The 72,089-nt window shown below is 35.1% G+C and overlaps 3 protein-coding genes across 4 annotated transcripts; all 3 read left to right on the plus strand.

Annotated features, from left to right (window-relative positions):
* The first annotated feature begins 3,827 nt into the window (after positions 1-3,827).
* Positions 3,828-11,389, plus strand: LOC109012668 (probable mitochondrial import inner membrane translocase subunit TIM21). 2 transcript variants are annotated; one of them, XM_018994422.2, is made up of 9 exons: positions 3,828-3,922; positions 4,275-4,441; positions 6,937-7,002; positions 7,081-7,099; positions 8,493-8,659; positions 9,870-10,048; positions 10,165-10,213; positions 10,464-10,583; positions 10,861-11,389. In XM_018994422.2, the coding sequence occupies exons 1-9, from the start codon at positions 3,919-3,921 to the stop codon at positions 11,035-11,037; spliced, it is 948 nt and encodes a 315-aa protein (XP_018849967.1). In that variant the 5' UTR covers positions 3,828-3,918; the 3' UTR covers positions 11,038-11,389. The 2 variants fall into 2 exon arrangements, with proteins under 2 accessions (XP_018849967.1, XP_035551541.1); XM_035695648.1 differs by having other exon boundaries at positions 6,955-7,002.
* A 4,707-nt stretch (positions 11,390-16,096) lies between these two features.
* LOC109012667 (myosin-6) lies at positions 16,097-53,822 on the plus strand. Its single transcript, XM_018994421.2, has 39 exons — positions 16,097-16,408; positions 19,706-19,834; positions 20,840-20,983; positions 21,244-21,389; positions 21,476-21,632; positions 21,884-21,942; positions 22,045-22,204; positions 23,058-23,207; positions 23,307-23,443; positions 23,563-23,709; positions 23,830-23,931; positions 24,401-24,458; positions 24,561-24,662; positions 27,771-27,808; positions 27,918-28,044; positions 28,168-28,338; positions 28,432-28,563; positions 28,667-28,776; positions 28,862-28,922; positions 32,345-32,522; positions 32,644-32,849; positions 33,078-33,197; positions 34,059-34,157; positions 36,752-36,964; positions 37,116-37,255; positions 37,418-37,529; positions 37,620-37,664; positions 37,835-37,918; positions 38,032-38,202; positions 44,392-44,547; positions 44,664-44,852; positions 45,039-45,164; positions 45,277-45,347; positions 45,468-45,567; positions 45,729-45,785; positions 51,510-51,566; positions 52,477-52,557; positions 52,653-52,735; positions 53,278-53,822. The coding sequence occupies exons 1-39, from the start codon at positions 16,406-16,408 to the stop codon at positions 53,390-53,392; spliced, it is 4,536 nt and encodes a 1,511-aa protein (XP_018849966.1). The 5' UTR covers positions 16,097-16,405; the 3' UTR covers positions 53,393-53,822.
* A 14,860-nt stretch (positions 53,823-68,682) lies between these two features.
* On the plus strand, positions 68,683-70,429 carry LOC109012751 (probable indole-3-pyruvate monooxygenase YUCCA5). Its single transcript, XM_018994539.2, has 3 exons — positions 68,683-69,357; positions 69,460-69,831; positions 70,182-70,429. The coding sequence occupies exons 1-3, from the start codon at positions 68,683-68,685 to the stop codon at positions 70,404-70,406; spliced, it is 1,272 nt and encodes a 423-aa protein (XP_018850084.1). The 3' UTR covers positions 70,407-70,429.
* The last annotated feature ends 1,660 nt before the right edge of the window (positions 70,430-72,089 follow it).

Consider the following 72,089-nt stretch of genomic DNA (forward strand, 5'->3'; position numbering starts at 1 on the left):
ATGCTCAGCAAAATTTCCACAGGCAAGTTGACTATTCTTCATAAATTAGTATGGTTTGTAGGCTATGACTGTTGAGGCTACTCATCAGCAAATTATTTGGTTTGCACAGATGTTGATTTGTACTAACATTGCATCGATGGATCATTAATTATTTTCTTGAGTTAGAGTATCCACTCACTTTTGAGGCATCCATTTAAGGAAAAAAGAGATCCAATACATATTTATGGCCATATACTTATATTCTATGTAGAAAACATCACTAGTAACGGATCTGTTTTTTTTTTTGTTAATTGTACTTTATTCATCTTTCCAGAACTTCTCATACTATCTGTATATTTTATATAATCTATCTGTCACTGTGCAAATGTTTTGTGCAAGGTTTCGTGTTGATGCGATTGTTATGCTGATTATATTTGATTGCATTCAAAAATGGAAAAACATTTTTGCTCCACGTTTCAGTTTTAGAGTTTGTAAGATCCTTGGGCCCATAAGGTTGTACTGGTTACTTTTAAACTCACAATATATCTAAAATTTCTGCTCTAGTATCCTTGGTGATTTTTTTTTTTTTTTTTATGAGTAGTATCCTTGGTGATTTTTAAGGGCAAACGTTGACTTCTTGGGTGTGACAGGCATGGACAGAGGCACCATCTGTTCCAAGTGCTCTTGTTTCCATTCTATTGAGATTGCCAAATATCAAATTTGTGATTGTGACCTTGGGTGAAGATGGATGCATAATGCTTGAGAGAAGTGTTGATGGCAAGTACACAATCATCTATTTTTCAGTGTAGATGATAAAAATGATATGCAAACTGTAGTTTCAGTTGCTGTCTTGGAATTGCAAAACTTACTTTTGTTTGATTCGCTTTAAATATATACATGTTTTCATTGTACCCTGTTTTCTGGCAGAGGGTCCCGAGACAGAAGAAATTAGTGTAGACATCTTATTAGAATCATTAAAGCAGCAAAAGGACAAAACCACAGCTATCCCAACATGCATATCAACGGTAATATTTTTCCCAATGAACTTCATAAACTTTAATTTCCAGGGCTGGTTGTTTTCTACTTTCTATGGTTTAGCTGTAATCTATTGTGGGAGAAAAGACAAGTTGAGTGGCATGAAGTTCACCTAATTTCTGTCAGTTTTGAGATAAGTTTGGCTCGACTAAAAAATGCCTATGGATGTTGTTGTTGAGCAAGCCAGGCAATAATAATATGGACCCAGGGAATTCACCAGCCCTTGCTTGTGGTCCACCCATCCCAAGGGAAATCTTAATTTTTTTCATTGAACCATTTTCTGGCAAAGGGTCCAGCAGGAAACAGTTATCCCACACTGGTGCTTGAAAACATGAGACTTTTACCATTGCACCAGTCAATAGCCCCTAAAATCATTATGGTCTAATTTGTAATTACATCTTTAGTTATTTAACTTAACCAAAGAATTGACTCTAAATTAAAACCTAAATAAACAAGCACATGTTTTAAGGAACTGAACATGGCATAGTTAAATACGTGAAGTTCTTATTTAGCTACCCTGGAAATTCTGACATTATCGAAATATAGTTGCTTATTAGTCGGATAGAATCCCAGCAGATTAAATTTAAGAGTTGATAAAGATTTACTCTTCTTTTTTCTTTTAATTGCCCAGTCAGTGACAAGATTGAGCGCGAATGGGATAGGTACAGTATGTGGGAGGTTATTTCTGGGAACGGCTGAGAAGATTCCGCCATCAGAACTTATAGATACAACTGGTGCTGGGGATGCTTTTATTGGAGCTGTTGTTTATGGTGTGTGAAACTTTCACCCAATATCTATTTTTGCTCAGTCTCTGTATGCATATGCTTGTGTTTGTGCCCGTCATTTCTTTTCAATAATGCTTAACGGATCATTTGTTTGTGTAGGTTATATCACTTTACATTCAATGCCAAGTGACCAACAATTCAAGTTTGCGATGTTAAAGTTGCTATTGTTTCTTTTTTATCTTAACCAATTTATGACCTCGTATTTGAGAATAAACTACACTACCACATGCTGCTCATAGAAGGTGACGTCAGTTGATTTAGTTCATGGTCATGTGAGGCTAAGAGCAGGACTCAGTTGATTATTATGTTTATAAATGTTGAATCAGTTGTACATACGAATGTGGGTCCATTCTTCTTCAATGTGGCAAGTTGTGTATCTCCCAGATTTTTTAACATTCACATCGATTTTGTTTTTCTGGCAATCCAGGCCTTGCGTCATCACCCTATTCAAATAGCTGGTCCTGATTTCTGAATGGATAAAATTAAAGTTGATGCCTCAGCAAAATCTATGTTTTCCATCGTCCTCTCTTAACAACTATATGCCCCTTGCTTTATAGCTACTTTGTCAGAGCATCTCATTAGCTAAGATTGTTTATCCCCCCCCACCACGGCATAAAACTCACAATCACATTTCAAAATTGCTTGCCATTGTATCCACTACTTGCAACGCTTCATGGCTGCCGTCTTTTTGTGTGTATATATATATTTTTATTGACGGAAGCATTGATGAGTTTCATAATTCTTCAATTTTCTTGTAGCCTTATGCGCCAACATGCCACCAGAGACAATGTTGCCATTTGCATCTCGGGTGGTAAGTAGACTTATTTCCAAGGGGTTAATTAGCCAAATCTAAATCTGTTGTTGGTTTGGAATGGCAATTGCAAGAAACAAATTGTGCTGATGGCAGGCAGCAGCAAACTGTAGAGCTTTGGGAGCTCGAACTGGTCTTCCACACCGCTCGGATCCACGCCTGGCATCTTTCTTACATCAGAGTTCCCAAGTGGTGGTCACATCTTGAGCAAAGTGATGGGATTCAGCATGGAAGATGGGCTTCTCCATCCCAGTTGTTAAGCTTGATCTACACATGAATTATGCCATGGTCCCTTGTACAGAAAGAATGATATATAAATAAGTGGCGATGTGCGAGTTTAAATTCGACAACAGCATATGTGGTTGCATGTAACTGTGTATCTGTACGCGTGGATTGATCCACAGTTTTTGATTCATTTTCCTGGTATTATGATAGGGCAGCACTACAGCCACCGAGATTTCCTTACCAAGGAATTCTCCCGACACGGCCAAAAGTTATTTTTCTTGTTTTATTTTCATACATTTTTAAAATCTTTTTAAACATTTAAAAGAAATCACTAAATTATTAAAAAAATACTTTCTTAATTATTAAGAAAAAAAATAGTCGAGATTCACTCTCGGTGGGATGTCTTAGTAAGAATAGTATTTTCCATTATGATATCGGTTCATGGTTTCAAGTAGCGCAAGTCCTGAAAATTTATGAGTGCTCTAGAATTCTTTTGGATGTATAAAAAATTGATCCATTATGTTCTAAAAGAACATTAAGATGCAAGATAGTTAAATGATCTCTAATGATTTTTATATGTAGTTGAGTAATGCTAGATATGAGTCTCGGGCAAGTTACTTAAAAAGTGGGTCTCACTTTCTTTATAGGGACTTGCACAAATTATTTTCTTTTACCATTTATTGTACCAAACTTAAGTTTTGTAAAATGTGATTTGTAAACGATTGAAGAGAATTTCTACAATCTGATTCCTGAATAAGAGTATTCATGCCAATGAACATAAAAGATAGCACTAATGCATTATTTGAACTTGAAAAAGTCGGCCTTTTGTAATAGTAGACTTAATGGAGCCCAAGTTCAAAACCCAAATATTACGGCCCAAATATAGAAAAACATAAGCCCAGATCAATCATCAAACCAACCTGAACCGTTTAAGCCTATACAAGGGTTTTAGGGGATTTAATGAACGGCCCAGATTCCCCCTAAGGCGCTAGTTAAGTTAGGGTATTGACCCGTACCATTGAGCCGGAGAGATCCCCCGAGTGTCTGCCACCGGAGACGCTTTCAGTTTCAGCCTATTTGATCATGGGTAAGCATCTTATTCTGTTTGGACGCGGAGAAAATATACATAACAAGATACTGAATCCTTGGTTTTATTTTGTTGCGGTTTCTAAATTGAACTTTACTAATAAGTCATTATCGTAGTCCCCTTTCGGTACTTTTTATTTACCAAATTATGAATAAAATTTTTCTATTTGAAGTTTTATATAAGTAGTCTCATTATTATCCCCGCATTTCTCAGTAACCGAACGCACTGTCCTTTTAAAAAAAAAAAAAAATGGGACTGCCTCCATTATTGTTAGCAGTAGATTTCGTCTTTTTCTTTTTTCTTTTTTTTTTTGTTTGAAATTCTGCGACTTTTCTGCGTGTTGTGATGTTAGGAGCATGTAAGTACATGTCGGGGTTATGGAGGAACAAGCAGTTAGATGGGGTGAGGCTTCTGTTAGAAATGAGGTTTTGGAATTACGCCCAGAGTCGTTCAGTTTCGCATGCTATGCGGCCTTTGCAGATTGATGAGGCTCACCGGCTGGGCGACGAGGCCAATCAGGTAAGAAATTTTGTTTTCTGAAGTTTTACCGTTATGCAAATTGATTGATTTTGGCATTTGTATTGAAATGTGCTTTTTATATCGCTTGGCGCTTATTGTTATGTATTCAGCGGATTTTCATATTGGTGCCGACTTTTTCTATCATACATTGTTACTTTGGCCTTCAGCCATTGTACTGAATGGGACTAGCCTTAATGACTTTTATGCTGATTTACACAGCACTTATTGTAATTAGGTTCATCTCTTGTATACTCCTTGTGTACCTGGGCTTTGCCTAATTATGTGATTAATAAAATTTTCTTATAAAAAAAAATATTGGTGCAGACTCTTTCCTTGTAGATATGGAATTGATGTCCTGCATCGTCTCATTGTGCAAGGCTGACTTTAAATTTCATATGCTGGTGAATATGTATGTGATGGATCAGCAAGATCATGGTTGGCTTCATTGAACTCAATGACCAGTATTGGACCTAGAATTTTGTTTCCATATATTTTTTGATGATTGCTTTCTTGTTCATTTATAGTGTTTCTTATAATGTAGATAATTTCTAAAAAAAAAAAAAAGAACAATTGTGCAGGATTTGGACCTACAATATTTGTCCAATTGCACCATGTTCTAACTATATAAGTTAATTGGCTAATAATTATATGTTGCGTTGAAAAAACTTGCATTTTACATCTATTAAGTGCACACTTATTTCTTTGTGGCTGTGTTCCATGACTCTTGTATACTCAAATGAACTTTTTTATTTTTATTTTTTTATCGATAAACAAAATTTTATTGATCATAAAATAAACGAAGGCCCGAGTATACAGGACATACAATAGCGTCGACTATGCATGCTAGTTTAGCGATACAAGGAAGTCATGAAAAGACATGTCATTAAAATCAATTACAATTGACCAATGGAGTAAAGTATTGAAAAATAAAATTCTAAGCTCATCTATTGACCGCTCTCGATCTTCAATTCTTCTTGCATTCCTCTCCCTTCAAATACACCACCATAGACAAATTGGGACAATTTTCCACACTTGCAATCTGAGGGTTGCCCTGGATGCCATGTCAAGAAGCTAGGAGGTCGATACCGTTGATTACCCTTTTTGGCATCACCCAAGCTAATCTCATCCGGGTAAAGTCATTCCACAAGGTTGTAGCAATCTCACAATGAAGTAACAGGTGATCTACGGACTCTCCACTCTTTCTGTACATACAACACCAATCCATAACTATAATGTGGCGTTTTCATAGGTTGTCTATTGTGAGGATCTTCCCTAATGATGTCGTTCATACAAAAAAAGTTGCTTTTTGGGGTGCTTTTGTCTTCCAAATACTTTTCCATGAGAATGAATTTGTATTATGCGTGATCATGGCTTGATAGTAGGAGTGGACTGTGAACTTCCCTTTCTTAGAAGGGCGCTAAAAGATTGTCTTCCGCTCCCCTCATTATACGGGTAGAGTACACTAGATCATAGAACTTCGAGAAAGTGTCAACTTCCCAATCTTGTGCGCCTTTGAAGAATGTAACATTCCATTGGAGAGTACCATGAGATAGGATTAAGAGGTCCGCAATTGAGGCTTCTTTCATTCTTGCTATGCCATATAATTCTGGATAAACTTCCATGAGTGTCCTATCGCCACACCATTCGTCATACCAAAATTTGATTTTGGACCCATCATTCACCTCAAAATGGATATTTCTTGAATATGTGTCTCATCCTCTTCTTATGTGTTTCCATAGTCCCACCCCATATGGCCCACTTGCCTCATTTGAACACCATCCTCCCCATGGTTCACCATGCTTCGATTCTATGATGGCTCTCCATAATGCTCCCTGTTCATTGTGGTATTTTGATGTTTTAACAACACCAGTTATATTGTAAGTGTTTATGAATGCTCTCTCTCTCTCTCTCTCTCTCCCCCCCCCCAACTTCCCCTTTTTCTCCCCCCTCCCTCACATTCTCATGTGAAAGGAAAAATATGAAATTATTATTGTCGTGACTAAATAGTCAAAATTCCCAGTTTGTTTCACTTTATGTTGAACCATTATGGACCTTATATTTATAGCATTGACATAATTTTATTACGATGAAATAACAAAAAAGGTCCGGTGAGATAGGGAGAGGAAAGAGAGGATTAGAAGAAGTAACCAAAAATCTGGTCCCTGAATAGTAAGATCTCTCCTTGGTCTCTCTTCCTTCTGAAACATTAATGAAACCATACTGCCTACTTGGGCATTTAGCTGCCTTGACAAAGCTATACGAATAAGTTAACAATTGAAACTGTTTACGTGGTAGTATGATGGCAGTAGCTGGAAGACAGTTCCTTTTAGGTTCTTTTTGCTTAAGTTCTTGCCTAATGCACATAATTGACGAAATTAATATATTTGATAAAAAAAAAGTTGACAAAATTAACATATTCTTCAAGTTGTCTGACACCCCTTTTGTTAATCATTATATATGTTTACTTGTTACTTGGTTCTTATGTGACGATGCAGTTGCTTGTTCTATTGAAGTCAGGTTGTGAAAGACAGCATACTCTTCACACAAACGACATGATTAAGGTGAGGTAATTAGTTCCTTACATTTTTTCTTAGCACATGATTGCAGGCTGAATGCTTTTATTCATTTTTATTCTGCAGGACGTACTGCGAGCTAATGGTTAGTGGCCATTACATGGTTCAATATTATTTGTCTTTATTTTTAAGCATGACATAAAATTACTAACATGATCTTGCTAGATAAAATTTGTTGGTTTTTGTTGGTCTTTAATTCATGCCTCCTCTTTTTTTTAAGAAGAGGGATGGTACCCCCAATTTTATTGATTACCTCACTTATGGTGTAAGAATACCGTGTTATGAACAAAGCTTGGGGGTTACAAAAAAAGAATTCCCAAAACCAAGCTTCAAAAAACCTAAATGCCAACCATATTTGCCCAACTATAACGGTATAACCATCTAATTACAATGCCTAAAACTAGGTAATCCAGACTTATCAGTCAAAAAAATGCCATAGAGGTGTTTACGTAGCTGAGTGTCTGACGAAAAGGAAGCATCCAAACCATTGGCACCTAATTTGGCCAACCCATCTGCAACTCTATTCCCCTTTCAGAAAGAAGGAATTATCTGAAAATTCATGAAACTACTCAATGATAGAATGTCATACCACAATTCAATGTGCTGCCGTGGAGGTTTCTTTTTTTGGTTAAGCCAATTCACCATCAGCAAAGAATCTGTTTCTACAACTAGATCATGAAGACCTAATTGATAACATAAAACCAAACCGACTTTCTAGAATATTTCTGCAAGAATATTATTGTCATATCCCAAAGAGCATGAAAACCGTGAATAAATTGGTCAGGATAGTCTCTGATAACTCTCCCACACCCTGCAGGCCCAGGGTTGCCTGTTGAGGCACCATCTAAGTTCAAAACTTCATCTTACCAAACAACCAGCGAACCATTATTTGCTTCTTAGCTTTAACCTTCATTGTAGGGATATGTAATGACTCCAAAACAGAGAGCAAATGTTTCTTTACATTGAGTTCTGTGGTATTCAGACTGCAATAGGTTCTCCATCTGCATTGGTCTATTAAGCAGTAGCATTTTTACACTGATGGAATGTTTCCCCTGTCAATTTGCTTTAGTTATCTTTTGGCATCAGGGAGTAGTAACTGTCATTCTCTATGAGATGATTCATTTACCATAGATCAGTTTTTTCTTCCTTACAAAATTGGACCACCTTTTTTCTGGCATTGTGCTATAACTGATTGCAAAAGAGGGGAAGTCAGCCACATCAAAATTACATTCTGGGAGGACCTTTTTTGATGTCCAAAATCTGCTCAGCGACTGTTAGACAATTGATGAATGTTGGTGTGGACCAGAAAACTTTGAGTTGACCCAGACCTAAATGTTGGACCAACCTTGACCTTTGAGGTTGCAAGAGATTAGGGACACTACGTTTTTTCATGGAGCCCCATGTAGTTCATATCTTCTTCATTACAAAAACAAATTATCTTGCCTCAGTACACTATGTTTGATGTTTATGTATTTCAGGAATCCCTGCTCTAAGTGATTGTATTTATCGCTATCCATTTCACTTCAAACAAACCTGTGGGACAAACACCATGATTCCTTTCTTCACTAGATCCTTTTCATCAAAAGCTTCAGAGCGACCAAGACAAACAGGATCAAATAAGCAACCAGGACAAACTGGATCTGAGGTTTGAGTTTGAACTTATAAATGTTTGAGCTTCAACTTATTCTATCAGCATTTTGATGATGGACTAGGTGAACTACTTGCAAATAGCTTTTCATTTGTACTTATAATCGTACATCACTACAATGTATTTGCTTTATCCAATTCATAAGTGTATTTTTGAACAACTGTAAAAGAAACGGAATCTTACTTACTTCAATCATTTACTAAGGGTAGGTTTGGGGGGTGAGATGAGAATTTTGTGTTTTGTTTTGAAGGTTAAAATATTAAGTTTTAATATTATTATTGTTTTGGGATTTGAAAAAGGTGTATTGGGATTTTAAAAAGTTAAATTGTTTATTATATTTTGTATGGGGATTTGAAAAATGTGTAATGATGAGATGAGATGAGAATTTTGTGTTTTGTGTTTTGTTTGAGATCCCAAACCTACCCTAATACTCCCTAATGGCACCCAAAATAAGAATTGGGTTTTGAAAGGTGTAGGGGTGATAAACGGTCGGTCCAGACCGACCGGACCGGACCGAATGAAAAATAAAATAGACCGGACCGAATGAAAAATAAAAATAAAAATAAAAAATATTTTATATATATTATTTATATAATAATTGTACAATTAACAATATAAAATTTTAAATATGTTATTAACACTTGTTAATATTCTATGAATTAACTAATATATAATATCAATTAGTTAATTATATAGTAATTATATAAATTAATAATGTAATTTTCATCTAATTTATTATCATTGACCATATAAAATATTTTTTTATTGAGTTTGTTACATAATCTACATTAATAAGTCACTTAGTTTAATTTAGTATTTTAAATAAATTTTTTTTATTAATTGATTTAAAAAAATAATAATCCAGACCGGAGGTCCCGATGGGTGTTCGATCCGGTCCGGTCCGAAAAAATGATGAACCAAAAATGTTTGGTCATTCGCCGGACTGGACCAGACCGACCGATTTGCACCCCTAAGAGGATATCATGAACCATCTTGTTATCATACGATGAACATAGAACCAATTCATCGTATTGCCTTTCAAGGAATTCAGAAAGTCTGGTTTGGTAAATATGAAGTGAAAAAGTTTGGGTATTCTGAATGGGCCTGACCTAGTGAAGCAGTCTATTGCTTTATCTGTCGGATGGCTGTAATTTAGCCATGTCCTTGCAATATGCCATCTTGATTGGGTCTCTTCTTCCCTTGACAGTCTAAAAAAGAGATATCAACTGTGGAGGATCCCTTTGATGCTCCCACATATAATATCCCACAGAAGCCAGTGACATTTGTAGAGGGGGCCTCCTACACTGCTATCATTCTTGCAGGGCTTGGAGTTGCAGCAGCAGCTGGATATGCTGTTTTCAAAGAGCTTATCTTTCAACCCAAAGAGTAAGGAGTTAAAATTTTAGTCAAAATTAGTTTATTTGGTTAGTTTGAGTTTTTATATTTGAAGTCTTCGTTCTTCCTCATCTTCACCCTGATTTGAAAACATTTATCTATTTTAGGTACAAGGTCTTTAACAAGGCTTTGAAAAGGATTCAGGATGACAGCCAGGTTAGTGACTCGGAAGTCTCAACCCAAAACAATATAATAGTACTGAAGCCATGAGTTTATGTGGTTCACATGAAATGTAAATTCCACTTTTTGTGTTGTGTGGACTTGAAGAGGAAGTGATTGTTGGAAATGTTCTATTAGGACTATGGTACCATTAGTTTCACAGTTCACTCATTTCTGTCCACGGATGAATGGTAGTTACTAGTGTTTTGTGTTGTGGTTGACACGAATCAAATTTTCTTTATATCAGGTTAGGGTGAGGATTGGATCCCCAATTACTGGCTATGGTCAAGAAAGTAGAAATCGTGCTGCTCGCCAACGCATTCCGAACAAGATATGGACTGATGAAGATGGTGTGGAGCATGTAGAGGTAATTCCACACTAGCATGATACTTGAGTTTGTTATCCATAAGCAACTTTCACTAAAGCATACGCATTCCAATTTTATTGAGATCAGTTATTTTACAATATTTCCATCAAGCATTATACATAAGGAAAAGATCCATGAACTTCCACATTTTGAATCATTTTGGTATTTTTTTCTTTATTCTGAACTTCTTATTATTCTAGATATGAATTGTGGATCAACAACTGTAGCTGTTGTGTACAATATATATCTAAACTTACGCCTGACCAATTTAATGCAGGTTAATTTTTATATACGCGGACCGCATGGTGCGGGGAAAGTATACTGTGAGATGTTCAAGGACCAAGCAGACAAGCAGTGGAAGTATACATATTTGATTGTTGAGATCAAATCACCAAGCCCTTCACAAATGATTCTAGAGTCTTATATGCCGGCGTATAACGTGGACAACAAGTAGTCAGATTGTGACAAGATTTATCTCTGTACCCAATAACATGGAGAAGATACCAACCTAGTCCTGTTGATAGCCATCCTTCTCATTCTTAATTTTCCTTTCAACTCTTTGGAAAGGGTTGAGTTTGATTTTGAAGTCCAAATTTTGATTATGACAAGAAGTCCACCATTTACTGAGAGAGCATTATATTTCGTCAGATTTACTTGGAGTGGTTCATATATTCTGTTGCATATGTATCGAGTTAGGGTAAGATTACTGTTTCAGGCTTATCCAAATATGACAATAACCTCGGGCAGACCGAGGTTGTTGGAAGGAAAAACATGAATCATAGTAAAACCATTTCTTTTGGTATGAATTCTGTTTTTTTTTTTTTTTTCTTGGTTCTATTTTGATATTGAGTTAAGCAGACTAGGCTCTTTTGGATAGTAAGATGAGATGAAATAGTTTTAAATAAGTTGAATAAAATATTGTTACGATATTATTTTTTAATATTATTATTATTTTGAGATTTGAAAAAGTTGTATTGTTTATTATATTTGTATGAGAATTTGAAAAAATTTGTAATGATAATATGAGATGAGATGAGATCGTTTCTCTATCCAAACAAGTCTTGAATCCAATCATGCCAAATCTTGGCCAAATTTTCTTTTGCTACCAAACTTGGGTTAGTAGATGGCATTGTTTTGCATGCATTTATATTTATATATATATATATATATGCATATATATAAATTATACTAGCAGTGGTTAAACGTGCTTTTGTCACGTTTGCCTAATTGAAAGAAAAAATCAAGTGTGATTCATTAGTTGTTAGTTCACGATTATTAAGATTGAAAGAGTACATAAGATTAATAAGTAAATAGTCTAATGTATAAGAGCATAAAATTTAATATAAGCAAGCATCTATGAATTTTTATCTTTTTCTACTTTAATAGTAATAATTTGTTCAAATCGCAGTATCTCTAAACATTTACTTTGGGTTGATCATCTATACGTGAAAAATCAATCACGACCACATGTTAAAGCTATGTATGGAAGTTTTAACTCTACAAATTAAACATATTTGACGGTAGAGATCAATGTATGTATGTCATGTTACCCAACCATGCAGAAGATGTAGTGAGATCGTATGAAGCAAATCCACCCTCTCTGTTCTTGCTCTCCCTCTTTTTTTAAGTTAATTAATAATATTATGAAATTTAAATTACGTTAAAAACTCTAATTATTTATATTATTTAATTTCTTAAAAATATTTAGCAAAATTTCATCATTTAATTATGCGTACAGAGGGATATAAGTGGGAGAATGAAGTGTCAAACAAAATTACTGTTCATTTATGTTAATAATTTATTATGTGATTTAAATTATGTTGAAAATTCTAATTAAGTAGATAGTTTTATTCTCTTAAAAATGTCTAGCAAAACTTCGTTATTTATTTAATGATGAAATATTAGTATTTTATAAATTAAATTTAATTTTAAGTGTATGATATAATATTTATATTTTAATTATCTATTTTAAGTTAATTTAAATCAGTGTTTAAACCTCTACCATTGGATCAAATCTGAAGATTTAAGATAAAAGATTAGGATTTAAAACCTCAAACCTACATTTTCCCCCTCACTTTCCCTTTCTTCCTCTCTCTCATTCCTGATGCACGTCTTCCCTCTCTCTCACTTGATCTGCTCCCTCAAGCAACCTAACGTTGTCGTGCGCCACCATATGGCGTAACCGACCGCCTCACCAACTTCCCCTCACGCCAGTGACCAAACCCCACCGTTGAAGCCCATTGGCAGCTCCTCCCTCAACCACACGCTAGCAACCCGAAATGGGTATCGACGCATGGGTTCTCCACCCTTGCACCACCGTGGCTCAACCCCAGCTCTACCAAACACCACCATCGAGCTCCCCTCACGCCGTGGACCACTTCCATGGAACCCACCAACCTGTAGCTCCTCCTTAGCCCCACGCACGTAGCCCCTCTACATGCATGAGTTTCTCCCTGTAGCGCCGCCGTTAGCCACCCCCACGCCACTGCACCACTATCAGTAGCCTCCTCCTTTGCCGACGACCCCTCCCCTTCCTCATTTCCTCCAGCCGAAGCCACAGCTCCTCTCATGCCCTTCTCTCTTCACGAGATCTCAAATCCACCACCGTAGGACCGCCATGACACCGTTGTATGCATCATCTAGCAACCACGACGCAGCTTTATTGTGTGGTGATTTTGTGATAATTAGTGATTTTGTGAGAGATATAATTGTTGTGAGGATGTATAAAGGGACATAAGCAGAAGTAGAAAAGTAACTGTTCATTACTATTCATTACGCGATATAAGCTTTTAAGTATAAAGAGATATATGTACAATGATTGTTGAAACTTGGTCCTAGGAGGTAAATAATAGTCCAAATTTAGCAACTTATTAAACTAAGCTAATCTGAAGAAATAAACCCATTGCACATCACTTTCCATACTAAATAAATTCTAAAACCCAATTTGAACTTGGCATCGAGTGCATGAAATTTTGGATGACTTCTACAGTAATAAAAAAACAGGTAAAAAGTGCATTCACGTTACAAAAGTACCACAAGTTAACACACTTGAATATCCTTTTCAGCAGGCTTGATTCCGTCTATTATGGCGGGTGACTGAACCCGTCCGTCTTGTCACGTAAATCCAACTTTTTCCTTAACTACAACCATCATCACAATCCAACGCCTACCATCGCACCGAACATGGTTCCCTCGATCCTGACCGTAAATATTCTTAAATTTCTTATCCGCCGAATAACAATAATAAATAGAATTATTAATTAAAAATAAATGGCCCTTTCATGGCATGTCCTCGGCGGGGGCATGCCAAATGACGCGTTTAGAAATAAGAACGTGCTCACGCACAAGTGTCATAACTTTGCTGTCCAAGCCCACTCTCGTAAAACACACGCACCCCTGTGATTGGCTGGTTGGAAATTGTTTTTTTTTAATATTTATTCGATAATCCTTGTCAGCGTTCTTTGACGTCGCTCCTCCCCATTTCTCGGTTCTCATTTATTTATCAAATGGATAAAATAAATTTTAAAATCTAAATAAGTCATTTTCTTTTCCACAGTGCCCACACTTTTACCAACAATTGCAAGGGAGCCACCGTCTATACTCCCATTTTTCTTAAAAAAAAAATCGAAATTATTGCCATAGAATTTTAAAAACAAGATCCTTTATTTTTTCAAAAGAGTTAAAATGAATTGGGATAAAAATTAAAAATTAAATAAAATGTTATTATAAAATATTTTTTAATATTATTTTTATTTTATAATTTAAAAAATTTATTTTATTTTATGTGAAAATTTTAAAAAATTATAATGATTAGATAATGTAAAATAAATTAAAAAATTTTATGAAAATAAACTGGGTATAATCATTTTAAAGAAATAAAAATGAAAGAAAATAATAATAATAATAATGATAATGATAATAATAATAAAAGCATGAACATGTCATGATTGTGGGCTTTTCTTTTTTCTTTTTCATTTCTTAATTCTTAATGAAGTTATTTTTGCCAACTTCTTTAAATAGGAGTACATTGCAATTTATTAATAATTCAGGACTGGTTGTAAATTGAATGGTACTTTGAGGATATTATTTGTATTTTCTCAACAAGATTTGTCTTCATAGGAAGCATTTTTATTTTATTTAAAATTGATAGTATTTTTTTTATATGTAATAGTATGTATTTACTCTACAAAAAGAAATTGAGATATTTTGATGATCTTGTTTCTATTCTAAATCGATACAGCGAATTGGGACACAGAGTTGGAAATCCACTTGGACAAGGTTTCTTATATATTACACCATCGTTCTACTCAATGTGGTATTATTTATCAGTATTTGAACATCTCTTATTTCACAAAATATGGGAACAATCTATAAACATATATGAAACAACCACTAGTTTGCAGCCCTCTTTATGTTAGGTTTGGATAATAAGTTAAGATGAGATGAATTAAAATGAAAGTTAAAAGTTGAATAAAATATTGTTAGAATATTATTTTTTAATATTATTATTGTTTTGGAATTAAAAAGAATTGAATTATTTATTATATTTTATATGAAAATTTGTTAAAGTTATAATGATGAGATGAGATGGATTAAGAGCCATCTGGATCCAAATCGAGGCTGTTAATTTTGCTAATCAGCCCCTTAATTATCATAATATTTTAATTTACCTCTTCATCATGATTTGATCAGAATACCCTTGATAAAAATGAAAGAATACAAAATACTCATAAAGTAAAAGAAAACTTAAAAAATTGAAAATCAATAAGAAAAACTAAAAAACATAAGAAAATACGAATTAAAAAAAAAGAATTTAAAAATAATTATTTTAAAAAGACAATATTTTATTTAAAAATACTAGTGTTTCTTCTAATATTAATTTTTTAAATTAAATAGGGTGTTTTGCTTTTCAGAGGACTTTACAAGTAATTTTGTCCTTTTCATAGGGATAAAGAGTACATATAATATCTCTATAGTTTGATAATGAATGACCGTTGAAATTAATAATTTGGATGATTAATTATAAATTAAACCAACCATATTTTAAGATAGAACTTTTTTACAAAGTAATGTTATATACAGTTATGAGATAGGTAAATATTGAAAAAAAATAAAATTTATTATTAAAAAATATATTTTTTTTCACGTGTATATCCTGATTTACCTTTTTTTTTTTTTTTTTGTCTCGAATTGTATAAATTATTTATATATATGTATATTTAATAGACTTAAAATACAGGGAGTAACCGAGTAAAGCTCAAAAGAAAAGGATAACTTTATATGTTTGGACCATAGTTTACTGACCGCCTTATCATTTTGAGTTTGTAAAGATTAAGACAGACAGACAACCTTTGTCCATAGTTGACGATGTCCGAGTTGTCACTAAAGTTCCGTAATTAAAGCCAAATGTCGAGGGCAGTCACGGAATCTCGTCAAGTCTCTAAACGTTTTAATTTTCTTAATTAACAAGATTGATTTTTTAGTAAGACCAAAAAGCCAAAGGAGGCGTGGGAGGGAACAAAGAAACCAAGAACAAGAAAGAACAGTTCTTCTGCCAGAGCAGAGGAGGAGAGGCTTATTTAAATCTCTTCTTCAGAAAAATCTGGCCTTTAAGCTTCTCATTCTTATTATTTTTTCATATTCATATAGGATTTTTTGAATTCTTTTTTATTGTTGGAAGCATACATCATTTCAAGTTGTACTAAAAGAAAAGTGAAAGAAGTTGAAGAATTCTTGTTGCTGAATTGAATGACCGTTGTTGAAGGAAGTGGGAGTAGATCCATAAGCAACCCGAGTTTCTGATCTGATCGTTCTCTGTGAAAATGGTATTTTTTCTGATATATTTGGGCTTTCTTTTATGTTTCAAGTTCTTCGTTTTAATAGTTATATATGATTACTTGCTCAGTAAAAACTGTTGATAAAATTGTGGGTCAGTATTGGCTTAGGATCTTGATGACTGATCTGTGCTTAAGTTGAAGCTGATGTGGATTTATGAATATTTTCCTGCGTAATTTTTTACTTTTGATTTGTTTATCTCATTCTGTTTTGATTAGATTCAGATTGTTTTTTTTTTCGTTTTTGTGGTGCTTATTTTGATTTGATTTCCTTAGCAGCAGCTAACTAGTCCAACTTGGGTCTTTACTAAGTCGGCGGAGATCTTGTAAGGGAGATAGCAAAAAGAAAACAAGGATTTGGTTTAAGAATATTACGATTGATAAGAATTTGAAGCTGTATGACTCAGTTTGACAATGTGTTTCGTATTGATAATCTCTAGGGCTTTGTGCTGATAGATCCTCAAAGGTGGCTAGTAAGGATGATGCAATCTATTTATGACCATGCTAAATCAGTCAATGAATAACAATTAAGTCGTGTTTGGTTGCATGTAATTTGAGCACTCCCTCCAGTTTTATGATTTGGTTGCTTTCCATACTGATGGATTTCAATTTCATACCAAGTGTACCCCAAATTCTCCCATTTCAGTCAATATTTCCTAAATTTCGTATATTATGTTTATTCCGTGCATCCTGGTACAGTTTCACTCTATCATTTACCAAAATAGTAATGAAAATCCTTAACCTTAGTCACTACTCTTTGAGAAGCTCAATGGTAGGTTCAAAATATGAAAGACAGGATTTTGTAATTGCTTATGTTATCCTACCACCCAATTAATCCAGTGGATTTCTGTATAACTTATTTCTGTATCCCATTGATTCTGCTTAAGTACATTCTTTATCGCTGAAGCATTCCTCGTTTGTGTTTATATGTATTTTACTGTTGCATAGGTTGGGGCCTTGTCGATAATTTATGGTTTAGTTTTTCATATTAGATTCATGACAAATAGCCTGCTTTTCCCATTATTGAGGATTTGTTAATTATATATGCAAGATTGATTTTTTTATCTATATAACAACGTTTGTACCGTATGCGTTCGGGCTATGTCAATTTTCTGCTTAATTACTGAATTTTACAGTACTACGTTTCAGTCACCACCAATCTTCATCGTGAACAACTCTTAGGCCCCGTTTGGACAGTGAGATGAGATGAAATGATTTTAGATGAAAGTTGAATAAAATATTGTTAGAATATTATTTTTTAATATTATTATTATTTTAAGATTTGAAAAAGTTGAATTGTTTATTATATTTTGTTTGAGAATTTGGAAAAATTATAATGATAAGATGAGATGAGATGAAACTGTTTCTGTATCCAAACGGGGCCTTAATAAGATACCGTATTTTGAACAATGCTGCATTAAATTGTGGCATTTGTATTGGACTTAGGGGACTCCACTTTGTTTTGAATGGTATGTAAAACGGTGGCTAGCAATCTGAATATCTCTGTGAAAAAGAGAATCATAGTAAAGAAAACTTGTAAAACTGGACAGAACTAGAATTCACAGTTTTCACCTCATACATTTGCTTAACTTATGGTTCTTGCCTTATACACTTGACGACGTATAGTAGGTAGGCAAGTTGGATAATGTGCTCTTGATCAATTTGCTTCTACCACCCTTTGACAAGTACAATTGTAATTGTTTCCAAACTGCCAAGCAGTGTTCCATATTCTCAATTACACCATCCCAAATAGCTTGGGTTTTGAAGGGAGCTCCCAAGGGGAAGGTGAAGATCCTACATCCAAGAATGTATAATTAGCTATATTCTTTTCCCTACCAACCGGAAGCCATTCGGACTTATCCAAATTGATCTTCAAAGCAGAAATTGCTTTAAAGCTTAGGAATAAATGGCACAAGTGTCGGAGATGAGCCCCAATCCATTCCTTGCGTTCACATGAAATCCTAAGAACAACTCTTTCTGCCATGTAGCAGAAATCATCCTGCTCAAAGCTTTCATAACAATAACAAAAAGCAAAGGGGATAAGGGGTTGTTGTAGACCTCACCAGTTGCTGAAGAAACCCATAGGAGTACTATAGAGATACATTGGGCAATCCAACCACACTATTGCTCCCCAAAGCCATACCTTAACAAGTGCATTAAAAAGCCTCAATTCAAATGATTGTTGTCTTTTCAATGCCCAATTTACCCAGCAGTCCTAGTTTCCCTGATCTCTATCCACTATCCATATATCTTCATTGGCGATGAGGACCAAGTCAAGGGTTTTTTTTTTTTTTTTAAAATTTTTTTTTTAATCAGCAAACAATTTTTTATTGATCAAAAGAGTACGCAAGAGCCCATGTATTTAGGACATATACAAGAGCAACACTGCCCGTTTAGATAGTGAGATGATTTGTGAATAGTAGTGAGATTATTAGTTGAAATTAGAGAAAATGAGATGAGACGTTTCATCTCACCTCTGTATCCAAACGGGCCAAAGTGTGCTAGTTTCGTGATACAAGGAATTCATGGAAGGTCATGCCATGAAAATCAATTGCAATCGATCAATGGAGTAAAATATTGAAAAATAAGTTTCTATGCCACAAAGACCAAGTCAGGTATTTGCCTTCTATCAACAAATGCATTTTGAGAATTGGAAATGATCTTTGATAAGCCAATTTCATTCTATTTGCAAGAACTTTGGCCATAACTTTGCCCGTTGTAGTTATTAATAATATTTCATCATACTTTTTTTTTTATAATTAAACAATTGTATTAATAAGAATAGGCATAGCCCAATTACACAAGACGGTATACAAGAGGTAACACCTATTTAGGAAGAAGAAATGAAACAAGAATATGGCTTCGGATTGTCTTTTCTTATCTTACTTATCAAAAGGAAAAAAGAATATGGCTTCGGACTATCTTTTCTATAGTGGAATTTGTCTCAAATAAACATCAATACACCAAAAAGCATTAAGTAAATCAAAGTCATTGCTGATGATGGAGTTGGTATCTTTTCTCCTCTTTCTTTATATTTTTGAAATTGTTTACTATTTTTTTGGGTGCCATGTATGTAATATTTTCTTTTTTCTTTTTTTAAATTTCTCTGTTGTATCATGGAAATACAGAAAGTTATTTAGCCTCACATCTCGGCTGTTAGATTATGGATGGAAAAATCATCTTTGCATGCTTGTGTGTGTGGATGATGATCATAAATAATTTTCATGGATGAAATATGATTATGCAATTCATTTGATATGTTAGGCTTTGATACTCTTTGCTTTTCAGGCTGGCGCTATCAGTCTTGTGGTTGGGGCTCTTGTTTGGGTGGAGGATCCTGATGTAGCATGGATAGATGGTGAAGTTGTGGAGGTTAACGGTGAAGAAATTAAGGTCCTTTGCACTTCAGGGAAAAAGGTGAGTGCTTTGTGTTATACTTATCCGTGGGCATTTTACTGCACATATCACCTCAGTAAATTTTTTCATATGCTGAACGATAATTCTTCATATGTTGTTATCGTAATCTCTATTCTATTTCCATTTTATATTAAGAATTTCTTTTTTTGGTCGGCAAACAAAATTTTATTGATAATAGGGATAGGCAATAGCCTAAGTACACAGGGCATTTACAAGAGCATTGCCTATGCTCGATGATCCATTTATCTTAAGAAATAAATTGTTGAAGTTTTCTTTGGATTTATTTTCTATTAAAAAAAATTCAGAGATCCGCTATCATCCCAGAGGTGAAAGGACTTGTTGTAACCCCAGAATCTCCAATGGGGACCTTGATACCATTGGAGAGAACCAATGGAGTTGCTGGAGAACCAATGAGTTTGGTGTTGGTGCCTTGTGTAGAGGAATGTCTAGAGTCGGGAGTGTTGTTGGATACTGTGTTTGGAGATAACGTTGCTCCTTTGGTATCTCTTCCTCCAATAGTGGATTGAATTATGCCTAAAGTTAACGAGATTTAGCAGTTTGTGAGAATTTCACATGGAGGATGTGAAGACCAATTTAAAGAACTAATGACTGCGATTGAGATAAGCCACGCGCTTGAAACCAAATCAAGTTTCAAGAAAAGCAGAGAGATACAATGTCTTTCTTGGGCAATCAACTATGAAGACGGGAATCAAGGGGTTGGGGTTGGGTTTTCGGGTAGAGTTTTAGTTCTACTGGAAACAAGGGGTTGGGGCTGGGTTTGGTGTATTTTGGGTTGTTTTTTCACGGGCTTTTTGGGTCATTTTGGGCAAGGTGTTTTCTTGTATACATTTAGTGTACTTGGTTTCTCCTTTTGATATATATAATATTTTTACTTATATAAAAAAAAAATTCAGAGATATTGTTGATTAATTATGTAGTTTTTCATATTTTGTGTGCACTGATTTTGCTTACTTTCCCTGCCATTATTTATGTGGAAAACTGCAGGTGGTTGTTAAAGCTTCCAATGTGTATCCCAAAGACGCTGAAGCTCCACCATGTGGAGTGGATGATATGACAAAGTTGGCTTATTTGCACGAACCAGGAGTCCTTGATAATTTAAGATCAAGATATGATATCAATGAGATATACGTGAGTATTTAAAGATAGAGTCCCATAAAAAAGGGTATCTTAAATAGTTGTTTTCCTTGAATTGGGGCTGTTGGAATGGGGGAGGGTTGAGAAGGGTTGGTTGGTTGAATAATTCGCATTTGTACTTTTATACATTTGTAAATCTGTGATGTATATACGTTTTGATGGGTGTTTGGGTGGGGGGGGGGGGGGGGGTATCTATTTTGTTTCTATACATCTTCAGCACTTTCTGAAGTTAATACACTTTCCGGTGACTTCAGACTTACACAGGGAATATATTGATTGCTGTGAACCCTTTCATCAGACTACCTCATCTTTATGATAGCCATATGATGGCACAATATAAAGGGGCAGCCTTTGGTGAGTTGAGTCCACATCCTTTTGCTGTTGCAGATGATGCATACAGGTAATCTTTCACTTTCTCATCGTAAATTGTTCATGTCATCCCTTTACTTGCCTGCTAAGTTTAGCATTCCTTTTATGTGAATTCAGACTTATGATTAATGAGGGAATAAGTCAGTCAATATTGGTTAGTGGTGAAAGTGGGGCTGGTAAAACGGAAAGCACAAAACAACTCATGGCATACCTCGCTTACATGGGAGGGAGAGCTGTTTCTGAGGGGAGGACTGTTGAACAGCAAGTGCTGGAGGTAAACAAATTCTAGAATCTCAGTTTTCTGGCAAGCTGGTAAAAGTAGTAAGATCTGATGTTGCATTTTTCTTATAGAATTTCTGTTAGTTATTAAAGAATAAATCTGATGTTAAGTTTTAAAATTCTTAGCCAGTAATCTTTTTACTGTTTTTTTTTTTTTTTGTTTTTTTGATAAGAGTAATCTTCTTACTGTTGCGACCATCATCTGTAGTATGCATGACTTTATGGTGTTTTTTCTCTGATTTACAGTCCAATCCTGTTCTGGAAGCATTCGGTAATGCAAAGACTGTTAGAAACAATAACTCGAGGTAGGATGAGATATTTTTTGAAAATGTGTAGACTGCAAAATTAATGTCATAGCTTTTATTTTCAAGGGTTCCATCCTTATGTCCATGTTCTCAATGTTGTAGTCGTTTTGGAAAGTTTGTGGAGATTCAATTTGACAGTAAGGGGAGAATCTCTGGAGCTGCAATCAGAACTTATTTGCTGGAAAGATCGCGTGTTTGCCAGGTGTCTGATCCTGAGAGAAATTATCACTGTTTCTACATGCTTTGTGCGGCACCACCTGAGGTAATGGTTATTCAATTGCTTCACCAAGTCAGCTTCATGGAAAAGTTCAGGAATGATACATGCGGATTATTTATATCTTTTATGTTTATGTATTCTCTGTGAACTGGCCAAAAAAGGATTTTTTGTTCATTTTCCGCGCCGCCTTTATATTTACTAAGTTGGCTGTATTTTAAAACAGATCCAAAAGAGAAACATAATAAGCTTTCTATACTTTCTTTCCTTCAAGGGATCATCAGACCCCTTCAATTCATAAAAGCAAAAAACATGTCACATGAAGGATAGAGGTTGAAACTCATCTCCTGAAGGGGGGAGTTGGTTGTCACAGGACTTTCCCAACAACCTGTTCTACCATTCTTCTCCTTGGTCCTTTTGTTTTTGCTTCCAACTTCAACTGGATTCCCAACACTTTTACCTGAAGGATTCTGATCCAATGAAGCTGTATCAGGGTCATCACCAGCTGAATAACTCTAAAGCCTCTAACTCATATGGGGTAGCCGGTTCTTCTGACATGTTAGGAGAGTTATTTCTCCACCATGTTCAACATTAGTCTTAGAATTTCCACATACCTGCTCATCATAAGTTTTAAGTTTCAGACATCTATATGTCAATGGCCACAAAAATTGTTTAAATCTAGGATAGAAAGAAAAATACACCTAGAGGAGGGTGAATAGGTGTTTTATCCCAATTTCAACAATTTTAGAAGTTCTATAGTTCAAGATATCCAAGCAACCACAAATCCACAAAGCAGAAGCAAGAATGCATTCAGCTTTTCCTTGTTACTTGTCTAAAGCACCAACTGCACTTTTCTAGCTTATAAACATCTCTCACATCTCTTCTCATATACATTTCACAGGATGTTCAGAGGTACAAGTTGGGAAACCCTAGAACATTTCATTATCTAAATCAATCAGATTGCTATGAGTTGGATGGGGTTGATGATTCGAAGGAATATATAGCAACAAGGAGAGCAATGGAGGTTGTTGGAATAAATGCTGATGAGCAGGTATTGCATAGGAAATTTGTTCAGTTGGACGGTAACGTCCTTCAAGTATAACTGCTACTTGAGAAATCTTGTTTCTCTTTGTTTATTACCCCTTTGCAGGATGCAATATTTCGAGTTGTGGCTGCAATTCTGCATCTTGGGAACATTGAATTTGCAAAAGGGAAGGAAATAGACTCATCCACACCCAAAGATGACAAATCTTGGTTCCATCTAAATACTGCTGCTGAGCTTTTCATGTAACTAAGCAATTTCATTGGCAAACTTTCACACTTCAGAAGATGCATTGGTTGATAACTTTGTACTTTATATTTTATAATAAGAGAGAGCAGTCTATTAATTCACACATTTTGTACAGGTGTGATGCAAAGGCGCTAGAAGATTCTCTTTGCAAACGTGTAATTGTAACCCGTGATGAAACCATCACGAAATGTCTGGATCCAGAATCTGCAGCTGTTAGTCGAGATGCTTTGGCTAAAATTGTCTATGCGAGGTTGTTTGACTGGTAAGCTTTACTCACCAAGGAGTATATTTTGAAGACTATTCAGTGTGCGTCTTCCTTAATATTACCAGTTATTTGATCAAATTTGAACTATAATTGAACAACAAACCCTTTGTTTTGCAGGCTTGTGGATAAGATTAATAGTTCAATTGGTCAAGACCCTGAGTCAAAGTTCTTAATTGGGGTGCTGGATATCTATGGATTTGAGAGTTTCAAGACTAACAGGTGCTTAGCCGGTATGCCTTATATTTTCATAATTGAAAGATTAGTTCTCCAATTGAACTCGATGGGAGAATTTTTTTTGCTCACTCCTGGTGTAAAAGAGAGTATGTCAGCATCCATTAATGTCTTCAGGTTCTGAAAGTAAAGGTTAGACTGAGTATCTTCAATATCAACTACGATCAGACCTGATTGAATTTGATCCATTCAGACTCCACATATCCATTCAATTTGGTCTCCAGTTCTTTTGGATTATTGAACAAATATGACTAACAAATCTTAGGGTTGCTATAACTGGTATTAGAGCAAACGTCATGTAGGTCTGTCGCACCACTGCTAATGTGGTGTGACATGTTTGTGGATACCTCAAAACGATTAGCCACATTGTCGAGACACTGAATTGTGAGTGTTGCTTTAGATGCTTGTTGTGGCCTTTTCAGCTAAATTTAGCTTTTGTTTTTGGATGTATTTGCAGTTTTGAGCAGTTTTGTATCAATCTCACAAATGAGAAACTTCAGCAACATTTCAATCAGGTTTGTCTGTAAAGAACATCTGTATTTTCTTTATTGTTTTAGCATTTCTTCAGTCAATGTGTAATTGCATATGTTTTTAATGCACAAATATCTTATTGGCAGCACGTTTTCAAAATGGAGCAAGAAGAATATACAAAAGAAGAAATTGATTGGAGTTACATTGAATTTGTTGATAACCAAGATATTTTAGATCTTATTGAAAAGGTTTGTGCTTCTACCATGCATAGTGTTTTGCTAGTTTCTTTTTGTATTTGTTTCGCTAATTTTAACTCTTTACATGTTGGTCTTTCTCTTTGTATACTCTCCATGTTCTAGGGCTGTTCTCCATTTTCACTTTTCAGTTAATTATTACTTTATGAAAAAGAAAAAAGGACTTCCTTTACTTGTTGGTTTCTACCAATGTGAATCCATGCTGATTAAATATTGCATCTATGCCGGTTCCTCCATAAAGTGGGTGAAGCACGCCCCAAAACCAGTGCTTCGCCCTTGTTTTTGAATGTTGGTCTTTGGTCTTACTTAAGGTGGTAATTAATGCTCTTCATCTCGTCCTAAGTCTGTCAATGCCAAGTGTTCTGTCTTCTAGACAGCTTATCCGTTGAAGAAAGAGCAATTGGCAAGGTAAATAGCCAGCTTAAAACTTAGTCAAACAAGAGTACAGCAAATATGTGACTTTAATTGAGCCGAATTTTTTTGATTAGTAAATAGGAATTTTATTAAATCTAGGTGAAGCCAAATACACGGGGACATATACAAGAACCACACCTATGCATGACCGTCTAAAGATACAAGAATCATGTACGTTCATTCCATTAAAGTCTATTACAATCAACCAATGGAATGATGTATGAAGAAAAAAAGTTCTAATCTCGTCCATTGTCCGTTCACGATCCTCAGAACTCCGACCATTCCTCTCCATCCATATGCACAACCATAGGCAAATCGGTATCATCTTCCACATCGCTGCGATTTGAGAATTACCTCGAATGACTTGCCAGCTGGCCAAAAAGTCAACAACCATTCTTGGCATTACCCAAACAAGTCCACTCTAGCAAAAATATCATTCCATAAGCTCATGGCTACATCACAATGCAATAATAGGTGATCCAGAGACTCCCCACTTTTCTTACACATATAGCACCAATCTAATACCATCAATCGGCGTTTTCTTAGATTATCTAAGGTAAGAATCTTCTCTAGTGAAGTTGTCCATACAAAAAAAGAAGCTTTTAGGGGGGTCTTAGGCCTCGTTTGGTTACACAGTTAAGATGAGATGAGATGTTTTGGGTAGTGATGAGATGAGATGAGTTAAGATGAGATGAGATAGTTTGTAAAAAAATGTATGTTTGGATAGTAAGATGAGATGAGATAATTTTGACTTTTTGGAATTTGATAAAGTGGTGGGTCCCACCAATGATTGGATATGATTTAATAATTATTGATTATATAATAATGAATATATTAATAAAAAAGTAATATTGATGAGTAATATTAAAATAATGTATAAAAATTCTATTTAAATCTCAAAATGGACGAAATTATGCTATATATCCCAAAACAAAATTCTCTTGTAAAATATATTAGTCTAATTATGACCTATTTATTTTTCTAAGATATAGGAAATTCAAAATTTGTGTTTCTAATTATAAATTAGAATATTATTCAAAATGGGTTTGGCTGGGTTCGAAAATGGCATTTGGTGTGGATTCAAAATGAGAAGGAAGAAAAAAAAACAAAAGAATGCCAGAGGAGGACGATGGGCTCAGTGAAGACAGTGGCTTTTCACTGTTTAGACTTTTTTTTACTGTTCTTATGTCAGGTATTCTTTTCTTAGTTGAAAACGTCAGAGAAGGTTGAGATGAAATAAAGATGCCCAACATCAGTGTTTGGTTACGCAAAACTTACTTCTGTACAGTCATAATACAAGTCCCTCATGACACATTCTACAAGAACATTCCCATGGAAGAACATATGGAAGACTAAGTATACACAAGGGTGAAGAAATCTGTAAATGTGTCAATTTCCCAATCTTGGGCAGCTCTAAGGAAAGTGATATTCCACTGAGGAGAGCCACTAGAGAGATCCATGAGCTCTGCTATGGAAGCCTCCTTTCTTCGGGCGATGTCGACGTGCTGTATAGTGTTGGGTAGGCTTCTTTGAGGATTTGATCTCCATACCATAGGTCATTCCAGATTTTAATTTTCAAATCATCCCCAACTGCAAAACATGTGTATCGATGAAGATTAGTCCAGCCTCTTATTTGTTTCCAAAGCCCCACCCCATGTGATCCGCTCACCTCATTCTAGCACCATCCTCTCCACATCCACCATATTTCAACTCTATGATCACCCTCCATAAAGCTCCCTTCTCTTCGTGGTATCACCGAGCTGAATGTAGTGTGCGAAATTGGGTTGAGGCTGTTTCACCGAGATGAAATAATGAACTCATGTAGTGAATCCCTAGAAGTTGGGTTGAGGCTGTTTCAAGTAGTTTAGCAGTGTGCGAAATGCAGAATGCTATGAGTTCTAACTGTCCCCCTTTATTCTCCTCTCCATGCACTTGTGCTTTTTTTTTTTTTAATTTTATTTTATTGAAGTAATGGTATTTCCTCCCATACATCCTGATGTTTATATCAAAGTGACTTAAAAGCTCTTGGGCCCCAACTGATGGTCGTTCCTTGGCCCAGTCAACATCCATGATGACTTTGCCCTTGCCTACCAGTGCTGGAGCCTATTTGATGGAAGGATGGAAATAATGAAAATACCCCATCCTGCGCACTGTTTATTCCAGTCAGGGGAATGAGGGGTCATGGAATACTGCTGGAAGGAGGATTGAGTGGCGCTGAACAAGAGTAAAGGGGTGAACAGAGATAGATGTTCGATGAAGGCTCCTGGAATACTTTTTCCAACCATAGTCTTGGATAAACTGTTCTTATATAAGCCATGAAACCGTCCTTATTTTGGAAATTGATGTAATAAATTATTGTTTGCTCGGTTCAAAACCTAACAAAAATGGAGTTTGTTATTGAAGAGTCTGAACTAATATGAAAGAGATGTTCACTGTCTTTGATATATACTTGGTTTCCACCAATATATTCTTTAAAGATTGAACTTCAAGATAACTTGTATCAGCTTTCTTCTTATCTTGTTTTGTTAATTTTTCTTTCATTGTTTTCATTGATACTGCTATTGTTTTTCTGTTGTTTTTATTACTATAATTGTATTGAATTTCCTTTCTAATTTTATTGATGGCTTAATAAAATCATTGTGTGGCTTGTCTTTTTGATATTTTATATGTTCGTTAATGAATTTTCAGAAACCGGGTGGCATTATTTCTCTTCTGGACGAGGCCTGGTAAGTACAGTACTATGCAGTGGATTGTTTTTGCATTCTATATCACATGATGAAACTTTTAATTTGTTTCCTGTTTGGTTTTGAGATAGCTGAGTTGTGTTTTCTGTAGTATGTTTCCAAGATCAACACATGAAACATTTGCCCAAAAGCTGTACCAAACATTCAAAAATCATAAACGCTTTGCTAAGCCAAAATTAGCACGCAGTGACTTCACAATTTGCCACTATGCTGGTGATGTAAGTATGCTCTATTTTTACCGTTCTTTGTAGTGATGTACTGATCATAAAATTTAGTCCTAAGAAGCAACAGCTATATATATTTCTAAGATACATGCACTGAAAACTTGATATGATTTTCAGGTAACTTATCAAACAGAATTGTTCCTGGACAAGAACAAAGACTACGTTGTTGCTGAACATCAGGCACTCTTGGGTGCTTCCAAATGCTCCTTTGTGGCAGGTTTATTTCCACCTTCAGCTGAGGACTCGTCTAAATCATCAAAGTTCTCTTCAATAGGTTCGCGTTTTAAGGTCTGATAGTTTCTTCATCCTTTTATGGCAAGCAATCAGCTTTTTTCTTTTCTGTCTTGTGGGTTGTGAAGTCCTTTTCTATACTTTATGCAGCAACAATTGCAAGCGTTGCTTGAAACTCTCAGTTCTACTGAGCCACACTACATTCGTTGTGTAAAACCCAATAATCTTCTTAAGCCAGCGATCTTTGAGAATATGAATGTTCTACAACAACTGCGTTGTGGGGTACGATTTTTTATGTCTTATGTGTTGGCTTGTCTGTATTGTTTGTGTTGCAATTAAATTGATTGCATTTATTTAATATTATACATATTCCGTCTCATTTTAGGGTGTCATGGAGGCAATCAGGATAAGTTGTGCCGGATATCCTACTAGAAAACCTTTTGCTGAATTCGTAGACAGATTTGGCCTCCTTGCACCTGAAGTTTTGGATGGGAGGTAATTTGGTTGTCTTCTTTGCTATTTTATGTTTTACCTAATCATCAAAGGTCTTGACTTTTTGCTTATAATAACATATTGTCAGTTCCGACGAGATCGCTGCTTGCAAGAGGCTTTTAGAGAAGGTGGGACTTAACGGTTATCAGGTAATTATTTGATGGGTGATTGAACTTCTCCAAAGAAGAATGCAATTCTATGATGCTCATGTTTCTCTTACTCACGTGTTAGTTTGGTAATAACATAAGTCATGGAGAAGGGATGCATTGACATCATTATAGTCCATGCAATTTACACATTTTTGGTGTCGCAACAATGCTGCGAATGTATAATACTGAAGTCTTTCCTGGTTTGCTTGAGGAATGATGACAAGCTATTGGAGCACCTGTAAAGAAGCCTTCTAACTTAAGATTTGATAATGGGAGTTCGTGGTTAACCACCTTAAAAAGCTTCTTGGCTTTTCTTGAAGTTTCCAACAGTAAATTTTTGAATTTCATGTCTTCCTTTTATATGGATCCATGTGAGAGGAAACTAAGGTGATCGATATAAAATTATGTGAAGAACAAAAGGTCAATGCAATCTATGGGTTGGAAATCTCAGAGGGTTGCCGGGAAGAAGAAAACCAACAGGAACTGGAGTTATCTTGGATAGTCAACTATAGTATTACTTAATGCTGTCTCCTATTTTTGTTTTATCTTGTGAGCCTGAGGAATGCCAGACATTGGAGATTTTTCATCCTAGAAAAGAAAACTGCTGATTATTTGATTCCTACTTCAATTCTTCAATCAGGGGTAACAGACTTACAGTTATCTTGGGCCTTTCCATAACCTATGGGCTGCATCTTCCTATCTCCCTTTCTCAATGGCAAAACCATCATTTTTTTATTGCGGGCTTCTGCATATGAAATTATGAATGTTTACTGAGCACCACCAAAAGAGCTGTCTTTTCATAAGCGATTTTCCAACCTTATCGACCATCAAACCCTCTCCTTGAATCTTTCCATGAAGGCTCCCTCCTAGACCCATCATCGAACCAGGTCTGGGTAAAATCCTAGACTCTTCGGAGCTTGAGTGTGAGCTGTATCAGCCCCTGTCCACCTTTTCTCTCCGGAATGATAATGAACCCTCTACGACCATTTCCACCATACTTTGCTAAGGCCAAGTACCCATGGCTTTCAATGAAAAACTGACTTGAATAACCCATGCTCTGTTTGTCAGCATACTCAACAATGAATAGTGAACGATTTCCGACCAAGAAGCCTTGTGATAGATGTGGCTTTCAAGGTCTTGAATAATTTTCAAACAATCATTATCTCTCTGCATCTTTCTAATATATCAATTGTGAAATCTCCTTTTTACACGCACTCCTATAAAGTAGGGAAACCACAAGAAGAAAAGATTATTCATTAACCACATTAGGGTGGTGTTGTTGGCTTGTTGGAAAATCCTTTGGGAAGTCACAGTAATATTGATGTTTGGAGGATGGTTCTTCTGCGCTTAATGTGGTGTATGACAGGAGCACAATGCTAGATCTTCAAAGATGATGAGAGGACAGTGTTAGTGTTAAAAGCTATTAGTTCAACTCTCTTCGTAGTTGGTGGGCTGCCCACAACAGCTTTCTATTTGCTAGTTTTGTAGATTTATGGACTCCTGTTTTTTTCCTGCTTCTATTTAGTAGGATGTGTTCTCTTTTATACTTCCTATCGACATGGGTTTCGTCCCTTTGCTTATTTATAGGACTGGTTTATGGAAAAAATAGTCGAATGCCTTTTTTCCTTTTTGGTTCTACAGAGTTCTCTTTTGGAAGGGGGGGGTTTTGGGTGGTTATTGGTTATTTGTTTTTGCTCTTCATGAATTTTGCAAGTGCAATAAATTCCTTTTGAAGCTGACAGTGGACAGATTCAAGCTTTAAGGGATGTACTATTGTGTTTTGAAGTTGTATCGGGCCTCAAGGTGAACTTGGGAACGTCGGAATTGGTTCCGGTGGGGGATGTTGAGAATATTAACTTTCTAGCGGATTTGTTGTGCTGCAAAGTTGCTTCCCTTCCAATGAAATATCTTGGACTTCCATTGGGGGCATCTTTCAAAGCAAATAATATTTGGGATGGTGTTGTAGAGAAGGTCGAGAAAAGATTGTCGGGTTGGAAGCGGCTATATCTATCAAAAGGGGGGATATTAACCCTTATCAAAAGTACCATTTCCAATCTTCCTACATATTATCTTTCGTTATTCCCATTACTGGTGGGTGTGGCAAACCGGATTGAAAAATTGTTTAGAGCATTTTTGTGGGGTGGCATGGGGGAGGAGAATAAATTTCATCTTGTGAGTTGGCAAAGAGTGAGCTGTCCGATTGTGTATGGAAGTTTGGGGGCTGAGAAATTTGAATATTTTTAATAAAGCATTATTAGGAAAGTGGCTGTGGAGGTATCATTTGGAAGGGGATTCGTTGTGGAGAGAGGTTATTGATCGGAAGTATGGAAGTGATTTGGGGGGATGGTGTTCTAAGGAGGGTAGGGGGTCTTATGGTGTGTGCCTATCGAATTTATTAGAAAGGGGTGGAACATTTTTGAAAAACATCTTAAGTTTGAGGTTGGAGAGAGAGCAAGAATCCGGTTTTGGCTTGATGAATGGTGTGGTGAGAGAGCTCTTTATACTGTTTTTCTGGTTGCCTTCAGATTGGTTGGAAATCAGCAGGCTGCTGTCTCAGAGGTGGTGTGTCGTGCTAATGGGACTGTGCATTGGAATGTGATTTTCACTAGAAATGCTCAGGATTGGGAAATTGATGAGATTGCAGGTTTTTTCAGCTTTTTGTACTCTGAAAATAGGAGGAAATGGGAGAGATCAAATGCTGTGGAAACATACGGGGAGCAAAGTTTTCTGTTAAATCATATTTTAAGGTGTTGACAGTTCAACAACATATCTTGTTTCCATGGAAGAGCATTTGGAGGGTTTCTGTGCCATCTAAAGTTTTTTTTTTACTTGGACAGCTGCTCTTGGGAAGATTTTGACGGTTGATAATTTAAGGAAACGTCGTATGATTGTAATGGGTGTTTCATGTGTAAGAAAAATGGTAATTGATTGATCATTTACTTTTATATGTGAGGTGGCTAGGGAGTTATGGGTTGGCATTCTTGGTAGAGCTGAGTTGAGTTGGGTTATGCCAAAGAGTGTGGTGGATCTTCTAGCATGTTGGAATAGGCATCATAATAGTTCTCAACTGGCAGCGGTGTGGAGGATGATTCCTTTGTGCTTAATGTGGTGTTTATGGATGGAAAGGAATGAGAGGTGCTTTAACAACAACGAGCATGCTGTGGAGGAAATCTGGAATTTTTTTGTGTCTTCTTTGGTTCAGTGGTTTTCTGCTATTGTACTCAAGGGAGGGAATGTTCACGAGTTTTTGTTTTCTTTTCAGCTTTCTAGAATGTAATTAGGTGTCTCTTTTGTATACTTCCTGTGTACATGGGCTTCACCTAGTTTCATTTGATAAATAAAGTTTCTTACTTATAAAAAAAAAAAAAAATTCCTTTTCTGGATTTGTTTATGTGATATTATTATACTGTTTGTTGTTGCAGATAGGTAAAACAAAGGTCTTTCTTAGGGCTGGTCAGATGGCAGAACTTGATTCCCATAGGAGTGAGGTCTTAGGAAGATCAGCTAGCATTATTCAAAGGAAAATCCGTTCATATTTAGCTCGTAGAAGTTTTGTCTTGCTCCGTCAGTCTGTACTACAAATTCAATCTGCATGCAGAGGTATTAAATTTTGTTCTGGATGTCTTTGAGCATCCTCACCTTTTAGGTTATATATTGTAGTCCTATCTGCTGAGACAACGAGACTTGTATTTACTTTTTTCTTCATCTGTACTTTTTGAAGGACAACTTTCTCGTAAAGTTTATGAGGGGAAGCGGAGGGAAGCTTCTTGTCTGATGATCCAGAGAGACTTGCGGATGTATCTTGCTAGGAAAGCTTACAAGGAATTGCATACCTCTGCTGTTTCTGTTCAGACAGGAATGCGTGGGATGGCTGCTCGTATTGAGCTACGCTTCAGGAGGCAGACTAGAGCAGCAATTATTGTTCAGGTAATTGAACCTTTTAATGAAATGCGCTGTTGGTTTAAAAGGATATTACACATTTTTATTTTATTTTTATATTGTTTTATTCTTACAATGTTGGAATCAGTTTTTTTTAATATCAAGATCATACTTTTGATTTTAAACATCACTCTTGCTCTCTGGCTCTTTGACTGAAATTGTTTCGATTTCACATACAATTTCCTTCTCACAAACTTGTTTGTTTCTGCATTGCAGAGCCAGTGTCGTAAATACTTGGCACGGCTACATTATATGCAGATGAAGAAAGCTGCAATTACAACACAATGTGCATGGAGAGCAAGAAGTGCGCGAAAAGAACTACGGACGCTTAAGATGGTGAGTACCTCTTTCTTTATTTTCTTTTCTTTTTATTTCATCAGTAATGTTATGGTAATGTTTAGTGCAAGTTTTGTTGTCACTGATTAAAGTATATTTTCTTCAATCCTCTAATTTACTACCGTAAGGAATGGGATAACTGAAAGGACCTGCTTCATTATATTTGGATTTATTATTATAAAAAAAAAAATTATATTTGGATTTATTAGGGACTACTGCAAGATTTGGTGTTTACTGGTTAAAAAGGCTAGACCAATCACTCACAGTTTGCACTGTCACCCTGTATTAACCTACATCAAAAGTACTTTGAAAGTTCACCTTTTCCTGCATCCCAGTCAACCTCAATTTCAATGAGCAATTGTGATATCTCGTACTGACTAATGAATGTAGGCGGAGTATGGGATCCCATATTGCTTGGGAGAAGTCGTTGCTCTTTATAATGATTCCAATGGGGCTTTTATTGTAATATTGACCAGTCCTTTTGGAGTATAGGCCTAGATGGCTTGGGTCTCCCTTGGGGCATTTCAAATGGTACAAGAGCATATCCCAACCAAAGTGTGGGACTTCAGCCGTACCACCTATGATGGAATTGCCCGATGAGGATGTTGGAAATTTAAAGGGGGTAGATAGTGATACTCTGTACTGATTGATGAATGTAGATGGTGTATGAGATCTCATATTATGATTCATACTTGCAAAATCAGTAATATATTTAAGATTGTGATGCTTATTCTTATTATTATTGCTACTTTTATCATCATCATCTCGATAAAGCGGTTTGCCTTAAGCTGTTTAGTTGCATATATTTACTTTGGTACGTGATATCAAGGGATTCTAATCTTTTCTTTTCATTATGTTCAGGCTGCAAGGGAAACCGGTGCCCTCCAAGCTGCCAAAAACAAATTAGAAAAGCAAGTTGAAGAACTGACGTGGAGATTACAGCTGGAGAAGCGCATGAGGGTGAGTATTGTTGTGGGTTTGAATTTACTCGAAGTTTGTCTGGACATGAGGTCAGAGCCCATGAATTTTTTATGAGCCTTGTCTATTTTCTATAGTTGTTGCTTTGGTTTTAAAAGTCCAGCTTTTTTTCTCAATTTAATTGTTTTTTATGGAAATACATAGTTTAGGTAAAGCGTGGACCACTACGATCTCATTGACTAAATCAAATTGAGAAAGAGTTATATCTTTTTATTATGTATTTAAAAAAATTAGGAGATTTCTATATTTGTATTTGGGAACAAGGTTTCTATTGGTATCAGAAACTTTGCTGGGATATGGGTGAAACCAAGTATGTGTGAAAGCAAGGCACTGTTGAATAGCTTGCATAAAGATGAAACTAGATGAATATCGTTTTAATCATCTGGCTTAGCTTCCACTGATGGCTTTTGACGCTGCCACCTATGTAAGAATCGGCCTTAGATCTAGAACACCATATGTCCCTCTACCATAAACAATACTCCATAGTCTGAGAGTCTTCAACTCCTACCTAACTGCTTATAGTTTGCTGGTGAAAAAATGTAGTAAACGTTTTTACCTCTGGTTGAAAGCTGGAAATGCAAATACTTCAAAAAGGTTTATCTGTGTATGACATATGTTGGACACAGATACACCTCCAACATGGCTGAATATTATCAATACAAATTTAAAATTTGAAGTCAGATACTTTGGGACACAGCATGATACTTTGACAATATGGTTGAGACATTGCTGGCATATGGCTGGGACACAATGGGTTGAACCAAGAGTAAGGACTATCAATGCTATTTTAAAATGGTGGCAGTCAAAGGCTATAAAAAGAGATAAGGGGATCTAAATGCTTTTACTTAATAAATTTTTTTCTCTTAAACATTTGAAAAACCAAATAGTAAGCCGGTTTGGATACACAGTTCAGATGATATGAGATAAGATATTTTAAATAGTAGTGAGATTTTTTGAGTTAAGATGAAATGAGATAGTTTGTAAAAAAGTGTATGTTTTGATAGTGAGATAAGATGAGATAGTTTTGACTTTTTGGGATTTGATAAAGGAAACTACTAAAACCACAACTGGGTATTCCCAACTGGGATCCCGACTGTCTTTTTTTTTTTTTTCAACTTAATGATTAAGTAAGTATTTTTTATTAATGTTGTAAATTTTTTTTAAAAAAAATTTAAAAATGATAAAATAAAATGCATGAAAAAAAAGAAAAAGAAAAAGAAAAAGAAAAAGAAAAAGAAAAAAAAGGAAACGCACCGGGCGGGATCCCCCATGTGGGTATAGAAGCACTTTTTGATAAAGGGGTGGGTCTCACCAATGATTGAGTAATAGTTATGAATATATTAATAAAAAATAATATTTATGAGTAATTAAAAAATCTATCATAAATAAATTTAAATCCCAAAATATATTGGGAAGTTGTTGGCTGAAATTTATAATTTCTTTTTTTTAAAAGATATTTTTATCTATTTTTTTATCTATTTATAAGAAATTCGTCATTTTTTATTCTAATTATAAATTATAATAATTCTGAGATTATTGTAATAAATAAGTATATGAATTATGTTGTAGATTTGTTTTAAATAATTTATTAATTTCGAATTTTCTAATAAAACCCAAAAATGCACTTGTATTCCATACTCACAAAATTATCAATTTCTTTGTGAAAATATATTATTCTAATAATGACTTATTGATTATCTATTTTAATCACAAAGGATTTTTTTTACTGTTTATGTCAGAAAATAATGAGATGAGTTTGAAAACTTAGAGATGAAATAGAGATGTGAAATTAACCGTTTGGATAGACAAAATTATCTCATCCGTATAGACCAGATGAGGTAGTTTCATCTCATTTGGCAAACCAAACCGGGCCTAAATTGACTCAGAAATCTTGGGGATGTATAAGGATAGTATATTTCTTAAATATGTGCTTCTTAGGTTGAAAGAATTTAAAGATGAAGATGGAGAGCAAATGTTGCTCGGATAACCTAGTGCTGCAGTGCATCCCAAAATGGGAAAAAAAAGAAAAAGAAAAGAAAAGAAAAGAATGGTTTTTATGATGATGAACTCTCTTTATCTTGTTTCACTTTTGCAATTTTGAAACATTTTTGTGCCAATTTCTATAAGAACCTATGTCCCGTGTACTTGGCTTCGCCTATTTTAATAGAACTCTTATTTACTGATAAAAAAAAAGTTCTATAAGAAGAACCTTTAAAGGCTGTCACTTCAGATTAGTTCATGAACTTGGGTTTGTATGTTGTAGAGCTGTCTCTTAATAATTACATAATTTTGGCTTTTGCAGTTGCATCGGGCTCATAATAAACTTTCAACCTCGCATCCTTAATTGCTTTGTCTCCATAAACCTGGCAAATTTTTTTCTTTGAAGTGTCTGATACATTTTACAAGTCTTTGGGCTTTACTTATCAAAGAAAGAAAAAAGTTGGATTGGATGATTGGCTGTATTTTTTTGCATGTAGGAAAGATAAATGGGAGGGTGTTAATTGAACATGGTTCTGTGTGAACTTTATTTTATTTCTTATTTCTTGTTTTTTGTCTCAAATGTGCAATATTTGTAGGCTGACATCGAAGAAGCAAAAACACAAGAAAATGCAAAACTGCAGTCTGCTTTGCAAGCTATGCAACTTCAGTTTAAGGAAACTAAAGCAATGCTTGAGAAGGAATGTGAGGTTGCAAAAAGGGCAGCAGAGAAAGTCCCTGTTATACAGGAGGTTTCAGTTGTTGACCACGTAATGCTGGAGAAGCTTTCCAGTGAAAATGAAAAGCTCAAGGTAAGGTGTCTGAAAATGTAGCATCTGCATTTTGCTGAAAAAATGGGCCTTCATTTATTTGATAAAGGCATCCAAAGCATGTGATCTTTGGGAGAATGTTTCTGTGCATTTCTTCTTGCTGCTTTACTTCTTTCTTGATATATTTTTGCAGGCCATGGTTTGTTCACTGGAAAAGAAAATTGATGAAACGGAGAAAAAATTTGAAGAGACAAACCAAATCAGTGAAGAGAGGTTGAAACAAGCTTTGGAGGCAGAATCAAAAATAATTAAGCTAAAGACTGCTATGCAGAGGTGGTTGTTGTGGTCTATCGTCTTTTATAATTTCGGACATTGATTGGAAATATATTTATATTACACATTCAAGCCGTAAACCCACCCCCGCAACAACAACAACAACAACAATCATGTCTAAATTTCACTTTCTTCATCATGACTGTTGTCTGTCATTTGCAGGCTTGAAGAAAAATTTTCTGACATTGAGTCTGAAAATCAAATTCTTAGGCAGCAAGGCTTGCTAACACCTGTAAAGACAAAATTGGAGCGTCCACCAACTCCACCAACTGAGGTGAAGATAAACTATTTAATAGATCTCATCCTCTCTCTCTCTCTCTCTCTAGTAGCTGATGTTGAATACATTTTCTTTTGTTACTTGCAGAGATTGGAAAATGGTCATCATGTGATTGAAGAGAACAAAGTCAATGTAATTTCTTTTTCTTTCTTTTTATTATTATTACAGTTATATGGATCTCCCTTAAGCTATGCTTATTATCATCTATAAAATTCTTATTTACTGATCAAGAAAAGAATGGATCTCCCTTATCATACTCTATTTTCTCTTTCCTGGTCATTGAAAAGAGTTTGTTTTTGCAGGAACTCCAGAGTGCAACACCTGTTAAGAAGCTCGGTACAGAATCTGATAGCAAGTTCAGGAGATCCCTTGTTGAACGTCAACATGTCTGTGCTTACATGAATCATCATCATTCTATGCTTTAATTGTTATGTTTGTTTTTATTTTTCAGAGTGTAGGTTGGCTAATTTTGATATTTTGAGATTTGCTTTTGCTGCAGGAGAATGTTGATGCTCTTATCAGCTGTGTTATGAAAAACATTGGGTTCAGTCATGGGAAACCTGTTGCAGCATTTACCATCTACAAATGTCTTCTCCACTGGAAATCTTTTGAAGCTGAAAGGACAAGTGTGTTTGATCGTCTCATCCAGATGATTGGTTCTGCCATTGAGGTAACCTGATTACCATGTTTATAGATGTTTTTTATGTGATTGTTCCATGCAATTGAAGCATCCAAATTACTTATGCGAACCTTAAAAAAAAAATAGTGCATCTGAGAGTCGACTATCATTGGAGAAAGAAAAAAAATGCTAGAAGCCACACTCTTGTGAAAGCAGAGACCCCAAGCATCCCCTCAATCCCAATAATAAAATTATTTACTTTTTTGCCTAAAGGTTTAAGGTTATATTGTGCTAGAAGTACACAATGTAATATATTCTTTTGGATTGCAGGATCTGAATTATTGGTTTCTGATTTCCTTTTTTTTTTTTTTTTTTTTCTGATCAGTAAAAGATAGATATTATATATATGAATGAAATAGATATAGTCCTTGCTGATTTCTATATGTTGTTAGTGTTTGTATCATTGTATGAGTTGGCAACCCTGAACAATTTTATAATTTTAGTTGACTTTATGCTTCCTTCACCTCATATATAGGATATGGGTTTACTACTTCACCTCATATCCAAGATGTGGCGTAGCGGTCCTAGGGTAAGCCGTATAAACCGGACGTCCTAGGTTTGAAACTTTGAATTCACACTCTTGGGGCCATTAGACTAGAGGAATTTCCCCTTAAATTATCCGAGGTGTACTTACGAAAAACTCATTGCCGAAAATCTGTGCACTCCTGTGATTAGTTGCCAGTTTGTCTTGGACAACCAATGCCAATCAATGCAAAAAAACTATAACCATGCTATTTCAATCTTCTTTGGGCTGGGATTACTTCCTCACCTATGGATGATTTTTTGTTGTATTGTTTAGTTGATGATATCTCTGAGTAATGCTATTCATCATCTTTTATTCATCATCCTATGATGTGACATTAAATGATTGGAAAACTATTTGTTATGCTTCACTTGTTTACCAATAATTTGATGCCACATCAAGGGATGTTGTGTAACGCCCCGGTTCCCAATGGGTCGGAGAGTTATTTCTTGTCACTTAAAATTATATCTGATGTCACAATTATATATACTCCAAAAACTCCATCAAAGATAAATTTACTTGTTCAAACCAAATATATATGTTCCTCCATAGGGACATCAAGTATAGACCTCAACATAATAAAGTAAAATCTCCATAAGGCCTAAAAAATATCCACGTCTCAAATTACCCAAATCATCAGAAAATAATAAACCTACTGAATAAGACTCTCCAATAATTACTTGTACCCTTTGGCACTTATTCCTCTACAATTATCAAATCTTACTCATGCTTCCTACTCTTGATTTCCAGCTGAACTATCAAAATTATCTAAAAAATATTGTGGAGATATGGGGTGAGTTATCAACAACTCAGTAAGTAGAAAATATATACTAGTATGTAAATATTAGCATTTATAGAGTTCAGAATACAGAACAAAACATTTTTATTTTCATAATGCAGAATCAGAACATGTTATAAAAAATATCAGAGCGAAAGTTCAGAAATATTCTTATTCAAAATTCTCTTGGCATAGCATAACTGAAACATCACATTAGAATAGAATTTTATATTTAACCCCCTTGGTAGGGTTGTGCAAACCCCGGCGGCCAATTAAGTAGAAACAAAATGTGAAATATTTTCCTTATTCATTCTCGGAATCCTGAGTGTGCACGTATGAAAGACCACGCAGAAAACCACTTTGCTTCCAAAGTGGGTGCATTGGAAACAGAAAAGTTGGTACCAACCCAAATAGAGGCCACAGTTTTACAACCGTGGTAAGGTCAGAGTAGAGTAAAAAAAGAACCATATACAGAATCAGAATGTCATGTCAAAAGTTTTTAGATGCTGCATCTTATCAAAACAGAGTACTAAACAGAATCATATAATCTTTATAATCAAAACAGATTCAGAGCATCTTCATATAATCATGCACACATTTTCATATTCGCTCTTTTTGCACAGTTCAGAAACATAATACAAAAAATAGTTCATGTCTGCACCAGTTATGACAGAAAGTACTCTTTTTTTTTTTATACAAATTTCATGAGTAATGCAGAACACATAACTGAGGTTGTTTTCACATTTCTTTTCAAAACATCACATGCATATTTTCACAAATCAACCTCAGTCAATTTCTTTTCTTTTCTTTTATGTAAAGTCTAGTATAGGAATCCCGCTTACCTGGACTTTTAACTTCTCTGAATTTCCTTACAACAATGTCAAAGAGTTATCAATCGTCACCTATAAAATAATCACATAATCTGAGTAAATTTCCAATTGTACTAGCTATTTAATTAAGCGCACACTTTCTAATTAAAACCCAAAATGCCTAAATAACCTAGACTTTATTTACTTAAAATCATAACCCCAAAAAAAACATCATCACTCCCCAAATACTATGATTTTCACATAATTTCACATATTAATCCATTAAACTCTAAAAATATTCTCTGCCACCCAATCATCTAATTTTCTTAGTCTTATCACAATAATATCATCATAACTATAATAATAGTTTTATCCCAATCCAACTGAGGCGCACCGTAAAACCATGTCCATCCTAAAATACAAGTTCAAAACACCTTAGCTCGTAACTAAAGGGGTATAAGTGTGATTTCATCTCAAAAAGTTCCTCATAAAATGGGATGACGGTGAGACATGTGATGGACTCACCGTGAGCGAAGTAACGAGCGGCTGGCAGGTGGCGGCAGGGCATTGGAAGAGGGAGAGGGAGAGAGAGGAAACCATTACTCACGGCAGAGAGAGAGAGAGAGAGAGAGAGAGAGAGAACGAGGAGAGAGAGAGAGAGAGAACGAGGAGTGCGATGGTCTGGGGTGACGGGAGGGTTTTGGCAATGGTTTCTGTGGGGTTTCAGACGTGTTTGGATCTCGGTGATGGTAGTTTGCAGTGGCTCACGATGGAGAAGTAGGTGCTCTGTTTTGAGGAGCAAAAACATAGATGACTTTGGTTCTCTACACAGGTGGCTGCTGGTTTCGCGTTGGTTGGGCAGTGGCGCTGTCACATGGTTGGTTTCATGACAGTTGGGTACGCTGTGATTTTCTGTTGCGGCTGAGGTTGTGCAGGGGGGCTTGTCGTGTGGGGTTGTTGCGCGATGGTGGTTGGCAACAGCTGAGATTCACGGATTGCCCATGGGTTGGGCAATGCTTGGTGGTTCTTGCTACATGGCTAACAACTTAAGGGGAAACTTCCGTGATTGGCGTGGAGGAATTTTGGTGTGGAATGGCTCTCGGTGGTTGGCTTATGGCAGTGTTGTGGAGGAGCAAGGTGGTTCTGTAACGCCCCAATGGAAGGTCCAAACCACATAACCTATACTCCAAAAGGACTAGTCAATGATACAATTGGAGCCCCATTGGAACCTTATAAAGAACAATAACTTTTCCTTCCCAAGCAATGTAGGATCCTATTCACTATCTACTTTTATCCTTATCATATGGGATATCACAATCTCCCTTCCCTAAAATTCCCGACGTCCTCGTCGGGCCTGTTTGTTGTAAGTGGCACGGCTCGAGTCCCACATTTCTGTTTGAGATAGACTCTGATACCATTTGTAACGCCCTAATGGAAGGCCCAAAATACATGACTTATACTCCAAAATGACTAGTCAATGATACAATTGGAGTCCCATTAGAACCTTAAAAAGAGCAATAACTTTTTCTTTCCAAACAATGTGAGATGGGGTATTACATGTGAAATCACTTGTCCCAAAAGCTTAAGCTGATGGGAATATGTAGATTTTTATTATTTGTATTATATTCTTAACACTCTCCCTCATGTGTGGGACAATATATTTTTCTCAATGAATAGGCCCAACACGTGGAATATTTAATTAAATGGGTAGAGTGTAGAGTTAGGGTTCAAACTCAGGACATCTGCTCTGATACCATGTGAATCACCACTTGTCCCAAAAGTTTAAGCTGATGGGAATAGGTAGATTTTTATTATTTGTATTATATTCTTAACATTACAATCTCCTCTCTTAAATTTCCGATGTCCTTGTCGAGTTTGTCCATCTTAGGTGGCACGGCGCAAGTCCCCTATTTCTGGTTGGGATAGACTCTGATACCATTTGTAACTCCCTAATGGAAGGCCCAAACCACATGGCTTATACTCCAAAAGGACTAGTCAATGATACAATTGGAGCCCCATTGGAACCTTATAAAGAGTAAGAACTTTTCCTTCTCAAACAATGTTGGATTCCATTCACCACCTACCCTTATCTTTATCGTATGGGATATCACAATCTCCCTCCCTTAAATTCCCGACGTCCTCTTTAGGCCTGTTCGTTGTAGGTGGCACGGCTCAAGTCCCACATTTCTGGTTCGGATAGACTTTGATAGCATTTGTAATGCCCTAATAGAAGACCCAAACCACATGGTCTATACTCTAAAAGAACTAGTCAATGATACAATTGGAACCGCATTGGAATCTTATAAAGAGCAAGAACTTTTCATTTTCAAACAATGTGGGATCCCATTCACCACCTACCCTTATCCTTATCATATAGGGTATTACAATCCCCCCCCTCCCTTCCGTTAAATTCCCGACGTCCTCGTCAAGCCTGTCCGTTGTAGGTGGCAAGGCTCAAGTCCCACATTTCTGGTTGTAGTAGGCTCTGATACCATTTGTAATGGAAGACCCAAACCATATGGCCTATACTCCAAAATGACTAGTCAATGATACAATTAAAGTCCCATTGGAACCTTATAAAGAGCAAGAACTTTTCCTTCCCAAGCAATGTCGAATCTCATTCACCACCTACCTTTATCCTTATAATATTTGGTATCATAGGTTCCCTCTCAGTTTGGCTTTCTAGCCGGCAACGTGGGGTGACACTCGGAGAGATTGAGCGTAGGAGGGAGGATCACAGTGGTTGAGTGGGGCGTTGGTCTTCACCCGTGGTGCACAACAGCTTCAATGTCTATCAGTTTGCGATGGTCTCACTGTGCAGCGGCATGGGTCTTCATGGGTTGGGGAGCAAGTGCAATGCAATTACAACGGTCTGCCGTGGGGAAAATGCGTGCGACGTGGGGCTGCTGTGAAATTGAAAAACCCTAGATTTGATGAGGAAGGAAATTACGGGCATGGGTTTAAATATGTAGAAGGCAGTTGGCTCAAGGAATTTAAACGTGAATGGTACGCTAAAATTGCAATCCTAGCGTGCTTGAAATTGGATACGCTCATGGGCTTGGACTTCATAACTAAACTGGGCCATAATCCTCATGTCCAAAATAAATCCATCGTCCAATAATATCTTCGGGCCTTTAGAAAAATTCTTGGGCCAAATTCTAATTATTTAGTCCCACTTGCTTTGTGCATTATTTATTGGGCTTTTTTGTCCAATCATTGAGCCCAATGAAACTCTTATAATTTACCATAAAAACTTATGGGTCCGGGGTCTTTCCAAAATTACCCGACTAATCTAATTTGGGCTTCTATAAGTATTGGCCCATTGATATTCTCCAAACTCATCAACTACACCTAAGTGATTTTTGAAAAAATAAAATATCGGCCTATGGGCCTAACTAAGTTTCAATAAATAATAACTTGTGGGCTTATTTAATATGGCCCAAGTTCAGGGAATCAGTCGATGCATGTTGTTTCAAACTTTTCTATTTTTGTTGTTGATAATTAATTTAATAGATTCATGTGCTGCGAATTGCTCTCTCTCTCTCACCCCTGGTATATATGCATATATATACATGTTACTTTAGACATATATGCATATATATGTTTTCTGTTTTGACTTCCATTGATTGTTATTATTATTTTTTTGATAAGTAAGAAGAGTTTATTAATCCACATAATTAGGCAAGGCCCAAGTACATTGGAAGTATACAGGAGATGAACCTATTACAAGCTAAGCGCTTTGAAAAACAGCATAAAAGTCATTAAAACTAGTCCCATTCAATACAATAGCTGAAGCCCAAAGTAACAATGTATGAAAGAAAAAGTCCCTAAACCCTCCTGATGAGCGTTCCCTATTATCAAAACAGCGACTATCCTCTCATTCCAAGTACACCACATTAAACATAGAGGCACCATCCTCCAAACAGCTGGGATTTGACGATTGTCCATTGATTATTTAATTATTCATTACTGTCTTTGGTGTCCTTTTTCAGAAATTACTTTTTTAATATCATAGATCTTTTTTCTTTTCTTTTACTTACAAAAAATATGATAAATCTTTTTAATTCCAGGATCAAGACGACAATAATCATATGGCGTATTGGTTATCAAATACCTCTACTTTATTGTTCTTGCTCCAGAGAAGCCTGAAGGGTGCTGGTGTGAGTAGTGCAACTCCACATCGAAAACCTCCTGCTCCGACATCCCTCTTTGGGAGGATGACCATGGTACTATATTCTAGCATTCATTCTGTTTCAGTTTTTCGTTTTGGTTGACGAAAATGATATGTACTTATGACTCCTTTTGTTCCTCAATGTAATATGATGTGGAAATTCAATTCCAGGGGTTTCGCTCGTCCCCTTCTTCTGCCAATCTTCCTGTTGCTGGACTCGATGTAGTACGTCAGGTAGAGGCTAAATACCCAGCTTTGCTTTTCAAGCAGCAGCTCACAGCCTATGTGGAGAAAATATACGGAATTATTCGAGACAACTTGAAGAAGGAGTTATCATCTTTACTTGCTTTATGTATTCAGGTACTTTGAGCTTCATATTAACTCTATTTAACTTAGCCCTGTGGATATGCAGCCAACATGGGGGTGGCTAAACTTTTGTTGGCCATGATGCCTTTTCCCTGCATAAAGTTGATTAATTACCTCATAAAAGTATTGGCTTTAGGGTTTCTTACCGTGTTCCATTTCTTATCTGTAACGTGGGTATAGGCACCAAGAACATCCAAGGGAGTACTAAGATCCGGGCGGTCCTTTGGGAAAGATTCTCCAACAACTCACTGGCAGAGCATCATTGAAAGCCTCAACACTATCCTTAATACACTGAAAGAAAATTCTGTATGGAAATTCATTATGTTTTTTAACAACTATGTTTTTCACAAAATTTGAGTAATGTCAAACTCTATTTTTCTTCTTTTTAATGCAAAGAAATGATTATAATTGTTTTCAGGTGCCTCCAATTCTTGTCCAGAAGATCTTCACTCAAACTTTCTCATATATAAACGTACAACTCTTTAATAGGTAGGTAATTATATTATTCTAGTTAGATATTACTCATGTATACATCTTGCGTACCTGGGCTATACCTTTTGCCTTGCTAAAAAAATTTCTTGATTATCTGTCACAAAATTGTTTTTGCAGCCTTCTTCTGCGTCGTGAGTGTTGTACATTCAGCAACGGGGAATATGTTAAAGCTGGGTTGGCTGACTTGGAGCAATGGTGCTGCCAAGCAAAAGAACAGGTAAACTTTTTCTTTTCCATCTCCTTGATTTAATAATGATGTGTTTCATGTTGGCTACATGTCTCTGTGTACTTATATCTTATCTATTGAACACTTTGTTTGTGATATGCATACATAATTTTCATTAGTTTCATGACTTGATTGATTTCCTTGAATTGCAGTATGCAGGCTCATCATGGGATGAACTTAAGCACATAAGACAGGCTGTTGGATTCTTGGTATGTGTGTTGAAACACCCTTTGAAATTGAAAATAATGTGATCCTCCTTGGTTTTTTCCCCAATCACTATTGAATGCTATGATATATTGAATCTTTCTTAATTATTAAAGGAGTTGTTACAGTCCATCTTATTTTAGAAATTCCTTTAGGGCCTAACTTTCACAATCTTCTTGTTACTATTTCTTCCTTCTCTTAAACTCGGTATTTGTCTTGTATACATCTAGTGTACTTGAGCTTTGCCTTGTCTTCTGTTAATAAGATTTTTGCTTATTAAAAAATGCAATCCTATTTTTTTAGAAATTCCGTTATTTCAGTTTATAAGTGATTTTAATTGCTAGAGAACGGTATGGATTATAACAAATCCTTACGATGCCAAGAGATACTTCAATCACTACGATGCCAAGGAAATAATATATGTCTCATCTTTTATGGTCTTAAATTGATGATTAAACCAAATATCAGCATTATTTTGAAAAAACAGTGGAAAATAGTAACATCATTTTGTATTTTTGGAACTCAGAAATTATATTTTTGACAAGCCAATTTTATTGAAACTACTTATTAAAAAAATTCAATTTTATTGAAACTACTGTGGGGTGCAAGCCAAGTACACAAGGGGCATACAAGAGAGAGCACCCAACTAGGAAATAGAGGAAGGGTAACGAAGTTCTCACCATTCAATGCCAAGTTAATTCTAGGGGCTGCTTCATGCAACTGGCAGAATATGGGAATGGCAGGAGGAGGGGTTTTCTGGTGATCCCTGAAGGTTCGAATGGCAATGGATGGGTAGGATTTGTTTATTACATTTGGATGGTAGTTGGCTTCAAAGCCCCTCCTGTTTTTGAGTATGCAAACAGAGTGCAGGAACACCACCCTCAACACTCTCTAACCAGGCAAGAAGGGGAGATCGGTAGAGGGAGTTCCTTCCCTCCCAGTGGTGCCTTGTATGCTTCGGTTTTGAGGTCACCAATGCGTTATCTGGCAGAGAGCGGTTCTGCTTTGGAGGTAGGCAAGAACCAGGATACGGGTAAGCGTTAAAGGGTAAGTTGTTAGAAGGTGACAATGGCCGCTAGTGAACAATTGTCATTTTGTGTAGTCTGACATGGGTGGTGGGGAGCACTTTGATGGGCGCTCGAAGGTGGGAGAAGTGGAAGGTGTACTGTGGGTTGTCAAAGCTCAGCTGCCTGGAGTCATGGAGGAGGTTAGAGATCTGAAGATTAAGTTTATTTGCGTTTGGGCCTGGTTATGGGTTTGGGTCATGTGTTGCTTGGGTCTTTGGAGAAGCCTAAAGGAAACACAAGCTGCGTTGATGGGCCGGATAAGTAATAATAAGTTGAAAGGAACAAAGCCTGGTGGGTTGGGCCTGAATACTGGGGGGTCAACTCTTAGCCCTATCCATTCTGAGTGGCGGGTCAAAGTAAACCCAAGTCGTGTTGATGGGCCGGCCCCTAGTAGCAATCAGTTGAAAGGGCCGAAATCTGGTGGGTTGAGCCCAAATATTGGGGGGCCAATTTGTCTATCTCAGGACGTTTAGGCCTCGTTTGTTTTCACAACTCCTCATAACTCATCTCATCTCATCTAATCTAATCATTACAACTTTCCTAAATTCTCGTACAAAATAAAATAAACAATTCAATTTTTTCAAATCTCAAAACAAAAATAATATTAAAAAAATATATTCTAACAATATTTTATTCAACTTCTAACTTTAATCTCAATTCATCTTATCTTATCTGCGAAAACAAACGATGTCTCAGTTTGAGGAGAGGGCTGTTTCGCCTATCTCGGGCTTGAGGACTTCACGCTCGCCGGTGGTTGCTCCAGGCACCTCGTTGTCGCAATAGAAAGGGTTGCCGGCCGCCGACAACACTCCAGTTCCAAATATGGCACAACTCTTGGTCCCGATAGGGGTGCAAAGCTGTGATGAGATCTCAATGGCTCCAAATGGGTTGGCTTGGATTGAAGCTTCTGCTTGTCCTCAGGCCGCCGACAGCTCACTGGTAGCACATAATGGGTCGTCGATTGCCGGCGACCTTTCGGTTCTCAACGAGGAGCAGATTCCGACCTTCACAGGAGTAAACAACTGCAAAGAGGTGTTGGTCTCAGTTGGGTTGGCTCAGATCGGAGCTTCTGTCTGTCCTCAAGGCAATGATGGTCACTCATAGCCTTCTGACTGCCCTCAGTCATCTTATGTTGCCACTACAGCTGTCGGGTCACTTTCAGTTGCATATGAGGTTCCTTTCAGGGTCTTGTGTACTTTGGAAGAAGAAGATGGGGCTCTTTCAAATGATGAAAGGCTCTCAGATGATGTGTCATTAGATGGGTCTGAACTGTAGTTGGTTTGTAAGGAGTTCGGGGTCAGTGCTTCTTTAAATGAACTGGAGGATTCTGGGGACGAGCCTAGCCCTCTCTGTTCTTTGCCTCCAATGCCTCTATGAGCTGGTTTACACTCAAACTTGGTACTTCAAAAGGTAGATGAAATTCGCAATTGTGTAGGGATTTCTTGTGAAGGTTTCGAGAATCAGTTTAAAGCTCTCCTTATTGCTATTGAAGCAGGACAACCACTTTTAGCTAGATCCACTTCTAAAAAAGAAAGGGAGATTAAGGCCTGGTTTGGATACAAAAGTCCTCTAACTCATCTTATCTCATCTAATCATTACAATTTTTTCAAATTTTTACACAAAATATAATAAACAATTTAATTTTTTTAAATCCCAAAACATAATAATATTAAAAAATAATATTCTAACAATATTTTATTCAATTTTTAATTTTCAACTTTCATCTCAACTCACTATCCAAACCTCTCCTAAGTACTTTCTTGTTCTATCAATTATGATGCAAGGGAAGGAAGTGCCAGTAGGGGGAGGCACAATGATAGGGCGAATATTGGTGTCTTATGTAGCCTAAGATTCTTTCATGGAATGTTTGAGGACGGAATGATTCAAGCAAGCGCCTCCGGGTAAGAATCTAATCCGGAAATGGAAGATTGATGTAATTTGTTTGCAGGAGACTAAGTTGAAGATTGTTGATAGGAATATAATAAGAAGTTTGTGGGGTTGCTCTTACACGGGATGGGTCTCTCTTGCTTCCTAGGGAGCCTCGGGAGGTATTATAGTGATGTGGGTTAAGAGAGTAGTTAATTTGGTGGAGGAGTACGTTGGTGAATTTTTGGTGGCTTGTTCTTTCACGAATGTGGATGATGGTTTTGGGTGGGGGCTTTGCTGGAGTATATGGGCCTAACATCGACAGTAATAGAAGGCTTTTTTGGGATGAGATTGCAGGTTTGTGCAGTTGGTGAGATTGCAGGTTAGACCAAGTGAAGTCTCCTCCAGCCAAAGGTAGATCAACCAAATCCAGCTCAAAAATAAAAGTTGAGAAGTCAGCTATCATTTGCAACCATAGACATTTTTACTCATGGTATTGAGGACTTCTTGTTAAGATAATCCATCAATATTCCATTCATAAATTTTGTTAGCAGAATAAGAAGACCGAGTTTGAAATATTTTTTCTTCAAACTATAAATCAGGAGGTGTCCTTTGTCTCAGTGGCTGATAACATGGACATTTCCGCTGGTTCTCTTCAATGGTCTGTGAGGTTTATTAGAGCTGTCCAGGATTGAGAGGTGAGAAATATCACAGAATTTTACAGTGCATTATATGCGCTGAACTTAAAAGCCGAAGGGGGAGGACAGGTTGCTTTGGATTCATTCGGGAGCAAGAACTTCTCGGTCAGATCCTTTTATAAGGTTATGTCGCCCCATTCTTCTGTTGTTTTTCCTTGGAAGAGCATTTGGAGGAGTAATATTACGCTTAAGGTTGCTTTCTTTGGCTGGTTGGCTCTCATGGGAAAATTTTGACTTATTGATTAGCAGAGAGAGCATGGTCTTTTTATAATGGATTGGTGCTTTATGTGTAAAAAAAAAATAGAGAAATAGCTGATCATCTTCTGCTTCTCTGTGAGGTGATTGAGGCTTTATGGGATGAAATCTTTACTAGGCTTGGTATTGCCTAGGTCATGCCTAGGAGGGTGGTCGACTTACTGTCATGTTGGTGAGAAATTCAGGGCAATCATCTAATCGCAGCTGTTTGGAAGATGGTGCCTCCATGCTTAATGCAGTGTACTTGGAATGAACGGAATGGTTGCTGTTTTGATAATAGGGAAAGTTCGATGTGAGGGTTTAGGGACTTTTTCTTTCATATATTGTTACTTTGGGCTTCGGCGATTGTATTGAATGAGATTGGTTTTCATAACTTTTATGCTGATTTTCACAACGCTTAGCTTGTAATTAGGTTCATCCCTTGTATACTTCTTGTGTATCTGGGCCATGCCTAATTATGTGGATTGATAAATTCTTCTTACTTATATATATATAAAAAAAAGATTTATGTGGTCAGAGATTAGTTTTTTAGGAATAAAATTTACAAAACCTAAACATTTTTTTATTGGAATAAACTTTTTTTAGTTTTAAATTGCATTCCCTCAAGAATGCTTTAATATATCTATTATTATGTATAGAGGAATAATAATGATTCCAAAGGCAAACTATAGTAAAAACATTAGAACACCAGGTAGTATCATGGCATTATTATCTTTAGCTGAGAATTCAATTGGCTACTATTTTTCTTGGATAATATATGGTATGTTACTTAATTACCACTATACTGCACGACAACCATGTCTGTCTTTTTTTTTTTTTTTAATTGGCATCGGGTGACCAAGAACAAAGTTCCAACTAATCTCGAGGGTGCACAGGTCAAGGGGTTTCCTGCAAGTGCACTTCGGATAATTCAAGGGAAAATCTCCCCAGTCCGATGGCCTTCAGAAATTGTTTGCACCCAAGAGGATTCTAACTTTAGACCTAGAGCGAGCAAACCACCGAGACCAAGGTCCTTACCACTTGAGCCAACTCCCTAGGGATGTCTAACCTTGTCATGTCTGAAGGGATTACTTGGCTATCATTGTTGTTGGCATGTCAATATGTTCAAATTTTAGGAGGGTATTTGGGTAATTTAAAGGAAGAAAGAGAGTAACTTCCGGTTTTGTAGGCTGTAGGGTCTCTAGTTTATGCAGAAAGGGGAAAAAAGGATATTTTAAGCTTTGTTGCATATTCTTGGTATTTTGGGTGACATAAAGTATGTATTAATGTCAATATGTTTGACTCTATTGACTATACATGATATAATCTGAGTTTTTTTTCATATGGTTTACCATAGGTACATTGAGTATTGCACTGTTCCCAAAGTTATATTGATGCTTGTTTGTCTTTGTATATATTTTTGTCTGTGTTTGACTTGTCAATTGTTAAACCAAGTTGTTTAATTGAATAACAAGTGTTTCCTGTAACACCAATGTCATTCAGCTTGGCCAAATAGAAAATTAAATTGTTACTGTGATGCCATAACTTTTGTTCATACTACACCATTTCATGAAAACTGATCCCAGACCCTTTGCAGGCACTACTTCTCTACTATATCTTATAATTTCCTTTCACGTTGTACTGAAAGGCATGTTACACAAATATTATAAATTGTTTTTTTTTATAATTAGTAAGAATTTTATTACCAAGAATAGGCATAACCCAAGTACACAGGAAATACACAAATATTATAAATTGTGTGGCCGCTTTTACTAGATGTTATCATTTTCTAAGTTTTTCTCACTTAAATAGTGGTAGTTCTAGTGCTATATTGCTCACTTGATTTTCATTAATTTATCTACAGGTCATACATCAGAAATATAGAATTTCGTACGATGAAATCACCAATGACCTCTGCCCTGTAAGTCTCTGTTTCTCTGTCTCTTAAGCATGCTGCTAAGAATTAGGCCATGTTTGGGAAGTGAGATTATTTCATCTCATCTCAAAATTTCTTATAATTTCTTTCCCAAACATCACTCAAACATAAAACACTTTTCAATTCCAAATCTTCAACTTTTTCACTTAATCATTAAAACTTTCCCAAATTTTTAAACAAAACACAAAAAACAATACTACTTTTTCAAATTTCAAAACAAAAATAATATTCAAATAATTTTTTGACTTTATAATATTTTTATTCAACTTTTTCTCTCTTTTTCCAAAACCCAATAAAACATTTTAATTCAAACTATTTCACTACTGTTCACAAATCATTTCAGTACTATTTATAGTATTCTCATCTTATCTCAGTACCCAAGCATGCCCTATTCACAGCATGACAGCCTTGAGTATATAAGAAGTATAGAAGCATGACTCACTGAATAGATAACAAATAACTGTTTAAGAAAAAGAGACCAAATACCTTCTGATTCCCTTTTTAATGCTGGCACATCTTTTTGTCTTTTTTGTTACCTACATAAAAATAAGATACCAAATACCTGGCTTAACGACTTAACCAATATATCTTTCTCCAGGGGGGTGGGGGGCACAGTTGAGGTACTTGTCTAAGCTGTTCCCCTGCCTCCTTCGACGTGCAAAGTAATCTTTAGACTAAACACCATGTTAATTTTCTAGACAAATCCAATATTCCTTCCATATAGCTGAAAAGAGGGATTTACACATGCAAGTATACAAACCAGCAATGGTCATTTTGTTCATGTTAGCACCAGATGACGACATTTTATATATGTCAACAGCAAAAAAGAAAAATGACCAAATCTTTCTCTCTCTCTCTCTCTCTCTCTCTGTGTGACGTGGCTCTGCCTTTTCAGATCCTAAGTGTTCAGCAGCTGTATAGAATCTGTACTCTCTACTGGGATGATAATTACAATACTCGAAGTGTATCTCCAGATGTAAGTTTGTCCGTAAGAATCTGTGTAATGTGAGTGGTTCTTAATCTTATTAAGTGAATTTGATTGCTGAGCAGACACTTTTATTCTCTCAACAGGTCATTGCCAGCATGAGGGTACTTATGACAGAGGACTCCAACAATGCAGCGAGCAATTCCTTCTTGTTGGATGACAATTCTGGGTGAGAGTTCTCATCCGTTTAGATCTGCCCTGTTGGACTCTAGATAGAGTAGATCCATAAAATGGCTACAGAGATTCCTAAGAAACTAGTGTTTGGAGCTTGATAATTTTGCGACAACTGGAAAAAAGAGTGTTATCTTAAAAAAGTGTTATATAACCAGAAATTAAACAACTATTTATTTTTCTTGAAAAAAAAAAAAGATTCATGAGATGTTCTTCCCCCAGAAAATGAACCAAAGGCCAAGCATATGTTCTGGTTATATATGATGTTTATTTATACACAACTTATAAAACATGTCTATTTATACACTTGTTTCCTGTTTTTGTTTTAACTTTTAGTTTCTTATTTTAGATGTTTCATTTATCTATAATCATTTCACATTTTTTTATAGAAGGATGCCATAGATACCATTATGGTACTTTCTTCCTTCCACAGTAATATTATTGTTTAAAAGATTGATATTTTCCGTTAGAACAAATGAAGCAATATTAAAAATTACCATTTTGAATATTAACTAATCCGCACATCTCATCTGAATACAGCATCCCCTTCACGGTTGATGACCTCTCGACTTCATTGCTAGAGAAGGATTTCTCAGATGTCAAACCATCAGATGAACTTCTTGAGAACCCAGCCTTCCAATTTTTACTCGAGTAAGGCTAAGGAAGCTCAAGCATACTTTTCTTGTGTTTCATCATAGTAGGTGCACATTTAGTTTCTCTGGTCATTGCAGTGGTGGTTGTAAATCCTTTATCCTTTTCTTTCATTGTCTCTCTTTTATTTTATCCTATTTTGGTGCCCCCCACGGGAAATTATTTTTTCATTCATTTATTTTGGCATTCAAATTGTAAATTTTTTTTATATAGTTGAAAGGGGCGGTGATGATGTATCTCAGTTTTTTTGGTTGTGCGCAGTGTGTTGTAGATGGTTTTGTTTCTCTGCCATTGGGCAGATTTTTTTTTATTTTTTATAGGGTGTTTAGGAGACTACTTTGGTGGTTGAGATATCTCTCTCCACCCAGATTTTCGTTGTATGAAAGGAACAAAATTTAATGAACAGAGATGCAAAGAATATGTGATTTATTTGGTAAGATCTTATTACAATCTATATAACCTTTTTTGAGATGTTTTGTTATTGGCAATTTCTTCATCATTTCAATCAAAGTGGAGTGAATTGTTTGGGTCCATCAAAAAAAGCTTTTCAACTGAAATGAATGGAAAAGTAGCAGCAGCATTGAGAAAGGATGCAAAATGTTTCTAGACAGAATTGTGATCTGGCTTCTTGAGGTCTTGTTGGATAAATGGCTACTATAAGCAGGCTTTTAAGTGGGTTATGTATTTGGGGACCCAACTGCAATTTTCAAATCCAATCAATTTAAGGAACAATAGAATGCAAAATCTTTGTCAAGTTGAGGTTAATTTCATCTTTTTGTTGAACATAAACGACAAGGAAAATATTTTAGCTACAAAGATATTACATAAAAATAAATTTACAAACTAACGTGGTTTGATGTGATTTGTCAGATTGTAAAGTTATTTTTATTGTAATCAACATCAGTTTGTGGATTTATTTTTGTGTAATCTAATTTTGTTTGTCTGTAGCAGATCTCAAACAACAAAGTGAAAGAATCTAGACTGCATTAAATGTCCAATGGGATTAGAAAGAAATAGCCAACAATGACTTTTCTGCACAATAAATGAAGAGTGAAAAGAACTTAAGAAACCAAACTCAAACTCGATTTTGGTTATGCCATCGACATAACTTGAATAGAAAGCGATTGTTAACACTGACTCCCAACGATGCACAATAAATGAATCCATACAAGCATCTGAAAACCAAACTCAACTTCATGATCTTGAATTTTGGGGCAAAACTCCTACATATTAGTATGATAACCATGAGGAATTCACATGGGACTGACCAATAATACACGCCACACCCTTCTCTGCCATAAGAAGTTCCTCACCATGGTTTGGACCATTCGGACCCCTACTCGTAATTGGACCATTCAACTGTATATTTGATCAATCTTGGCGGATTTTGGATTTGCTCATGGATGAATTTTGGGGTTGATCTCAAGTGTTAATTGGGATCTCTATTTGGTTTCAGTGGTTCATTTAATCTCGGTTGGACCATAGATTCCAGGTCGATTCAACTCCATCCTCTCTCTCTTTCTCCCCTCCTAGAGACTGGACCAGCCCAAACTCTCTTAGCCATTGTCCTCCACATGCGTGATGCACCTCTTTGCTAATGTTATTGGTTGCAAGCTTGTTTTTTCTAGAGCTTATTCCAGTTGTCAATATGTACAGATTTTTGGATTTGGACCATGATTGAAGTAGAAGTTTCCATTAATATACAGAGAAAAAAGGGACCAATGGAACAGACATATGCACGTGTGCTAAGGAATTATAATGGAGAGTGCAACATCAAAGAATAAAGGCCTAGATGATGATGGAATTAGTGGTGTTGATTAGGGCATTTCCTATGATTCTAAATATATTGCAGGGTTTTAAATGGCTTTGGACATGAATGAAAACTTATGCAAGTTTATCACTTCCAAAAGATTTTTTTGTTTTCTAAAATTAGGAAATTAAGGATATGAGAACCCGATTTTTTGGATATCTTTTACAAGAGATGAAGATAAACCATTATCAGGCAATTTGCCTCGTTTGATTTTACAGATGAGATGAGATGAATTGAGATTAAAGTTAAAAATTGAATAAAATATTGTTAGAATATATTTTTTTAATATTATTTTTATTTTAAAATTTAAAAAAATTGAATTGTTTATTTTTTTTTTTTAAGAAACTTGAAAAAGTTTTAATGATTAAATAAGATGAGATAAATTGAGAGAAATTGTAAAAATAAACGAGATCTTTTGTAGAAAATTTGAATTAGCTTTTTCGCTAAGCCTATATATCTTGACATTGTCATTGTCAAATCCAAATGTAACTTGACTTTTGTAAAGAATTTGTATGAATATAACAATTCTCTCAATATTATATCGCTGGATGGATTAATTATAGGACAAATCCGAAAATTATATCCAAAAGTCAGACCTTATCACACTTAAAAAACCAAAATAAATAAGCAAAAACGAGCCTATTATTATTTAAAAAAAAAAAACTAGGTAGCCGACGCAATCGCTTTCATCGTATTCTCAATCATATAGCCATATTTACATGCCCGAATTACTTTGTCGAGGCCCACTAGGTGATGAAGATGACATGGACCCTTTGGATGATGTACAGCCAATAGGACGAATCCGAGTCAGTCATTTTCATACCACGTGGCAAATAAAATTCTCTCCTGACTTTCCCGTATAGATATGAAAAATTCTATTTTTAAGTCTCATACATCATACACCATCCTTTTTATGATTTCTTTAATTTTTTTTCTTATCAAATGTGTGGTATATGGATTATGAGTAGAATAATTCAATTATTTTAAAAATAATAAAACCAAAAGAAACTTTAAAATTTTTTTAAAAAAATAAAAAAATTTTGATGTGCAGTGTATGGATCATGAATAGCAATGTTCATTCTTAGCTTGGGTTATGAATGTGAAAGAGAACTCCAAGTCGTCCTATAGGCTATATATGATGCCGATTTTCTTGACCAATGTCAATTATTCTGAATTTTTCATAAGTATAAATTAGTCATACTTTCAACTTAAGATATTTATGCTAATATTATGACAGAAAAATTTTACTCATTATTTTCACATCACACATCAAACATAATTTTTTAATTTTTAATTTTTTTTCTCTTTCCAAACGTGTGATGTATGGATAATGAATAGAAAAACTCAATTAGTTTAGAAAGAATACAAATAAAAAAATAAAAATAAATGTGTGTGGATGATGAATAGCAACTCATTATGATAACTATAAGTGGTTTTCAAAAATATATATTCGATTACTACAAAGAAAATGATTATTTTTAACAAGATATTTGCGATTAGAGTGACTATTTGTGATGAGAATTGAATTGTTTTGGTATGAAATAATCATTTTCATAATAAATAGTTGGTTACAAATAAACATTTTTCTAATAATTCGTCATTTGGCCTCGTTTGTTTTCACAACTCTTCTCAATTTATCTAATCTAATAATTACAAATTTTTTAAATTTTTACACAAAATAAAATAAACAATTCAATTTTTTCAAATCTTAAAATAAAAATAATATTAAAAAAATATATTTTAATAATATTTTATTCAACTTTTAACTTTAATTTTAATTCATCTCATTTCATTTGTTAAAACAAATGGATATTCTAAGTAAATATTAGGGAACTATTAATTAATTGCCAAAATAATTAAAAAAAAATTAAACATTAATTAATTGCATAGAATTTTGTGAAAAGAAGTTGTGGGTGGGCCATGATTATGGTACTGTGCAGGTGTTCAGGCCCATAAGGAAAGTGATCTTCCTGGACCCCTGGTGTACTTATTGGACTGGCGTGGAAGGCGCATGTATGTCATAATCAAGAAAAGATAAATATCAATTGCACGTGTTTTGAAAGAGCCACATGTATCAGTGTGGTTGGTCGTGTCTAGCCAAGACAGTTGTCGGTTGCCATCTGTCAACTTCTCGTTATATATATCAAGAAACTGACACAGCAACTACCAACTAGCTTACAACCCGCCCATGATTCTTTTATTTATTTTTTATTTTCACACACACATACACTATATAGTCTTAATTATTGAGTTCTTGCTTTCGACTAAATGGTACTGTCGATTATGGCTGATAAAAAATTTGAAAATTCGACTTCAAAATCAAACTTCGCTTTGGATTTGGCAAAGTAGAGTTAGAGTCTGATTTTTTTTTTTAAAATTTTTCAGTCGGATGTGGAGGTATTGTTGGACTAACTCTGACTACGATCTGATTTCGATTTCGATTTCGATTCCGACTCCTCTATTGTACATATGTTATAAAAATGTATATTTTTTTTATATATTTATCATATATATGAGTATATAATTAGAATTTATATAGTTAAATTTAATAATATGCTAGTATGAGTTAATTATTATAAAATAATATATTTATACTATAATATAAATAGACTAATGATAGTTTTGTATATATAAACATCATAGTATTACTACCAAGCATAATCAAGTATAAAAATAAATTAGACACTAGTATTTAAATAAGTCTAGTATAATAAATTAATAACACATTTACTAATTTACTAAAGTATAATAACATATAATTAGATACTAGAAAATCTAGTATATAATTAAACTAGAAATAAGTTAGAAATTAGTATAACAACATGTAATACTAATGTATAATAACATGTAATTAGATACTAAAAATAATATGTAATACTATAGTATGATAACATGTAATTAGAAGCTATAGTATAAGTCTAGTATAAAAATAAGTTAGATATTAGTATAGAATTAAATTAGCAGTAAATGATTTAGTTTTAATTTTAATTTTTTTTTGAAAAAATTGAAAAATTGAAAGGCCACAAAAAATTCTTTTTTAAAATGGGCTAAATATAAAACTAAAAAAAAGTTCAAAACTGAAAGCCTAAATCCGACTTCGCTCCGACTCCGACTCCGACTCCGAGAGTTGGATCGGAGCCTACGCAACTCGGAGTTAGAGTCAGATTTAGGGGAATCCGACTCTAACTAAGTCATTGAAATCAATTTTATTTTAAATAAATCATCAATATTATTAAAATATTAATTAGTCGTTAATATTAATATATAGTTGGACCCAACTAAACTTTTATATATATATATATATAAATAATGTTATATACAATCTTAGAATTTGTAAGTCTTGTATACGTACTTCATTAGTTCACCATTAAAACAAATTATTTTTTCATGTGAGTTTTAGATTTATCTATTTTTTTAAAAAAAATGCGTGAGACTTACATACTTTAAGATTACAAATATTATATATACATATATATGATAACTTACTTTAGCTCTGAAATGGTGTTTTGATCTAATTGGAGGTCACTCCCAAACAAGTACTGGCAGGTATCAAGCTATGCCACTTATGGAGGATTCCCCAACATGTTTTGTATTTTTTTTCCTAATTATAATTTGCAATTAATTGTAGGATTTTGGGAGGCATTCTTTCTCAAGAATCCAAGATTGACAAAAGATTTAAGCGAGATCATATATATATATATATATATATATATATTTATAACTCTTAATGGTATGATTAAGACAAATCAATTAAGTACATGCTGGAGGAGGCCGTTGGTTGATCATGGTCAAAACTAGATCAGCAATATATATTAGCTATATATTTATGTGTGTGTGTGAGATGAATCATGATGATGATCAGGTGCACGTACATGCATGTTAGTTTGGCAGTACATTGAGTTAAAAATAAATATAAAAATGGGATTTGACTAATTTCTGATCATAACGGTCTCATCAAAGTCGTAATATTCCTAATTGTAGTTTAAACGGCTGTTCCATGTGGTCTCATGTGGTCTACGCATCTCTCTCTCTACTACTACTACTACTATACTCTTTCATGATCATGATCTCATCAAAATATATATCCTATATATATATATATACAGTCAAATTGTATATTCAAATTGGTTTGCTCAGAAAAAGAAGAAGAAGAAGAATATTCGATTTTGTTAATGATGATGTAATTGGAAGCTTCGATCTAGCTAGTGATTCTCGGTCATATATGCATGTTCCTGATCATTTCTATGGGTAGTCATCATGTTCTCAAAGATAATTCATGTGTTCCTAGCTAGTTGATATATATATATATATATAATATTCTTGTAATGTTTAATATATATTTGTATGCAGTTATTATAGTTATAAAAGTTAGTTAATACTGTTCATTGGACAGAGTACTACTACTAGTTGATACAGCTTAAATATCATCCCCATGATCTTAAACATTAATGGTATTATTATTATTATTAATATATATATAGCTCCTATAAATATAAATATATATATGTTTTAAACTTTGAGCTAGTGATCAGTTAACAAATTAAGTCAAGAATATTAGATTAATGGGTCTATATATATGTGATCATCATGAGAACTTAATTAATTTAGAATTACAACATATTTTTCTAATATTATTGTATAATTTTCCTGATCAATCGGCCTCATGCATGCTGATGATCTTGAAATGCTAAATTCAGATGAATCTACCTAGCTAGTTTCTAATTCAGAAGACAACGTCCGTCATAATTAGCAAGCTAAGCTAGTTCGTACGTTGCAATTTCTTAATTAATGGAGCTAATTTATTAATCATTAATTATATATATATATATACATATATATATATATATATGTATATATTAGTGATCAGTGGTTGGCGGCCGCCTTTGCTATATATTTTGATTACATGATCAATCATGCAGCATGAATGTTGCGCACAATGTTAATAAGCAAAACTGACCTGTTGACTTTTGCATTAGTACCCTAGCTAGCTAGCTAGCTAGCTTGTTACTGGTCAATCTGACTTGGGTAAGGCCACAATTAGGATTGATCGGAGTAAGGAAATTAAAAAAAAAAAAAAAAAAAGGAATTAAGTAATTAATTGTTTCGATAATAATGAGTAAAAGGTAATATTACAATTCATTAATTAGCAGCTAGCTAGCTAGCTAGGTGGGTCACATGCATGGAATGTTATATATATATATATATATATATATATAATTGCATACTTATAATAATCAAAGTTAATTAAATATATATTTAAGTTAAGTTGGGACACTTTTAATCATGTTTAATGGACCATCTTATATATACTCTAATATCGATATCCACATCAACAAATATATTATCAATATTTATGATTACCGGCCTGAGATAATGCCTGCCATATGGCATTTTAACACCTTGATCATCAGAACCCCCCCCCCTCTCTCTCTCTCTCTCTCTCTCTCTCTATATATATATATATATATATATTTTATTCTAGCTAAAAGAAACATGATGGATAGATAAGATCAGAGACCTACATGATCAGAAATGGCATTAGGTCATAATACTAATTAACAGCTTAATTTGGAGGGACTAGCTCGGGATTTTATATATATATATATATATATATATATTTATATATGAAGCAAGTTGATCGAACGTGGAATGTGCGTGGATCTTCTTGTAACTAAGACACATGATGATATCCATGTATTTGTGCAGCTAATTCGGCCAAAAAAAAAAAAAAAAAAACTTGAGAGTAATTATTAATTAATTAGTAGAGAATTTAGACATAGATCATCATGATCAAGCTCTTAATTTCTCTCCATTGATATTAATCCTGATCTCATCCCCACCTTGTGATAATTCATGTACGTATTTAATTGGAAATTGATAAACAATATAAAATGATTTCCTATAATATCTTTTCTTCTTATTTCTGTTGGAAGATCAAAACGCAACAATATTGTTCCTTCATGTGATCATCATCATCGATCTAGGATTTTATAGCTACCATCGTGTGTGTGTGTGTGTGTGTGTATATATACTCCAGTAATATTTTCACATGATATATATATATATATATATATATATATATATATAATTAGCATATGAAATGGGAGAGACTACAGTTGACCAGATCTATATATATATAAGTACTGTTAATTGTATTGACCGCTAGCTCGTTCAAATGATCATAAGTTGTAATGAATTAGTGTACGTACGTGCTTAATTAAAAAACCATGCAGGATCATGATACAAATTATATTAATAATAATAATAAATATTATTATGCCTCTCTATTTAATAATAATCCAACATTGGGCATTATATAATCAAATTCACTAATTTTAAAAATAAATTTATAAGTCAAAACAAATATCCCCATAATTAATAACAAAAATGCAGCATATAATGTGCATATATATATATATATATAATATAATATGGACTAGTGTTACTTAATGATATATATTAACAACCGGATTTCGTATCGTGAATCGTAAAAATTAATGTGACATGCATGTGTACGTATCAGGACATTGGTTTAGATAGTTAATATAAATATATATATATATATACACATATAAATAAGAAAAGAAAAAGAAAAAGAAAGAAAAACTCTAGCAAAACCACGTACCGTCTCATTAAGGACCACCACATGCTCGTCTTTAAATCCATTTTTTAAGAAATAATCATCGAAACCTGATCACAGGCCTGACAAGCATGCATGGTGGCCGGCCGGCCGGCCTCCCCGCCTCTTTTTCTTCCCAACTAGGAAAGACTCAATTTAATCAGTGAGTGTGTGCTATAACCATGGAATTAAAGAGGGCGGCACCTAGGATGAAGATTATCGAGCATTAATATATACATACCACACCTAGAAAACTTAAATATAAATTAATAAAATATATAAGGATATTGGCCACGGCTCCACATGCAGCGCTTTGGTTGTGCCAGGTGCAATGCCCCTAACCGTAACATGGCATGCATCTGGATCATGAGTAGCTAGCTAGCCAGTAGTACTACTATTTGGGGGATCAGATCATGATCACTTGATCAGACTTCATTAATTCAAACTGTTTTACCGACCTCATCAACTGAATATTGCCCTTATTGGGAAGTGTTCTATCTAACATGAAAGCAAGGAACCAGGGAATGATGAGATCACCCACATGATCATCAATATCAATGATCTATATATATATATATATATATATATAGCTAAATTAATATATGTGCGTTTATGTCGGAGTACACATCTATCATTCATATTCTTGAAATACCTAATATCTATAATTACTTTTCCTTGTGAATAGGTGATCACATGCATGCAGGTAAGACGTACATGTATATATGGAAACGTCTAACAAGTTAAGATCATATTGATAGATTAAATAATGTTGCTGCAGTTAAAATATCAGGCATGCAAACAACGTACGTACCGCGAGTATGATTGAATGAATCAGATAAATTTCCTTTCAAATTGACAGCTTAAAACACCCAGGCCATTATATAAACAGAGACAGAGAAAAACCCAGAAAAAAGGGACAAAAAAGATTCAAGATCTCATAATTCAAAATAATTCTAACTAAAAAACTGCATCTAATGAAATTACTGCATCTAATGTATTGTCGTGACTTTTGTCTCAGGACAATAATATTGGACAAAAATCCCTTACAAAATTGATCATATAATTTATATTCAGGTAACCAATCATACTTACTAAGATTTTAGGGTCTCATATATATATCAGAGCAAATCCAAACACATGCCAGAAAATATTCCGTCTAGAGTTGATTAATATACTTCATTGTTCCGGTCTGTGCATTAATGAGATGCTTAGTGACTCACATGAAAAACATAGAAAGCTAGAAAAAGGAAAAGAGGAGGAGGAAATTTTGGAACGAAGATCTTCTAAATCTTTCTAAGGTTCTGATGGGCTCATATAGATTTGTTCGGATATTCTTTACTTTAATTTGGTATCTATGGGTACGTAGGCAAATAAATCATGGAGATTGCTTTTTCTCATCTTGCCATTTTAGTAAATAATGATTCTTAATTGAATTATTCTACTCTTAAATCAGTATGTAAAGCACACCATTTACTTCACTTAAATGGTAAGATTTGATTTATAAAATTTAAAATTTATCTTTCAAATCCATGTAACCAGTGTGTGGTGTAGAGGTTTTAAAATATCAATACTTTGATGAGCATTTTTGGTGTTCCCTAGATCCTTTTTCTACTGAACCCTTAGATCAAATGATTCCAAATTGAAACTCACACAAGATGCAATTAGAGCCATAGATTTCTAGGGGAGGGGGGAGGTATTGAACTTTATGCTCTTCTATATAATGAATGTGGGCTAATAACTGCATTTTTATGGCTAAATAATAATGAACATTTGTATTATAAACAATTGAAAGTCGTGGGTGCCATCAGTATGCAAGAAGATGGAGAGAGGGAGAGAGAGAGAGAGAGAGAAGTTTCATAACTAGCCCTTTCTTTCTTTCTTAATCATGAATTGAACCTAATAATTATCAGCAGCTCCGTAATAATTAATTAGGATATGTTTATATTTGGGTTCATAGCCCATCGAAGAAAAAGATATATAATACATATATACAAACACTTTATATAATGTTTGACCATAAATAAAGAAAGTGTGTGGGAACAATGAGACTCCACCAAACTTTTGTAGGGAATAATGAAACAAAAATATGACCGAAACTAAATTCCAGCTAGCTAGCTATGTGATCATGAGGAAGGCAGACTTTCACCAAATTAACTGCATGCACTGATCAGATTCTATATATGGTTCTTAATTTATTTCCTGCATTATTCTGCTTTTTTTGGGAAGGAATATTTTCTGGATCTAAACAGCTATATATATATATATATATAATTGTTTGTAAATTTGAAATGAGCATATATATATAATCATCAACCTGAATAATATATCAATTAATGAACCAGCCAGTACTCACAACAAGAAAAATAGGTATTTGTAAAGTATTATTTGCGACGAGAATGACTATTTGCGATGAAAACACTCATTTTCGCAAGAAATAGTTATTTTCACAGGACATAACTAGCCACAAATAAGCAGTTTTCTTGTAGTGACTTTTCACCTTATTATCCTTGGAATAATCATGCATGCTTTCCACTCATGATTCCAGCTTATATTAGATCACCACCATATATGCATTACTATTTCTCCGTTGTTGTTATAAATGTGTATATATATCACGGCCTATACTTAAAAGCGGCTATAAATTTACTGTTCATAGATGAACAGTAATGAATAGTAACAAAAGTTTTTTTTTCGCATGGTTTTTTGCGGTTTGCTACTGTTTATAAACAGTAATTATGAACAGTAAATATTAAATACTGTTCATAGATGAACAGTATGAAATGAATAGTAACAAATTTTTTTTTTTTCACATGGTTTTTTGCCGTTTGCTACTGTTTATAAACAGTAATTATGAACAGTAGGAAAAAATATTAGTTTTTGAGTTTTAAATTCCAACCCTTCATCTTTAATTTTCAGATTTAATCAAACGATAGAAGTTTAAATATTGATTTAAACTAACCTAAAATAGATAATTAAATTTTAAAAATTATATCATACACTTAAAATTAACTTCAATTTATAAAATACTAATTTCTCATCATTAAATAAAAGATAAAGTTTTACTGAATATTAAATAAATGATGAAATTTTGTTAAATATTTTTAAAAAAGTATAACAATATAAATAATTAGAGTTTTAACATAATTTAAATATGATAATATTCTTAATTAACTAAAAAGAACTGCTACAACTAATGAAGAAGTAGGCTAAAAATATGTCTTGAATGTGTATTTCACTTTTTTATTTTTATTTTCCTTTTGTCATGTATTTTTTTAATCATCATAAATATTTTTAAAAAAAGTAAAAAATTCACAAAATTATTAAAAAAACACTTCTTCAATCACTAGATAAAAAAAAAATTAAAAAAAAAGGACAAACGTCGCTCGGACGTTACCTACTGCTAGTATATATATATGTATATATGTATGAATATATTATCAATAATATTGTAGCACCGGCGCCACTCCCATACCCCGATAGTACCATTGAGTAATTAACGTACTGCTTAGTGAATTAGTTGGAATTAGCTAGCTAGCTGAGTACTTAATTCCAGCAAGTCGGTCTATAGCATATATATGATCTTGTAAACTAATTCTGAGAATAAGCCTCATGTGATATCCTAACTTTCTTGAACTTTTTCTTTACGCGTGAGTACTCAAACTAGTTATATGTCAACTCTCTAAAACTTTTGCATAGTTTAATCAGCTATATATATATATATATATATATATATATATATATTATACGTACGTACCCACAAAAGATATTCTCTCAAATTAAGAAACGCGCTTTGTTTCTTAATTAGCAAGTACTACCGCCGACCATGCACCACAGAAAGCATGGACGAAACCCAATAAGGATCTTCCAGCAAAAGAAGAGAGCTAGCTGGGGGGGGGGGGGTTGTTGGGGAAAGAAGAAGAAGAAGAAGAAGAATAAGAGAGAATCTGATCATTATCCCATCCTAGCTAAAAGAAGAAAGTTTTCTACAAGAGTTTTCCCGATGATCAGCTGGCTGTGGAGCATTGCAAGGCTGGAGGGAGCTGGAAGCTGGGAGATGGAGATATCATGTCATATCTTGCATGGATGTGACTCGGGATTTTTTCTATTTTCTCTCTCATATCCTTTTGTATGTAGCATTTGGAGGCTTTGTTTTTTAAAGAAAAACAAAAAAAAAAAAAAAAAGAAAAAGAAAAAAGGAAAAGAAAATGTACGTACTCATTCCAAAGCAAATTTAATATGCGAAACCATAGAAAAGCCAAGCTCATATCTCCTAATCTTTTCATGAAAAGGAGATCAGACCTTTGTGGAATTCAAGGTTTCATGCACATGCCTCCCTCTTCTAATTCTCTGGCCTTCTTCCCCCAAGAAACAATTAATATAAGTTCACTCAAGAGCATGCACCAAGTGGCCTGGTGAGTGGGGGCACAGCATGATTTTCCCAACTCAAAACTCTTCTTTTTAATTAATTATTTTTGGCCTCCATGGTACGTAATTACTCAACTTAAAAGAACTTCATAAAGTTTGTACTTGACACTTGACAAGCTTACAACACACGAGTACAAAACCCTAAACACTCATTATAAAAAAAAGAGCATTTGTGACGGATTATTTGAGACGATAATGACTATTTACGACAAAAACAGACTCATAATTTTAACAGAAAATAATTATTTTGACAAGAAATTATAACTGATTATAAATAAGCAATTTTCTTATAGTGATATTGGTATATATGCGAATAAATTACGGACCATATATTATAATAATCAATTACTTAACAAAAGTTAAAACCCTACGTACTTAATTTAGTTCTGAATGAAGAGAACACGTGTCGAGTTAGTTGTTAATATATATATATTAATCAGCTTAATTTAAGATGCCGAAAGCAGCTAGCATATAAATCACTTCTTCTTATATAAGTACCATGAATTTCTGGTACTCATGAATACAAAACAATATGCTGAGGCTGAGCAATCTATTCATCAGCATTAGACTAAGTCTCCCGTTGGCTAGCTGCTAGCTTTTAATTGGCCATGCATGCATCATTAATCTAGAATATATAGGCAGATATTTTAGGGCATGCATGGTGCATCAAACTAACTTGTGATATATCTACCTAGTAATTAATCTTTGACCTACCTAGCTAGCTATTAATTAATTAGATCTATATATGCTCATGTCTTTGCCACAAATACAATGAATAATTAGATACGCCTAGCAATATTCATGTGTATGGAATTAAGCCTTTAATGGCTCTACATTAACGTAATTAAATTAAAAAAACTCTATATATAAAGCTCACTAGTACTCATGTGGAAATTAGGGTTAAGCTGAAATTCAAAGAATGGAAGGTTGAAATTAAGCAACTGCGAAAGTCAGTATATATGCATGATATGTGTTCGACACGTGTGGGGCCGACACATGACAGTAACAAGGTGTGAAAGCGGGGTTGGCGGAATGGGCTTTGTGGGCCGGGAGCAGCCTTTCAAGTTTCAAGTCGCAATCCAAATGCCTGCAGGCTTTGTGTGGGTCCTGGATAGAGGCCGACCTTTGCCCCTTAGCTAATCTACGTGAGTCAAGATTTGTTTTTAAGATGAATTGAAATAAAAATTATAAATTAAATAAAATATTATTAAAATATTTTTTAAATATTATTATTATTTTAATATTTAAAAAAATTAAATTATTTATTTTATTTTATGTAAAAATTTGAGAAAATCTTAATGATTAAATGAGATGAGAATTGTTATAAAAATAAATATATATAGAATAATTTTAATGTTATAGATTTTATACAAACGAGACCTTATATAGATTTTGCAATTTAGTTTTAATTTTAGTTAAAAAAAAAAATAAAAAAAAAAAGACAAATGGGGGCTCAGAACTCCATGTGGACCAATTGAATCAGATGAGGATGACCCATCACTTTCATTGCTATTTGCTCCCTAATTCTCCCTCTAATACTCTTCTTGACTTTGTTTAGTAAAAGTTTTTCCAAAACCACAAAATTAGATAAAATAAAATTACCCTTTTTTGCAGTGCTCATGAGAATGTTGTTTGATAAAAGAGAAATCATGATATTTACAGTCATGAGTGTGTAATCACTTTAAAATAAGTAAATAAATATAGAACTCACATGAAAAAAATTAATTTTTAAATAGTAGATCTTATTTTTTTTCAAAACGATTGTACGACGTTTACGCATTTCACGACTGTATATACTATTACTCTTGATAGAATTAAAATCTCAGCAAAACGGCAGGTTTTGGGATAGAAAACAATCAAAGATGCCATGCCTCCTCGTTGCTTATTTTATACTCTCAGCACTTCCTACAATTTCCCAAAAAGTAAAAACAAACAAATCTATAGAAAACCACTTCACACCTGATCTAGCTATACACAAACTTTCCCAAGATAAAAAACTTATTCCCAAATTATACGCTAACCCTTGAAGGCCTGAACATTTTTTTTAAGCAAGATCCAATATTATAATGCTTGAAATATAATAACATTATACAGCAACCAAAAGGCAGCCACGGGAAAAAAAAAACAGGCTTATAATTTGAGAATGGCTCTCAAAGCTTAGCGCATTAACTCCCCTCTCCCTCTCACATGCCCCCTCATGCTCAACACTACTATTTAAAGCCCCTCCTCTCCCTCCAATCCATTCCAATCCAAACCAAACCAAAACTCTCACTGCATTCTCTTCTCTAACATTGCAAAGCTCCCTCCTAAGTTTCAAACCTCCTAAATAACAAACGCTCTCTTCCTCACAATCTCCCATATTTTCGCTTGGTGTACTATTTGAAACTCTTTATTCAACCCACTTTTCTCCCACATAGTGAGAACCAGAATTGTCCCAACCATGGAGAACTTGTTTCGTCTTGCCGATCACGAAAGTTTCTTCTCTCGCCGGTGCATTTGGGTTAACGGTCCGGCTATAATCGGGGCCGGTCCATCTGGGCTAGCCACAGCTGCTTGTCTTAGAGAACAAGGAGTGCCTTTTGTAGTCCTTGAAAGAGCCGAGTGCATAGCATCGTTGTGGCAAAAGCGCACCTACGACAGGCTAAAGCTTCACATTCCAAAGCAATTTTGCCAACTCCCTAAGCTTCCTTTTCCTGAAGACTTCCCTGAATACCCCACAAAGAAACAGTTCATTGACTATCTTGAATCCTATGCCAAGCACTTCGAGATCAACCCACAATTCAACGAGTGCGTTCAGTCCGCCAGGTACGATGAGACTAGCGGATTGTGGCGCGTCAAGACCGTTTCAACAAGCGCTGCTTCGACGCGCACTGAAGTTGAGTACATTTGCCGGTGGCTTGTGGTGGCCACAGGCGAAAATGCCGAGTGCGTGATGCCTGATATTGAAGGACTAGCGGAGTTCGGTGGCGATGTTACGCACGTTGGTGAGTACAAGTCCGGCGAGAAGTTCAAGGGAAAGAAAGTACTAGTTGTGGGGTGTGGCAATTCAGGCATGGAAGTTTCCCTTGATCTTTGCAACCACAATGCCTCTCCATCTTTGGTTTGCCGTAGCTCGGTAAGTAATCCATATAGTAAAACAAGAAAAAATTTCTCTTTCCATAAAATTGTGCAAATGGGTTTGGAGTCTTAAGGGTTTTGTTCTGTTTTGGCTATGCAGGTCCATGTCTTGCCAAGAGAAGTTCTTGGAAAATCTACATTTGAATTGGCGGTTTTGATGATGAAATGGCTACCCCTTTGGCTGGTTGACAAGCTGCTGTTGATTTTGGCCTGGTTGGTGCTAGGAAACATTGAAAAGTACGGGCTAAAAAGGCCGGCAGTTGGTCCAATGGAGTACAAGAACACTATGGGGAAGACCCCTGTCCTGGACATTGGCGCGTTGGAGAAAGTCAGATCACGTGACATTAAGGTTGTTCCTGGAATCAAGAGGTTTTTACCAGGCCAAGTCGAGCTCGTCAATGGCGAAAAGCTTGATATAGATTCAGTTGTTCTGGCTACTGGATACCGCAGCAACGTACCTTCCTGGCTTCAGGTGAGAAAATGTTCTGTTTCCTCGGTTTCTCTTCATTTTCCGGGGGTGTTTTCGAAAAGACAGTTTGGCAGTTGGTTTTTTAACAAGCTAGTTTGGCAGTTGGGCAAACTAACTTTTTTCTTTTAACAAAGGGGGAAAAATGACAAATATGCTCAGAGAAAAATGTCAGCCTCTGAACTGATGGTCAGGCATTTATGGCCGTTTTGAACTTGTCCCATTATCTATCAAATTTTTTTTTTCACAAACGTTTTGGAAGCTTCTTCTTTGATTGTTTTTGTTTTTAGCACTTTGTGATTGATATTTGGTTTGTTTAAAGGCTCTAATCTTGCTTTGGTTCATGTTGTATACAGGAAGGTGAGTTTTTCTCCAAGAATGGTTTTCCAAAGGCACCATTTCCAAATGGGTGGAAAGGAAAATCTGGGCTCTATGCAGTTGGGTTCGCAAGGAGAGGGCTGTCTGGTGCATCCTCAGATGCCATGAGAATAGCACAAGACATTGGCCAGGTCTGGAAAATGGAAACAAAGCAAAAGAAGAGAACCACGGCATGCCATAGACGATGCATTTCCCAGTTCTAAGATGCAACAAATATATTTTCCAAGTCAACCATCCATCTGTTCAGTGAGATTCTTGTAGTGTAAAAAAGTACTGACATTGTATAAACACACAGAAAGAAACAGACAGTACAAAGTCAGAGCCCTCTCCCAAGGCCCAAGTTTTCCATAAGTTTGGGCATTTTGTAGACCAAGGATGATGAGGCTTTTTCTTCTTGTTTTGGAGTCTTATACAGCTCTCTTTTTTTGTACCGTATCCAATGGTGAAGTTAAACTTTCAAAGAATTCCCTCTCCACTCAATGCTCTCTCCCTCTGTTATTTAAGTTTTCTTTGTGGTTCTGTATCTAATTATTATGAATTCAGCTCAAGAAAGCCTTAAATCCCCACTAGTTGATCCCTATACCAAATCCTTCTATGGACATTATTGTTAATTTTTCCCTTCTGTTTCAATATCAATAATGAAGTTGAAACCACTAATCATGTTGACTAAATAACTTTTCCGGCTGTCTCATATGTGGAAGAAACTAGGTCTTGAAATGAGGTTTATCATGCTCATTCGTGACCTACTGTAATTGGGCTCTTGAATATCATCAGAGCCACCTAACATTATTTCTCCCCATACCTATCAGAGCTTTATCAAGGAAAGGCCCACAGATTCAATGTTTCAGATTGGCAACTTGCCCAATAGCATCTTTCGTCAGATGAGTAGGTCCCATCACAATCGAACCTAGCTCCACAACAACCACCACCAGATCTCTCTCTCTCTCTCTCTCTCTCTCTCGGAGGATATTCCAAGATGTCTCCACATCACTATTCCCTTTAAAATTATTATCCTGAGGTTGACCAACTCACTGGCATAATTTAGGTTTTACAAAGTCTCTGTTGCCATGCACATGGATATATCATAGAGCCACAAAGAATGAAAATGTTGCAGTTAATCTTCTCTATAAAGCACAATTGAAAACTTGCATACAGCTGAGAAGAACTTGAATTAATGGTAATGCTCATGTTACTGAAGATTTTATTCATATTTGATTAGTTAAAAGAACTTCTAGCTCTTCCCACATTTGTAGACCTAAGTTCAGCTCATTTTATTGGTTTAGTTTAAGGTTGCTCAATATAATGCATGTTAACAAGATATAAATATGATAAAAGATATTTGTAGTTTCAGGGCGAGTAGTTCTTGTGTCTTTTTTTTGAAAGAAATAGATAAATCTAGAGTCTGCATTAAGTAAATCTGGAACCTACATGAAAAAATAATTTTTTTTAATAACAGATTTTACTTTTGTTCAAAATGACTGTACAGAACTTGCACAAATTAAAACTATATCTAGCATTACTCTTTTACAACAATTTAAATATCTAACACTTATAAAGGTGATGCTTGATAACCTTAATTTTGATCAGATTTGATAACCTTAATTTTCATCAAATCAATCATTTTTAAGTGTTCGAAAAGATGCTGACTACCATCACACGACCTATGATCTTATTATCATTATCATTGTAATTTGTAGTATGGGCTTCGTTAACACTACCACGACCACCTTTATCATTATTTTCACGAGCCTATAACCCGCGCAATGCGCAGATTGTTGTGTATGTTGTATATGAGGGAGAGAAATTTAAAGAGATACTAGGTTTTATCGTGGAGAAATCCGAAACGATTTATAGGATGATTTATTTGACGAAATAATATAAAAGTT

The sequence above is a fragment of the Juglans regia genome, chromosome 1, assembly GCF_001411555.2.
Source record: "Juglans regia cultivar Chandler chromosome 1, Walnut 2.0, whole genome shotgun sequence".
Lineage (NCBI taxonomy): Eukaryota > Viridiplantae > Streptophyta > Magnoliopsida > Fagales > Juglandaceae > Juglans > Juglans regia.

Bases quoted from the DNA above. Each gene is read 5' to 3' on its own strand.
- LOC109012668 (XM_018994422.2), top strand. The intron at 10,049-10,164 runs GTAAGGAGTTAA...TATCTATTTTAG, and splicing joins CTTATCTTTCAACCCAAAGA to GTACAAGGTCTTTAACAAGG. The intron at 10,584-10,860 runs GTAATTCCACAC...AATTTAATGCAG, and splicing joins ATGGTGTGGAGCATGTAGAG to GTTAATTTTTATATACGCGG.
- LOC109012667 (XM_018994421.2), top strand. The intron at 21,390-21,475 runs GTAATCTTTCAC...ATGTGAATTCAG, and splicing joins GTTGCAGATGATGCATACAG to ACTTATGATTAATGAGGGAA. The intron at 51,567-52,476 runs GTAAGTCTCTGT...CTGCCTTTTCAG, and splicing joins TCACCAATGACCTCTGCCCT to ATCCTAAGTGTTCAGCAGCT.
- LOC109012751 (XM_018994539.2), top strand. From the start codon at position 68,683: ATGGAGAACTTGTTTCGTCTTGCCGATCACGAAAGTTTCTTCTCTCGC. The intron at 69,358-69,459 runs GTAAGTAATCCA...TTGGCTATGCAG, and splicing joins CTTTGGTTTGCCGTAGCTCG to GTCCATGTCTTGCCAAGAGA. The intron at 69,832-70,181 runs GTGAGAAAATGT...TGTTGTATACAG, and splicing joins ACGTACCTTCCTGGCTTCAG to GAAGGTGAGTTTTTCTCCAA.